Raw genomic sequence first — 63,819 nt, 5'->3', positions numbered from 1 at the left:
GCGTCTTTATTTTTATTTTTAGTTTTCTATTGTTTTGTTTGTTGTAGCATATGGTTGGATCCCAGCATAGTTGTTTTGGAGAATGACACACTCTATTTTCATTGCATAGAACACTCTAGTTTTCACTCTTATTGTTCTGCGAGTGTTCTCTTTTTGCTACAATCTTGTGTTTAACTCTTGTTTTCCACTCGTATTTTGTTCAAAACATTGTTAGTTTTCTTTAGTAAGGTATGATTGGCTCTCCGGTCATTATTGATTATTATCTATGAGAGTTGTTTCAAATAAATTGATTGGTGTTGGAGACGAGTAAAATGTTTCATGCTCATAGTGATGCAAAAGGAAGCTTCTTTAGATCGTGGCTTAGACTTTAGCATGTCATGTTAGATGTTATTTTAATCATATGCTTACTAGTTATTGTTGTAGCATGACTTGTATCAAACATATTGAGAGTGCTTAATGTGCCATTGAAAGAATCATGTGTTGTTTCCATCATACAAAAGCATAATATTGTGGTATTCTCCTTTGATGCTTTAATTGGGTTGAATTGGCACATGCTTACACCATGTTATGACTACAAACCCGAGTCAACTCAGACCTCTATGATCATTTTTTTTGACTTGTAATATCACTTTATGCTTTGATTAATAATATTTTTGTCGCTATGCATGATTATGGCCATTATTGATCTCTTAGTTGGTCGCCTCCCAGTCTTTTGCTAGCCTTCGACGTCTACTAAGTATGAGATCTACTCATGCATCCAACTCCCAAAACCAAAGTTTGCCAATTAGTCCACCATACCATACCTATATGTGGTATTTTACCGCCACTCCAAAGTGAATTGCTTGTGTTGCTACCTTTAAATCTTCAAAATTTATTACCTGTTTTGTTTTCTGTTTTAGCTCATGAGGACAGTGTTGAATTCTTCATTATCCCTTTCATATTTATTTTGGCTTCACACCTTGACTAGCATGAATTATTTTCTAGTCCTTAATATTCACAAAAAGAAGCGAGGCAAGCGGGTGCCCAGCCCCACTAAAATATAAATTGAACGCATAATCAAAATCTCCTAACATTATGTACTTAAGAAATCATGAACTTAGCATGTTCAAACAAAGGAGAAGAGGAACTTTATTGTTCTCACTATGGGAGCCGCTCTTGAAGCCATTAAACATGAAAGGATGATAGATCATTTGATGCCATTTGTTGACATAGACATACATACCTCTAAAATATTTTTTCAAGGTTGCTTTATTCAAAATAAAAAGCTCTAGCACATGAGTAATCTTGCTTCCCTCTCGTGTAGGGACTTTCTTTTACTTTTATGTTGAGTCTTCATCTTCTAAGTTTATGCACCAATTAAGAGAGCATAGTTGTCATTATGAGTATAATGTGCATAGTCCCAAAATTTATTATTGATTGATTCATAATTATGTTATTGCTTGTTCTCAAATTATTTGTATCTAGTCACCCTTTGAACTTTAAAGGTGTCTGGCATTTATGTCTTGCTATTCCATAAAGGACAAGCTGAATACCACTTTGCTATGTTTTCTCTATGCTCAAAAGCAACCTGTTGCTTTATGTGCATCATGATCTTTTTTTGAGTTACTTCTCATGTTGTAACATAGTTGCTAAGTTCTATTGTTATAATTATGTCTATCATGCCCTATGTTTTAGAGTAATTTGATCTCAGGTTACAATGCTTTTACAATAACTTGATCAAGATTGTGTTAGCTGCATAGTCGCCTCAAAATTTAGTTTTGTTATCACTTACCTACTCGAGGGCGAGCGAGGAATTAAGCTTGTGGATGCGATACGTTGCCAAACGTATCTATAATTGTTGATGCTCCATGCTTGTTTTACACCAATTTCTATATGTTTTGTTTACACTTCGTGGCATATTCTTTGTCTCCCCTTGTGTCGAATCAATAAATTGGGTTTTACTTCCCTCGAAGACTGTTGCGATCCCCTATACTTGTGGGTCATCACCCGGGAGGAGGGATCCTCACGAAGGGGGGAAGAAGTAGGGGTCATAGGGCGGAGAGCCATTGGGACGGTGTGATACGTTGCAAACATATCTATAATTTTTGAAGCTCCATGCTTGTTTTATACCAATTTATATATGTGTTGTTTACACTTCGTGGCATTTTTATGCATTTTCTGGAACAAATCTATTAACAAGATGCCACAGTGTCAGTTCTTGTTTCCTGCTATTTTTTTATTTCGGAAAAGTTGTACATGAAATATTCTCGAAATTGGACGAAACAAACGCCAAACTCCTATTTTTCCTGATGCGAAAACGGAGTTCAAAGCAGAGACAGAGGAGGGCACCAGGGAGGACACACCTGCCTAGGTGTGGTGTGGTGCCCCCTGGCGCCCACCGACCTCGCTCTTCCGCCTATAAGTTGCCTCCCGACGCGAAAACTCTAAATCAATCAGCCTCCATCCACGAAAAGTTTGTAGCTCCACCTCCATCATAGACAAGTTTCGGGGCACAGAAGTCTCTGTTTCGGCACCCTGCCGGAACGGGGAATTGCCCCTGGAGCCATCTCCATCGACTACACCGCCATCTTCATCGTTGTTGCTGACTCCCATGATGAGGAGGGATTAGTTCTCCCCTGAGGCTGAGGGTTTTACTGGTAGCTATGTGGTTTATCTCTCTCTCTCCCATGGTATGATATTTATGTGATCATGAGCTTTGTAATATAGTTGAATAAGTAGATGTTATTCTTCATCTATTATGCAACTCAAGTGGTTTTATTATGTGATCTCCGGAGACACCTTGTCCCACGGTATGAAGGTGATAGTGTGCACACCGTGTGTGTCTCTTAGGCTAAATTTTATAGAAATACTTATAAATTGCGCTGTTTGTTAGTACTATCTTTGGATGCTCAAAGTGATACCGTGGGGCCTCCCTAGATTTGGAACACGAACTTTAAGGAGTGCTTTTGCATCCCTACGTGGTGAATTGGTGTTCGTTATCCAACCAGAGAGTGGTTCAGAGTAGCATAGTGAAGAGATGATATTTATGTATTCAATTATGATATCATTGTTGAGAGTGTCCACTAGTGAAAGTAAGATCCCTAGGACTTATTTCTAAGCATTGAAACACTGACATAGGCATCCCCAATGGGCCTGCTGAAGATGGTACCCGGGGTTTACTGAAGGCCCATGACTCGAAGGGTAAGAAGATTCGGAAGCCCAAGTTATTATTAAGGAAAGCTAGAGTCGTATTAGGAAGTACTACTTGTAATCTTGCGGGACGGGTTGGAAACCCTCCCGGACTCTGTAACCTGTGTATTACGAATCCCTCGGCTCCGCCTCCTATATAAGGGGGGTCGAGGGACAAAGAGAGGATCGATTCATTGTTCTACGCAATCCTAGTTTTTACATCGTCGAGTACTTTTCGGCTGAAACCTTCGACATCTACTTGCCCTCTACTTCCGACTAAAACCCTAGTCTATAATCTGTAGGCATTGATAAGTTAATTCCTTGTCAAACACCATTTACAACCAGTTCTGCTACATGTTTACTTGCTGCCATTTTTATTTCAGATTGCAATTACCACTCATAATCATCCATATTACTTGTATTTCACTATCTCTTCGCCGAACTAGTGCACCTATACACCTGACAAGTGTATTGGGTGTGTTGGGGACACAAGAGACTTCTTGTATCGTAATTGCAGGGTTTCTTGAGAGGGATATCTTTGACCTCTACATCCCTGAGTTCGATAAACCTTGGGTGATTTATTTAAGGGAAACTTGTTGCTGTTCTACAAACATCTGCCCTTGGAGGACCAACACTGTCTACAAGAATAGAAGCGTGCGTAGACATCACGGTGGTACGCGGTTTACCCAGGAGGCAGGGCCTACTGCTGCTTGTCTGGAATTATCTGGGCGCTTTCACGTTGTTACAATGAGTTGTGGTTGTGGCTCTAGAGCTCCCGGGATCCGGCTTATAAAGGCGCCATGATCTAGGGTTTACACAGAGTCCTAGCCGCAATACAAATTTTCCTAACTACGGAATATTACATTGTCGTGCACGTCAAGGATCCGCCTATACCTAAAACGTCGTACTGGATCCGGCTATCTTAACGGGCATTGCCGTATCCAACTCCTGGCGCAGGTCGGGCTAGATCCGGCTCCTTGTTCCTGGGCTGGACTTCTTCCATCTTGATCAACAGCAACTAGGCTGCCCGGTGGACCGTATGCCACCATCATCATCTGTGGGCCACAAGAGCTTGCCGGATATAGGCACTATCGATGGTACACTCATGAAGTATACTCACAACAGTGCCCTTCCAAACCGTTTCTTATCAAATTCAGCACTCCCCAATCCCCACCCACTCACTGAAGACCATGATCAGCTAACATCATAACGGGGAATACTAGCTAGCTCTTGCCAGAGAGACAACTAAACTTGATGTGTATGCGAGAGTGGCAACAAATAGAAACATTTTTAATTGTCTAGTTTATACTTAGTATGCAAACTAACATAGCCGAGATAGACACATGTGAAGCGATACTGATGACTGATGGGAATATAAAATGAAGTAGGCAAATAAGATACTAGGAAAACATATGACGCAGAACGAAATCAACATTACCATATAAGCAAGCTTCAAGACACCGACCCTTGCACTACATCTAGCTAGCTACCTCCAACTACAAAATCAACATCACCATCTGAGCAAACTTGAAGACACCAACCAGACGCAGAACGAAACCACACACCTAGAACCGAGCGGCCAAAATACAAATTAACATCATCCATGAGAGCAAGCTTCAAGATACCGCTCAGATAGTGGCGGAGCGTGAGACTAAACAAAGCATGGGCCAAATCTTCCTATAAGACAGCGTTACTTTGTAGCCTGGGTCAGATGAAGCAAACTAGGCTAATAAGTGTCAAATATTTGGGCTATTTAAGCTAGAATTAGTATTTTGCATTGAGAAAAGACTGGGCCAGGGTCCTGTATGGTCTCCAAGACGCGCCGCCCCTGCGCTCAGACGCAGTCATGCAGAACGTAAACTACATAGCTAAAATCAAGCAGCCAAACTACAAAACAACCACTATCTGAGCAAACTTTACGACAACAAACAGATGCAGAGCGAAACTACAAAAATAATGCTAGAAAAATAACGACTCATCAAATAATCTCTGATGCAGCTCCTAAACAACATACAAACTACCGCACCGTACTTGTTCAATCAGATGATAAGAACGTACATGAACAAATTAGCAAAAAAAAAAACACAAAAACGTGTTGCCGTGTTTAACTACAGGGTGCTTGAGATGTAGATCGAGCCATGATTCCATGAATCCACTATATTCCAAGTGAAATCCCGCCACCAACATCAAACAATAGACGCATGAAAAAAAGGGTAGCACAGAGAAAGGGAAAAGGGACAGAAATTACCCATCTCGCATCCCGCGAGCTTGCCTTGCGCGCTCGAGATCCCCTGGCCTCTTCCCAGATGCACGACGAAGAGGACGGCCATCACCCTTCCGAATCTCCACTAGTAGTGACCGCGGCGTCAACCCACCACCAGACGACGGCAGAGCCTGTCGACGCTTCCCGACATGACGTGCCCCAACCTCCGCCGGGCGAAGAGGATTGCCTGATATCAGCCGGCGGAGCAGAAGGATGCAGGGCAGCACCACCGCTCCGCTCCATTGATGCAGCGCAACACCGCATCAGCGATGCAAGCGAGGGCAGAGAGGAAGCAAGGTGCGGGGGAGAATCTAGAGACTAACGGCAACAACCGCGCGGACAAGACAAAACTCAATAGTGTTGCGTCAAGATTTGTATAAACAATCGGATGATCCAAAAAGTAGTTGTTTGCCAATTGAAAAATAGCTAACTATTTGTTAGGAAAAGTGTATTTCTTTCGAAGGTTGAGCTGAGCACGAAGCATCATCCCGTAAGTTTGTTATATCTCTCCATTTCCCACTTTTTCTGTTTTCCAAGTACACCTTTTTTTATTTTCATAATGTCAGCCCAACAGGTTGAATCTCCCAGCTTGGATTCCAGCAAAGCAATAGGCATGTTCTACCACACACTGCGTCGTCTTCTTCAGTTCAGCAAACTTAATTGTTTTCTCGGATCTGAATCACACCCATCTCTGCTCGGCTGTCAAAGAGACAATAGGTTCATTAGTTTAAGACGAGTAGACAAAATTGCCTTCCTAATCACGAGCAATTCCGCAAACCACACTCACTCAGCTCAGCACAGCACAACACAGCACAGCGCGGCCACGCCCATGGAGTTCCCCGCAGTCGCCGACGAAGTAGCGGTGGACTGCGACGCCTTCCGCATATACCGGAGCGGCAAGGTGGACCGCCTCTGCCGCCCGGCGCGCGCGCCCGCGGGGCTCGACCCGGCCACCGGCGTCACCACCAAAGACGTGGTCATCGACGCCGGCACGGGCCTGTCCGCGCGGCTCTTCCTCCCCGCCCGCCCAGCAGATCCCTCCAAGAACAAGAAGCTCCCCGTCCTCGTCTTCTTCCACGGCGGCGCCTTCCTCATCGAGTCCGCCGTCTCCCCTCAGTACCACGGCTACGTCGCGTCCCTCGCCGCCGCGGCCGGCGTCCTCGCCGTCTCGGTGGAGTACCGCCTCGCGCCCGAGCACCCGGTGCCCGCCGCCTACGACGACGCATGGGCAGCGCTGCGGTGGGCGGCCGAGGCGCAGGACGAGTGGGTCGCGGAGCACGGCGACGGCGCGCGCCTCTTCCTCGCGGGCGACAGTGCCGGCGGCAACATCGTGCACAACGTCCTGATAAGGGCGTCGTTCGAGCCGGCGCCGAGGGTGGAGGGCGCCATCCTGCTGCATCCCTGGTTCGGCGGGAACACGGTGGTCGTAGGCGAGGACGAGGCGATGGCCAGGGACATGGCCGCGGTCTGGGAGTGCGCGTGCCCGGGGGCGGTGGGCGGCGCGGACGACCCGAGGATGAACCCGATGGCGCCTGGCGCGCCGGGGCTGGAGAACCTCCGCTGCGAACGGATGCTGGTGTGCGCCGGCCAGAAGGACTGGGCGGCTGCCAGGGACAGAGCGTACTACGCGGCGGTGACCACGAGCGCGTGGCCCGGCGGCGCGTCGTGGGTCGAGTCCGAAGGAGAAGGGCACGTCTTCTTCCTGGAGAAGCCGGACTGCGCCAACGCCAAGGAGCTCATGGACCGTGTCGTCGCCTTCATCGCCGGCAACTGAGCAATAAACGGCCGGCAGACCCGGCAACCATAGCCAGCCGTGGCACAGTCAAACTGAATCCGATGCACATGTGCCCAATTTCATTTACAGAGCAGACCTAATGTTACAATCCGACGCACATTTACCCCGGTTGATGAACGACGCAACAGCCGCCATTTCCTTCGCCGCTTTCTCCGCCGCGACGGAGCTGGTTCTCGCTCCGCGTTTCAGGAGGTAGTACAGGTGCTCCTCGCCGTCGGTCTCGTACAGCGCAGCCTCCTCCCCGCCCCACGCGCTGGCTCCCCTGAGCGCCTCCACGTACGTCCGTCCCCTGTCCCTGGCGCGGTCCAGCTCCGCCGTCGTCACCAGCACCCGGCGGCACCCGAGCGCCGCCCACGCCTCCGGCGGCATCGCCAGCGGGTTCGAGAACGGGTGGTCGATCCCGTACTTGCCCGCGCAGAGGAACCGCCAGATGCTCTCCGATCTCGCCGGGATCGTGGCGTCCGCGCCTTCTGACGGCAGCGGGGCCGTGCCCATGAACAGCGGGTGGAGCAGCACCATCCCTTCGACTTCGATCCCTCCCGTTCCGGCCCTCATCACCACGTTATGCGCCACGTTGCCGCCGCTGCTGCTGCCGGCGACGAACAGCCTGCTGGAGTCGCCGTGCTCGGCCAGCCACGGCTCCACTCCCCCGGGAACGCAGCTCGCCGCTGCCCAGCGGAGCGCGGCCAACACATCCTCGTAGGCGGCAGGGATCGGGTGCTCCGGGGCGAGCCGGTACTCCACCGACACGGCCACGACTCCGGCCGCGGCGACGAGGGCGTTGACGTAGCCGGTGTACCTCGCGGAGAAGGCCGACTCGGTGACGAACCCGCCGCCGTGGGCGTAGACGAGGACCGGGAGCTTCTGGGACCCCGAGACGCCCTTGGGGAGGAAGAGCCGCGCGGCCAGGCCTGTGGCCGCGTCGATGAGCACGTCCTTGGAGGTGACGCCGGTGGCGGCGTCGGTGCCGGCGCTCTTCCGCGACGTGCTGCCGAATCGCTGGACGCGCCCGCTCTTGTACACGACAAGAAATGGGCGGAAATCGATTTCGATCTCCTCGTCGGGATCCATGGCGTACGGCCGGAAAGGGAAATGCGCCGGCCGGACAGCTAGCAGGTTTGCGGCGGAGTGCTCCAGTGATCGAGTTGCTGTCTCACCCAGGTGTTTATCAACCGATGTTAAACTATTTTCAACTCCACTCCGTCCACATATTTTTGTTTCCAAAATGGCGTTATATATAGAAGGAGAGAAATAGTTTTACAAGAAACCCAGACGGCTGCGAACAGCTACCACGGCAAAAAATGTACTACGGCTGGTGCCAACGCAGGCTATAGCGCGGGCGGTACCGGCCGCAGCAAGGCGGTAGCGGGGCGGTAGGCGGGCGAGACGGTAGCAGCGGGCGGTGGTTCCACCGCCCGGCGATAGGGGCGGTACCGCCCGCCTATAGCCCGCGTTGGAGGCGAGAGCGGGGCGAGAGGGAGGCGATAGCGGTGCTAGTGGGGGCGGTAGAGAGGCGGTAGGAAGGAGAGAGAAGTGAGAGCTGACACTATAGCCGCGCGACTCGCGACCGTGGGGTGAGAGTGAGGTGAGAGTGGGGTGATAGTGAGGATAAAAGCTGACGTGGCGAGGCTATAACGGGTGATGCATTGGCACCAGCCTACGTAACACAAATTTGAGAAAGAGAACTACAAATTACGTGTTTGACCATCAAATATGCAAAGCTGGACAGCTTTGTTGAAAGTCAGAGATGTCTATTTTGCTGGTCTACAGGTTGAGTTGAAAGAGTCAACCTTGTGAGATCGTGTACATACAAGATTTTTTTTTTTTTTTTGATGGATGTGTACATACAAGATTGACAGTACCACTAGCAAATGATCGACCTTCATGAAAGCCCGTTCGTTTAGCGCGGAGCGCTCTCGTCGCACGCGGAGCCGTCTCAGTGAACATATTGTTACGCGTATCTAAAAGTACAACTATAGCAAAACAACAACAAGAAAAAAGAAGTACATCCAAATACACCCGTAGTGAAACCAAAAGTACACTAAAATGCAATCGTGTTGAAACAAAAGTACAACTGGCAGGACCGGAGTGAAATCTCTGCATTAGGCCGGTGCCAACGCGGGCTGGAGGCGAGGCGCTACCGCCCGCGGCGGGGCGGGAGGCGGGCGGGAGGCGGGCGGGAGGCGGGCGGGACGGGAGCGGCAGGCGGTGGCAGGCTCGCCCGGCGGTAGCGCCGGCTGCCGCCCAGCTACCGCCCGCGTTGGCGGCGGGAGTGAGGCGGGAGCGGGGCGGGAGGCGGGGCGGCGCGTTGGCGGGCACGGAGTGGGGCGGGAGTGGGGCGGGAGTGGGGCGGTAGCGGGCGGGAGTGGGGCGGGAGTGGGGCGGCAGTGGCTGAGGTGGCGCGATGTGATTCGTCCACCTCCCGCCCCGCCTAATGTTGAGGAGAGAGAAATGCTGATGTGGAGGAGAGAGAAGTGAGAGCTCTCACTATAGCCCATGCATTGGCAAGGTGGGGTAAGAGTGGGGTGAGAGTGGGGTGAGAGTGAGGAAAAAGCTGACGTGGCGAGGCTAGAGTGGGGCGGTGCATTGGCACCAGCCTTACACGGACAATGACGACACTTGTGGGCATTGCCACCTCCTTGGAGAGAAATAGTTTTACATGAGGGCATTTCCAGCGGCGCGACGCATTTCGGACGCCCAAAAGTGGTCGGCAGCGTCCGTTTGCGTCGCCCAGCGGACATATTTTGACCGCGCGTCCGTTTGCGTCTGGGTGTGCTCCCACCGGGGCGACCCATTTTTGAATTGCAACATAGTTTGATCTTCATACAATTCCTTTGGCTTTCTACCACGAGCGATTGATTACATATGAAAACCAAACATAGAAAGTACATAAAAACTATACAAGACCTAAACTACTTGGTTCCTGACGGGCCGGCACCGTCGTTGCGTCGCTCCGTGGCCTGCTTCTCCGCCGCCTCCCGCGCGGCCGCTATGGCTCGGTGCGCCGCCGCGTCCTCTTGCAGTGCGCTCGCTCCAGCCTCGCGTTGGCGGCCTCGTCCTTGAGCGTCTCGAAAGACTCGACGAGGGCCCGCCGCTCCGCCGCCTTCTCCTCCGGCGTCGGCGCATCGGGGTCATCGGATGACCATGAAACCTCCGAGTCGAGTCCTCGGCCGCAGCGGCGGCCGCCGCCCGCGCTGTTCCAGCTCGGCGTCGACAGCCGCATGGGCCACCCGCTCCTCCTCTCGCTTCCTTCTCCACTTCGGCCCAGGGCCGCGGCGTCCCTGACCGGGTGGAGGAGGTCGGTGCTGTCGTCGGAGTCGAACCCGTCGTCGGAGCTCGAGGCCGGGGGAGGTGGAGTGGGAGGTGAAGGTGGAGGTGGAGGCGCGGTAGCCTGGCCGCGCCCGGCGCTGCTCATGGTGGATCTACTGAGTGGCGCTACGGCAGCGGCGGCTAGGGTTTAGTGCGGAGGAGATGAGATGCTGGCGCCCCTGTTTATATAGGTCGGAGGCAGGGCGACGGCCGCGCCACGCGGGGCATCGCCATTACTACGCGCGGCACGCGAGGCAGCCGCAGACCGCCGAGCGACGCCTCGCCGCCGCATGCGGCGGAGAAGACGCATCGACGCTGCGTCTGCTAGCTGCGCACGCTCGCGGAAGCCGAGGCACGCCATTAACGCGGCCCTGCAAAGGCTGCGGCGCGCCGCCCGCAAGTAATGCCGCCGAAGACCTTGCGCGTCCGCGCAGCGTCCGCCGAGACGCAAACCTGGCGCATATTTGGCCAGGTTTGCGTCTCTGCGGACGGCCCGGTCACTTTGCGTCGCGCCGCTGAAGAGGGTGCACGACGCATTTTTGGTCATGGCGGACACAAACGGTCGCTCAGCGACCGTTTGCGTCGCGCCGCTGGAGATGCCCTGAAACCGAGTCGGCTGTCACCAGCTGCCATGGTGAACTCCACACTCTAAATGCATGTAAAAGCTTACTAAAGAAAATGTAACACCAGATTTGAGGAAGAGAACTATTCCACTGGTTTATAGGCCTAAGTGTATCCCTTGATAGCCATTTCGATCAACATAATATAAATTATAGTATACAACATAAAAATTATATCATTAGAATGTAAAAAATCTGAAGTTTCCAATGATGGCTATACATAAATCCTATAAATACAATCAATGCAAATATTACTTCCATAGGGATTGGTGTTAATTAGCAAAAACACATATGGGGGCTTCGAATTTCACCATGCGCCCCTGCCACGAGCGTCAGAGAAAACCTTAGATCTAGTCTTCGGATCATCCGGTGGCATGGCCATGCCGTTCCCTCCTTGGGGAGTTGCTTAGGTTGTTCATGGTATCCCCGGTGCGTTAGTTTGAGTCGGTGTTGGCCGCTGCTCAGACGTGGGCTTCGGGGCGCAGTGTACACCGTTGCAGGCACTTCTTGGTTGACGCCTCCTCTAGTTGTGGTCCGCTGCCACCATTCACTCGCCGACTCCTAGGCGCTAGAGGGTGGGCTCTGCATTGACTTGAGCCAACCTAGAGTTGGAATCGGTCTTCTAGAGCTTCCTTCTTTTGTTGTCACGTGGTTTAGGAGTTCATTGTATCGCCTCCTCGCCATTTGTGGCAAGAGAATGTAAAACAAGTCCTCGCCGTTTGGTGGCTATGGTTTGCTTTGTAAGATGTGTGGTGTTGTGCTTGTATCATGTGGTACGGGTTGTCTTGGTCTTCTTCTATCAAATTGATATGCCTCGCACTGTGTATCCTAGAAAAAATGACATGTTATAAAGGACGCCACTCATAATTTCATAGTGACAATCTGAGAGCCACTGATGGAGGGGCAAGGACGACGGGCGCTCTTTCAGCTCACACTATGTAGTCGTCGCTAAGTGGTTTAAATACCAATTTATATTGTTATTACCTTTTCAGAGTTTTTAACTACTACGGATAATTATGAATAGATTAGTGGATATTTTATTGAGAGTGGTGGTTTGGCTCATGGGACCTTATGGTTCCCTTATTTTGAAACGCATCTTAGATATATTTTAAAATGTAAAAAAAAACTGAACTAAAAATGTGCACGTACATTTTCACGCGTTACACGCCAACAAAGTCATTTTATGAAAAATCGACTTATCGTGTGAGGTGTGTACAAAAATAAAATTCGATGCTAAAAATAAAGCTTTTCACAAGACAAATTTTCTCTTTTTTTAATTGGTAATAAAAAATATCGGTTTTTCGTGAAATTTGACGAACGCGCAGATATTATGGAGATGTACGTGTAAAAATTTTGTTAAATTTTTTCGATATTTCGAAAAATATTTTTGTGGTAGATGAAACATGTGCACCCGGGAGGCGAATTAAACTTCCAATATTTTATAATACTAGGATAAAGAAAGCTCAATTCATGGAATTACACCTCGTACCGCCCGCCATGGCTTATTTTATCTTTACTCACTACAGTAAAAGATCACTCGGTTTCGGAAATAAAATCAATCGGACATGCACAGATCAACTCCATCGATCAGGCACCGGCTATGAAGGCGACGATGCGGTCCATGAGCTGATTGGCGTTCCCGCACCCGGGCTTCTGGAGGAAGAAGACGTGACCCTCCCCGTCGGACCCGTGCCAAGCCGCGTTGCCGCTCCACGAGCTGCCGGCCACGGCGTCGTGGTACGCGCGGTTCCGCGCGGCGAGCCCGTCCTCCAGCCCCGCGGTCACGAGCATCCTCACGCACCCGAGCTTCTCCAGCGCCGGCGCTCCCGGCGCCAGCGGGTTCATCCTTGGGTCGTCGGCGCCGCCCGCCGCGCCCGGGCACGCGTAGGACCAGAGCATCCCCGTGACCATCGTCACCGCCGGAGGTTCCCGCTCGATCGGCGTGCTCCCGCAGAACCACGGGTGCAGCAGTATCGCGCCCTCCACTCTCGGGCCCTCGCAGTCCGCCGCCCTCATGAGCATGTCGTGCACGATGTTGGCGCCGGCGCTGTCGCCGGCGAGGAAGAGGCGGGACAGGTCCCCGTGCTCGGCGATCCAGCCGTCCTGCGCCGACGCCGCCCACCGGAGCGCCGCCCACGAGTCGTCGTACGCCGCGGGGAGCGGGTGCTCCGGGGCGAGGCGGTAGTCCACGGACACCGCGAGGACACCGGCCGCCGCGGCGAGGGCGTTCACGTAGGTGTGGTACGTGGTGTCCTTGGCCGAGCCGATGAGGAAGGAGCCGCCGTGGAAGTAGACGAGGACCGGGAGCTTTGCGGAGGGCTTTTCTTGGAGGTTGGGGAGGTAGAGTCGCACGGTGAGGCCGGTGTCGGCGTCGAGGATGACGTCCTTGGAGGTGACGCCGGTTGACTCGTCGACGCCGGCGGGCAGGATGGGTGACGGGTTGAGCCGCTCGATCTTGCCGCTCTTGTAGAAGCGGAAGTACCCTGGGGCATCGAACGCCACCGTGTCCGCGGCGTCGGCGTCCATGGCCGAGGAGAGTGAAGGAGGTCGAAGGTGTGGCCCTTGCTGTGCCTATCAGCTTGGCGAAGCCAGTCAGGTTTAAGTGGCGATAAGGTGCCAAGTCAGCAACAGACTGAGGAAGTGCGCACGACCACACTTCCTTTGAGAATGCCACGATCGGATAATGCCATTAGTGGACGCGCTTGATTTGCACGATCTGACGGCAGTGTATGGCGAGTTCTTTTGCTGGCAAAAAAAGAACATAAAGATCAGTGGCCAAGTACTGATGGTTGCGGGGAAACTACGATCTGCAACTAAATAGCTATTTACTCCCTTCGTTTAAAAAAAATAAGATGTTGAAGTATTTTCTTCACGAGTCTTACTTACAGAAAATAATCGTACAAGATAACGCGGGCCATACGGGCCTCTAGAGGGTCGTACGTACATATATCAGATTTTTAAATTTTACAATTATGACTCCGCTTACAAAGGGGTATTGGAAGATCTCAACCATTATTGTTTTTGACACACCCGACATTTCCCAAGGGGGGAGCACCGGAGTAGAAAAGTTCACTCACATATCTAGTCTATTTTTAATAATCCCTCCGTCCCACTAGAAGTATCTCAAAAGGGACACATGGAGTATGTAGATTCACTCACTTTAGGTTATATCTATTCTACTTTGTAATACCTAAAACATCTTACATTTTCAAACGGAGGGACTAGTAGTTTGTTGCCTATGACTCCATGGTTATATGCACGACATGGACGATCTGGAAGCAGAGGAACGCAAGGGCAACATGAGGGAGCAGAAATTAGTGCACCAAATGGTGGTTGAGATCATACAGGAGTTCCACCTATGGGAGAGGGCTAAGAGAGGAGGGAGGCTAGATATAGCGAGAGAGTAGGCCTAGACGGAGGGGGTGGCGTGTGTGTGTCTCAGCACTGTTGTGCTATCTTGTACATTGCTATGCTCTTTTTTCTATAAAGATAAGGCACGTTTTACGCGTGCTCTAGAGAAAAAAAAAGTAATTTGTTGCCTATATAAGCTACCACTATATCTTTTGACGGAATTAAAAAATATGAATCCTAATTTTATTTCACTTTTCTGCAATTCACTATTTATTTAGTTCTTGCAATTTACCTTTTTATCTACCGATTTATCTCAAATCTCTCTTCTTCTTGATCCCAGTTTCGTCACATCCATCGAAATCGACAAAGTAGTATCAGTGCGGTTCAATCACTTAAGAGAGAAAGCACGTCCATTCGTATGTGGAGAAATACTTTTCACGCGTCCCATCCACTGGTGTTGTTTAACTTTGTTTCATGTTTAAATAAACTTGATGATATACCCATGTACGGATCTCAAAACACCAGATCAAAGGATAACACATGCATGGAATGGAACCTCTCGTGCACCGGGGAGTTGTTGTGTTGTTCATACGTGAGAAACAAGCTGGATGCCGGCACAGGCACATCCAAGATAGCTCATCTGCTCCCTCATCATCTTCTCCGTCCTCAATCGGCAAATCGATGGGTCCTTGCCTCCTTTGCTTGCCGCTCCAAAGGTGGGAGGGGGTGGAGACCCATATCTGTGCTCGGTGTAGATCCTTAAAGTTAGGGCATTATCAATTGGTAGCGGTACAATGTTGTTGATAATAACTTTGTGCAGAACAAGAGTAAGTTGTCCCCTACTCCTCGTCCATCTTATCGGCGACGGTCTTGTCGGTGACATTGAGGAGGGCGGTGGATGCCATTTGGAGTGGTGGATCTAGCTATGTCTTCATGTTTTGCAGGTACTCGAGATGTTTCAGCTTGTTGGTTTCTTCTCCAACCGACGGGTTTCAGCTAACTTCGAATTCATTGCGATGTCATTGAAGTCAGATTTGTTTCTCAAACCATTTCGCCCTGACTCTGACCGGCTACTTCCAGCACGTTGTGTCAACAATGTTTTCCTATCTCTCTCGTGGTTTGTGGGTCTATAGGCAGCATCGAGCTTCACCCACGGCTCGCCCTAGAGATTTATGTGAAACTTTTTTTATTCAGGAATGGTTCTGTAAAGGTTGGTTGATCTTAATATGTGGTCGACTACTATGAGTTCTCCAAAATCTGTCCTGCGCCGTGGCAAGATTTGTGCGCCGGCTACAATGTGAGGCCCCTGGCCCTGGGTGTGTTTGGTTGCAACAATCCATCATGAAGTGTGCTCTAGTCAGTGGCGACCGCAGCCTGGTTTTGGTTGTGCTACTGCTTGTGGGAGAAGACGAGCTGGGACATTATCTGGAAGGACAATGCGTGAGCTCTAGAGACTTACAAGCACTAAGATTGCTTGCAACAGCAACGCAGCAGCAAGGTACTCTCCAGCTATCTGGCATTGCTCCGTCACGGATTCCATGATCATGTTCCTTACGATGCCAAGTGAAAGGCTCTCCTCTCTAGCACAAGTTCTTTTCCCCGATGAGGCAAGCCACCCATCTCCTCTACAAGGTCCTTACATGCCCAGGGACAGGCTCTCCAGCATGCACAAGGTTCATCCTCCGGTTCAGGCAAGACAGTCACCTACTCACCTGCAGCAAGTTGAACCCACCTGGGACTGCTGCCCAGGATGGTTCAGCACCAAACACTCCTGAAGAAGCTCAGTCAAACAGTTCGGCTGGACTCTGAGCGAGATGTTTAGTCTGTAAGTAGTCTCCAGCAAAATGACTCAACTGAGGATAAGCAAATTGCAGCGCCAGATACTACTCTCGCATTATCCCTTCACAGTTGGTAACTGTTGCTCCCAACAGTAGTTGGCTTTGCCTCGAGCTACCCAGAAGAAACTTCTTTGCAAACTGATGTTCCCTGGGGCTGGAAAAGCATGTTATGCAAAATTAGCCAAGGTTAACAATGGCAGTGGGAAATGACATGAAAAATACAATTTGCTACTGGATTAGATCAAACAAGCATTCACACACAGCATAGTCCAAGCACCAAAGGAGAATATAAATACATAAATAGTGCAGACAAGTTTACAATGCTACACTTTTCTAACAGCTAGGTACCATCTTGGTTAGGCTCTTAATTTAACAACCAGGCACCATCATCGAGATTGACAGTAGGCTCATTTTATAGTGAATGAAAAAAAAAATCAAGCAAATAAAGAAGAGCAGGGCCGAACTCTAGAAGTATTAAAACATGTGAGACCTGCTTTTACTTTTTCCTAAGGAAATCGGACCTTATATAAAATCATCATGCACATAATTTCTACTCTCGAAGTATCATATAAATGCTAGATATGGGGATTGACAGAGGCATCAGGCATCCCAGCCAACCTAGGGGTTCGGCATGCACTTTAGGCTAACGCCGGCTACAAGAGAGTGGATACCTTGATTGGACATTGTATACGCCGAAAAAAGGAGACACAATGAATGGAACCAAATAGGACCAACTGACTGATGATTAGATTGCAAAATTGTTATGTATTACAATCAGAGGAGTTCAAAAGCAAACATACAGGACCGAGTAATTCATGATTAGGATGATAAGGAAGATGATAGAAAATGCACTGTGATGCATGTGTTTCCATAAGACACTAAATAAGTAGTAGATGTCAATACTACTGACTATAAACCCAGAAACACCAATGCCCTGATGCTTATGTTTCTAGCATCTAGTTTAATGCTTCATTTGGTCAATGAAATCAGGAGTATCAGTAACTGAGAAGACATTATTTATCATACAGTGGAACCCATTTCCGTACAATGTTAATATGAAAAGGAACCTGGATCATTGTGAGGAATACTGCATACATTCATGTTGCATCACATTTGGATCTGAATCATTCAAACCTAGAAGTATCAACTCACATCCACTATCACTAGGATCAAAAGAAACCATAAACAGAGGGCAGAACACCTATCAAGTATCAGTCCACATCCAGTATCAATATTCACTATGATCAAAACAAACTATACACAGCCAGCAGAACAAACCTCAAATAATGGCGGCAACTGACCAGGGAACAGGCTCCTTTCGTTTGATCCCCTGAATAGCTTCCCAACCATGGTGCAGGTGGTCACCGAACACGGCAGCGACGACAAACTTCCTGTGCCACCCCTGAATCCCCCACTGCCCTTCCAACCCATTCATGAGTCCGCAGCAGCTCCGGTTCCAGACTGCCATGTCTTGTGGGAAAAGCTTCGACTTTTGAACTAACTACTAGGTTCAACAATAACTTCCATATAGAACAAGGCATGCTTCTATGAAATATGAAGGGGGAAATAAGCAAAACTAAGCTTACTCTCTGCCTATAAAAAATTAGACTCCAAAACGAGTTGAAGAGAACAGCATTAAACTTTTTTTTTCAAATAAGGATACACAGGCTCTACCTTAGTTAGCAACAATAAATCATATGAACTACGGTGATCTTTCTCCCAAATACCATATCCTTCACGTCAACTTAGTGTTTAAACATATTGGAAATTGCAGTTCATAAAGATGAGCATTAAATGATAAAACATGTGCTAAATGATTAGGCTACATCCTCCTCATAGCAGACTTGACAGCACTCAAGATCCTGACGTAGTGAAAGAATAAGGCTGAGTGCTCGCCGTCCAAGCCATCACGGTGGTGCCGGTTGCTGCCAGCAAGATTATTACATGGGCTGCCCCCAATCACCAAGTCAAAGCCACCAAATCTCTCAACATATGAATCAACTCTCTCATTGGTGAGTGATTGCACGTCGGCAATCTCAATCAGCGTGCCAGTTTGTGTCTGATCCCACCAACCCCTTAAAACCCTCCTGTTAACTTCACCTATCTCAACAGAAATCACTGTACGCATGTGGATCCCAAGCCTGTGCAGAGCTACCTCCCCTCCTCCAATACCGGTGAATAAAGACAAAACATTAACACCATTGGGATACATGGCCTTAAGCACTGACAAGTGCCAAGCGACGGAATCCACTTGGAATGAATTGCCGAGAGATTTGTACCTCTCAGTCTTGCCAATTCCCCTAGTATGGTCTCTTGGGAAACCGAGTAGATACTCAAACTCATCTGGATCCAGAGCAGCAACCTTGTTCTTTCCTACCCAAACAAGATTCCATTTTCTGCACTCCTTCATGACATACTTCTGAACACTTGGAGGTGGTGGATTACTTGCGCTTGCAAGAGCACGTTGGATGCGTTCGGTCAGCTTTGAACTCGCAATACATGTCTGCAAGCAGTTGAGGTGCTTTCTATTGTCCCAGGAAGGCCACCACTTCTTATAATGAGGGAAGGCCTCAAATATGGTCTTCGGAGCAGGAGGGAGGAGATTTACCCTTGTCTCAATGGGCAAATTATGAATGTAGCCTCTTTTCCTAGCCGCTGCACACATGTACTTAGAATCTAGAAACTCAGGCACTATGTCATACAGGTGTCTTGAAAATGCGTCCCATGAACCTCTTGGAGCTAGGGCCACGTTTTCAAAATAGAAGTATGGTGGCCCAATAGCTTGTCTAGGAAGTTTCCTGCTTACTGTCCGTAGCATGTCACCAGGTAGGTTGAATCCAACCATTGGGTTTGGGAGAGGCATTGATTCCTCATCCAATGGGGGTCGACTTCTTTGTGATCCACCTCCATAACGCTTTCTCTTTTTCTTGCTGTCTTCCATCAATCTTGCTTTCTTTCTCCCTCCAAAGGAATCAAAGCATCTACCAGTAACCTGGCAAATAACACACAAATTCCAATGTCCTTATATTAAAGTAAAAGAGAAAATAATTTTGTTATTTAATTACTGTCAAACCCAAAGATACCTCATATTCTCCTGCAGCTTGTGATGCACAGACCGAATCAACTAATACATAGAGAGGGGCATCCACACCTAGAAAATTTTAAGCAAAAATATACAGCATAAAGTTTCTAGGAAAGCATGATCATCAGTTAACGATTCGAAAAGAGGCATACCACATCTTGTAATAGCCAAATTTGCTTCATCTTCAGGATAGCCCATGTCTACTAAGGAGTTGATCTTCTTGTCCATCTCTGACAATTCACGTAGAAAACCCTACACAAAAGCAAAAGAAAGACAGAGATTAGAAGGCACCTGGTGTATCTTACTTCCTTTTGAATGCCAACTATGTGACTACTAGTAAGGGAAAGAGGCAGAGGGATCAAGAAGTATATAACAGGCACGCTAAAAATATCTCACGAAAAAGCAAAACATCTGATCTTTACCAGGTGGCCATTAACGAACAAACCGTAACCAATGGTCATGGTTCAGTCTAATCTATCATGATGAAAACCCTTCTAAGTCGCAAAAATTCCGGTCTGTCTGATTTAGATTTGTGTGGTCCTGAAGGTTTTGGAGAGCTCCCTGTCTCTCCCTCTCTGTTCACAGATTGCAGATACTGCCAGTTCGCTCTCCTTTCACCTACCGTTCTCCTCCACTCACGCTTCCTCGCACCACGCCTACTCCTGCTTCCTTCGATCCTAGCCACATGGACAGGCTGTGACCATCTGACCACGTCGTTAAGGTTCACCGCGCAGGTTGAGGATCCTATAGACATGGATGTTATGGATGTAGCAGCACATGTATTATGGAGGCGGTGTTGCCATCGCATTCGGGGCATGAGTCGGTGTCCCTCCTCAAGCTCCAGCATGCCCGCTCGCAATTTCTCTTCACATTGGACATAGATATACAAGGAAAGAATCCCTAATAATCCTAGCCATAATGGCCTAATTACATCCTATACAACAGGCACTAATTATGGGAGAGATTAAGATATGTGCAAACAGAATATGCTGATATTTTGTTGCCTGACAAGAACGACTTACATTGCCAGGTCTCTGCTACTAATTCGGCCATTTGATCATCTGTGCATGCCTGAGATGTAAATCCAAGTCTAATCTTAGTTTGGTCAAAACAATTGACCTGGCCACCACGTACGTTGCAGTACTACCTGATATGCCTACTAGTTGTTTGACATTTTTCCTAAGATCGGACATCTGATCGTAGTCTTATGTGTGTTGGCAATGTTTTACTTAGTAGCACATCTCCATGAAGCTATATTTGTTGAAGGTGCATTTTCTTGTACAATTGAATCGGGCATGAGTAATGCTGAGCATTTCTAACAATTGTTATTGCTTCAATAGGATAACGGCATTGCTGTTTTACTAGTGCAAGTAAATAGGTGATGTTTTGTAACAGTTATTCCATGCCTCAATGGTATGTTCCATTTTGTAACTGTTACTCCATATCTGCACTGCCCTTTTAATTTGTATCACTAGCTTCCATGAAGATATTTACTATTACCTCCATTCCAAAATATAAGCCAAATTGGATTTTACTTTTGGGGGAGTTTCGGCTCATAGGTGCATATGAACCTATTATTAAAAAACGCATAAAAATTGAAATTTAAAATTTCAAAAAAATCTGAAATAAAATTTCACATATACATACAGACATTTGATGCTCGCACACAAGTTTTGAAGGGAAAAGAAAAAAAAGTACCGTGAATAGTCATGTTGAGCATCAAAATTTGTCTTTTTACATGGGACACAAAAGATGCTCCTTTTTCCTGAAAACTTGTGTACGAACATAGAATATCTAGATGCACATGCGGAATTCTATTTAAGATTTTTTTGATATTCTGAAATGTGTTCACACAATGGGTTTATATGAACCCGTGAGCCGAATTGGATTTTCCTTTTTAGAAAAAAGGATAATATTTTGGAATGGATGGTAGTACTGAAAAGGGATAACATGATGCAAAATCAAACATATCCTCCAGGACAACGATAAAAGGCCATGAACTAGAGTGCAATGCATTAGACATACATGTATATGACTGACAAAGTGACAGTATATCATATGCAGATTCTTATTGTCACAAATGACTTTTAACTGTATTATATGCTTAGAATATTCATTGATTCACTTGCAACTAAAAAAGATTCCACAGAACGATTTTCTCCAATCACTGCGCTTTACCTCTGCTACATATTTGGTTTGATTCTTATACAACAATGTATTGTGCTGGAGCAGTGACCCTACCAATCAAAAATCACTGGTGTCTCAGATATATTTTTTATTGACATTTGTTTCAGCATAAACGCTAACTATCTATAAATGGTCTCTGAGAATACTTTCTACAAGATGATGCTGTGAAGATGTTGCACAGGCATGTGGGTGAACCACTGTTTTAGTTTTATGTAAGAAACATCAAGTGCTCAAACTTCACAATGCAATTCTAAACTGAAGAAAAGCTAGGAGCTAAATAAACAAACAAGATCAAAAAGTACGTAAGCGGGTGTTCAAGGTATGCATGTCAAAGATTTCGCACACATCAGCATACATATGATCAGAGGTTTCTCAGTTACTGAAATAATGACAAGGAATCATCTACCTCATCACTAGACCCATCAGAGCCAGCTTCTCTACCATCAGCATCATCGTCTCCTTCCCAGTATTCAGAATCAAGATCATCATCATCATCATCTTCAGTACTCTGGGGGATGAAGCCAGAAGTGGAGCAATTACCCACTGCAGCGTCATCGCCTAGCGTCTGCATTTTGACATAACCAATTGTAACATGCAATCCTTGCCACCATGTAGCATAAGCATCATAGGATGAATTAAGTAACAGAAACACATAAACAAGTACCTTATAAGTGAGAAGTAGCTCGAGCAATGCATTTGCATCACTGTGCCCTGAAAGTAAAATGCCCGATTGAAACAGAAGATGCAAACACACTATGACAAATGAAATTTAATTTGTTACATTCAGTATTACCTATATCTTTGATGCCCTTGACGACCATTTCCTTTGGGAAACCCATCCCCACATATCCCTCGATTAAAGAAGGAGGTGGTGCTTCCCCATTGCCCCACCCATTAGAATCCTTTGAACAGTTCATAAACAAATATCATATTAAGATCATTATAATAACAAGTCATGCCTAGCCTTGTGCTGAAAGACACAATTTTTTATCAGTTACTACCTGGCGTACTAGTGTTGACGGGCCAGCTGCATCCAAGTTCCTCAAGGCCGGAGTGGATGAGGGTTCACCATCACCATCACTTTCCCACTCAAATTTATCATCATCGTCGCTATCACTACGCCAGTCCTGTGACATGAGTTAAGCCCTGATCAACTTTAAAAGCAAACCACCAGCAATGGAAGAACTTTTTGCGTCATAAGCCCAAACCAACCACAAGATATCACAATTGAAATCTCTAGCACGAAATCAGCACAACCAGTCTAGAGCGTATGAAGAATAGAAAAGAAAGAAGAAAAATCCATTGTTTTTGTTGAACAAACACCCTCCACTGGTGTAACAAGGCATTAGGATAATCCCCGAAAAATGGAGTACATTAGTACAATTTGAACTAGCTTAAGGATTCGGTGGGGGTGCCTAACTATTTGAAGTGTGACCAGGTCTCTTGAATAGTAGAACACATTATGCATAACAGAGCTTTCATGGGAGGGAAGTGATCAGGTTGGTAAATCTAAGAAAGGTGATTCAGATTTGCCAGGTTTGCCAGATTGTGTCACCTGCAATAAGATAAACTAAAATGACACTACTGCAGAACGGCTTGATGATGCTTGTAATAAATGGATAAACAGCTGCATCTTTTGGTCCAAATTAACTACTCAAATGTATGAGCTGAACTGCGAGACAAGTGATAATTTTGGATCGTGTAAGTGGACCACCACCGCAACATAAACTAAAACCATTGAATTCCTTATTGAAGAGCCCTGACCTGTAACCTGCTTATGTCTGGTCAACAAGGTGTGAACGTGTCGCCGTCATGAACAACTTATGAAACAAAAGATATAATAGTCGATATGCCAAACGCAAAAGCAGCGCAGGTTCATTCAACCTTAGTGTCCAGAATGCATCAAATATGATTTTACAAACATATATTAGATTGAGATCACCATAAAATACACATGAGGGTGTTCTATGAGGTGTTTATCCGGTTCTGCGATTTCACCTATATAGGTCAATACTTTGACAAACCATTGAATCAACATCCTTGGGGTGATCTTGATAGGGAGCGATGTGCGAAAATGAAGACAAGGACCAGCAAACTGATCATGTAGCAGATGCAGGAGCTAACAATCCCAATGCAACATGAAGTCTGGTGACTGCTATACGGCGAAACCAGCATAGGACGATCCAATCTACGGTCCAGGGCACATCGAGGAAGGGGGAAGAAACACCTAATTTTCGATCAAACAAACCACCAAAACCACCCACACGCGAACCACATCGTGCACGGAGAGATACACCAACAGTGATGACAAACACGAACACAGAGGATCTATCTATCCTTGTGTTCCGATTCAGTGGAAATAGCAGAACGTACTGCAAGAAACCTCTTTTTTAGAAGAAATTTCTAGGAAATACAATCCTCGCACAGAAAATTACTGCTTCAGTATTACGATTATATCTATCCTAAGACCTTGTTTGGCGCTAGAGTATTAGTGGGGATAATCCGCAGCAAACTCCAAATCCCCACTTATTCTAAATACATGTTTGGTGCTAGAGTACTGAGCGAGTTTAATCCCCACTTTTCCCTAAATCTTAGTGTATTTTTTTCAATCCCTAATACTCGACCTCTACCTAGTGGATTGGGGATGAGGTTTTGCGGGGATTGGGTGACATAGGGGTTCACCCAATACTCTATAGTATTATCCCCACTAATCCCACTAACACTCTATTACCAAACAAAGCCTAAGAATATCTATTGAATCAAGGGGCCTAAAATAGCCAGAAGATAAAAAGGGGAGGAGAACCTACCACCATTGTTGATTCCCCTCTGGCCCTCTCTCTCTCGGTGAAGAGGATGAGTAGGAGCAGGAAGAGCGGTCGCAGAGGAAGGGCGGCGGCGGAGGGGGCGAGGACGAGGGAGGGTTGAGCCGGAGGAGGAGAGCGCGTCAGGGGCGGTGACGGCGCAGGCTCCTCCGCCCCCCTCTGCTTTTGACAAGGGAGCAGCCGATCGCGCTGCGCGGTATACACAAGTCTGCAGCTCTCGCTGCGGCGTGCTGCCTACACGAAACGTTTTCTCTGTTTATTTACTCGGTGATGAGAAGTACAGAACTGACACGCGGAAAATGGGTCCAAGACGGGATGCTCCCCTTCCATGTGCGGCTGCACACAGGGCTGGTTACACAGATCTGTGCGCAGCGCAGATCCACATAGGCAAGTGGGAGGAGAGAGAAATAGAGAAGCATGTACGTCCATGAGCGATGATAATAATGGAGGCAGGCTGGTCATAGCTGTCAACCACCAGCTTTTGACCAGTTTGTGATATTGACATAAATGACTAGTTAAAGTTGTGCTTTCCTATACCAGTTTATTAGAATGATACGTATTTCGAAAAAAATCTTTAACCATTAGTGTGGTGAACAAAATATGAGATACATGTCATGAAAAGTTATACAGATAAAAATATTTCAATGTGAATTTAATTGTATAATGTTTATGGCATAATATATCCATATTTTGTTGGAAAATTAGTGAATAAAGATTTTTCTCAAAATATGTATTACCATAATGAACTGGTATGAAGGGAGTGGTACTCCTACCTCTGTTTCACTGAGTAAGGCTTATCAATTTAGTGAAAATGATTTGGTATCATAAATATGAATATCTGCGATATTAAATAAATATATTATACAAATATATTTTATGACGAACCTAATGAAAGTGATTTGGTATCGTAAAAGCTTTTATGTTTAGCAATAACATTGGCCAAATTTAGATGTTGTAACTTTTGACTAAATTTATATGTCTTATTCTTTGAAACAAAGAAAGTATACACCTAAATAGAATGATTTTTTTATGTCAAAGTCGACATCAGGTGTAATCTCGATTTCACATGAGACCAAGTTTTCTTGAACGGGCCAAGACATCAACTTGGACATGAGAAAAATCACAGATAAATAATTTATCATAATATATTTAAATGACGGACATTGATATCTTGCAACGATTTCACATGCTCCAGAATAAAAGGGTGTAATAAAAGTAAGAAAACATCTAATTATATCATGGCATAGCTAATGCAATAGTTGTTGGTAATATTCCAAGTTAATACTTTCTCCATTTTAAAATATGTGACGTACAGTATAAATTTAGAAAATGTAACTTATATAAGCTTGACTATTATTTATGGGCAAAAATATGAGCATTTATAGCACTCAATCAATATCAATAGACCAACCATAATATATATCGTATTTATAGTGTGCGGTTTAATTTCTAGATGTTGATTTTTTTTCTTATAAACTTAATACACTTAATGGGATAGTTCTGAACTTTAGGTATCCTAATGTTTGGTTCGCATAATGCATAAAATTCTAGTTCACATAAGAGAATACTCGAACAATATGCATACCAAAGCATATCAAGATGGTTGGATGTCGTGAGAATATGAATTGCCTAGTGGTTGTGCCATAGTCTACTATTTGGCAACATATGTTGTGGGCTTTATTCAATTTTTGTGAAACAGATCTTAGTCGGTGGCTGCCTACGGTGAAATAAGATGATGATGATGATGATACCATCGAGATCTTTTACATGCATGTGTGTGTTTGTGTGGGCGCTTGATGCATGTGATGTCATGTTTCATGGAGTATGTCTTTGATCTTTGATACGTCTCCGACGTATCGATAATTTCTTATGTTCCATGCTACTTTATTGATGATATCTACATGTTTTATGCACACTTTATGTCATATTTGTGCGTTTTCTGGAACTAACCTATTAACAAGATGCCGAAGTGCCGGTTTCGTTTTCTGCTGTTTTTGTTTCAGAAATCCTAGTAACGAAATATTTTCGGAATTGGACGAAATCAACGCCTGTGTTCCTATTTTGCCGGAAGCATCCGGAACACCCGAGAGCCGCCGGAGGGGGGCCCCGGTGGGCCCGAGATGACATGGTGGCGCGGCCCAGGCCCCGGCCGCGCCACCCTATGGTGTCGTCGCCTCGTTGACCCTCCTGCGCCGCCTCTTCGCCTATATAAAGCCCCCTGCATCGAAAACCCTTACGGAGGAAGCCACGATACGAGAAAAGTTCCAGAGCCGCCACCATCGCGAAGCCAAGATCTGGGGGACAGGAGTCTCTGTTCCGGCACCCTGCCGGAGCGGGGAAGTGCCCCCGGAAGGCTTCTCCATCGACACCGCCGCCATCTCCACCGCCATCTTCATCACCGCTGCTGCTCCCATGAGGAGGGAGTAGTTCTCCATCGAGGCTCGGGGCTGTACCGGTAGCTATGTGGTTCATCTCTCTCCTATGTACTTCAATACAATAATCTCATGAGCTGCCTTACATGATTTAGATTCATATGATGATGCTTGTAATCTAGATGTCATTATGCTAGTCAAGTGGGTTTTACCTATGTGATCTCCGGAGACTCCTTGTCCCACGTGTGTAAAGGTGACAGTGTGTGCACCGTGTGGGTCTCTTAGGCTATATTTCACAGAATACTTATTCACTGTTGAATGGCATAGTGAGGTGCTTATTTATATCTCTTTATGATTGCAATGTGTTTGTATCACAATTTATCTATGTGCTACTCTAGCAAAGTTATTAAAGTAGTTCTATTCCTCCTGCACGTGTGTAAAGGTGACGAGTGTGTGCACCGTGTTAGTACTTGGTTTATGCTATGATCATGATCTCTTGTAGATTATGAAGTTAACTATTGCTATGATAATATTGATGTGATCTATTCCTCCTACATATGCATGAAGGTGACGAGTGTGCATGCTATGCTAGTACTTGGTTTAGTCTTTTGATCTATCTTACACTAAAGGTTACTAAAATATGAGCATTATTGTGGAGCTTGTTAACTCCGGCATTGAGGGTTCGTGTAATCCTACGCAATGTGTTCATCATCCAACAAAAGTGTAGAGTATGCATTTATCTATTCTGTTATGTGATCAATGTTGAGAGTGTCCACTAGTGAAAGTGTATTCCCTAGGCCTTGTTCCTAAATACTGCTACTACTGCTTGTTTACTGTTTTACTGTGTTACTACTGCTGCAATACTACCACCATCAACTACACGCCAGCAAGCTATTTTCTGGCACCGTTGCTACTGCTCATATATATTCATACCACATGTATTTCACTATCTCTTCGCCGAACTAGTGCACCTATTAGGTGTGTTGGGGACACAAGAGACTTCTTGCTTTGTGGTTGCAGGGGTTGCTTGAGAGGGATATCTTTGACCTCTTCCTCCCCGAGTTCGATAAACCTTGGGTGATCCACTTAAGGGAAACTTGCTCGCTGTTCTACAAACCTCCGCTCTTGGAGGCCCAACACTGTCTACAAGAATAGAAGCGTGAGTAGACATCAAGCTATTTTCTGGCGCCGTTGCCGGGGAGGAAAGGTAAAAGGTACTCACACTCCGGACCTCGGCTACTAAGCTATTTTCCGGCGCCGTTGTAAGTACTCGAAGCTATTTCCTTTAGACTCTGCAATTGCGACATTTGGTTTCTTGTTTACACTAGTTAGGCATAATGGAAAACAACAAAAATATGAGAGATCTTTATGAACTTTATCTTGAATTAGGACATGATGTGTTTGAAGAAAGAATTAAGAAACCCATGGAACTTTATATGCATGCTAATGGGAATGTTATTACTATGAATGCTTTGAACACCATTGTTGATAATGCTATGGAAAATTCTAAGCTTGGGGAAGCTGGCTTTGATGAGCATGATATTTTTAGTCCCCCAAGCATTGAGGAGAAAATTTACTTTGATGATACTTTGCCTCCCATTTATGATGATTATGATGATAGTAGTCTTTTGTTACCACCTGTTATGGAGGATAAATTTGATTATGATTACAATATACCTCCTATATTTGATAGCTACTTTGTTGAATTTGCTCCCACTACAATTAATAAGAATGACTATGCTTATGTTGGGAGTAGTAATTATTTTATGCATGAGACTCATGATAAGAATGCTTTATGTGATAGTTATATTGTTGAGTTTGCTCATGTTGCTACTGAAAGTTATTATGAGAGAGGAAAATATGGTTGTAAAAATTTTCATGTTACTAAAACACCTCTCTATGTGCTGAAATTTTTGAAGCTACACTTGTTTTATCTTCCTATGCTTGTTACTTTGCTCTTCATGAAATTGTTTATTTACAAGATTCCTATGCATAGGAAGCATGTTAGACTTAAATGTGTTTTGAATTTGCCTCTTGATGCTCTCTTTTGCTTCGAATTCTATTTCTTGCGAGTGCATCATTAAAACTGCTGAGCCCATCTTAATGGCTATAAAGAAAGAACTTCTTGGGAGATAACCCATGTGTTTTTTTTTACTACAGCAATTTTTGTTTTGTTGAGTCTTGGAAGTTGTTTACTACTGTAGCAACCTCTCCTTATCATGTTTTTGTGCCAAGTTGTTGGCACGAAAAATGGCAGCGCAACACCAGGATAGTTTGTCGTGCTTTCGTGACGACGAACGATTGCTTTTCGAGCAAAGCAACAAAGGTTCCCCGCTTTCGTGGAGGAGATCGACCGTTTTTCAGCGCAAAACGGCAAAGATGAACCAAACCTTAGGGCTGCTAAGGCATGGCAGAAAAACGATAAAGAAAACGATAAAGAGAAATAGTAGATTGTATTTTTGATAGATCGATTGGTTGGGGGTTTCTACAATCGGCCATGGCCTTTATATAGGCGCTGGACTTCGGCGTACTACATGCCACGGCTTAGCAGGACTTGGCGTACAAGATTGAAACACTCAACCTCAAACCGAACATGATATCTCCTATGATTCGGTTACCATGTATAACTTGTACTAACAGCTCCAGCATCTAAACCATATCACGTATAAATACTGTTTGGTCTAGTTCGGCTACTCACGCAAACGTGACTTCTCCTATTGCATTTTCCCCTTTCGTGACATGTACCTTTAGCTTGGCATCCGATATTTTGCTTGGACTTGTCGTTGTAGCTCGAAACACCGCTGATTCTCGTCTAGGACGTACACGTCCTATGTAGCTTCTAGTCCAGGCAAAATATCTGTTAACACTTGAGCAACATATTAGTTGATTATCCGGATCAACTATTATACTAATTTGGCCCATTATACAAATTAACTAGCCAAATTATATCTCCAGTTTGGCTATTTAACCATGCAAAGTTTTATATCCTTGCTCTGAATAAATAATTTGTCACACCCGCCCCGCTGCAGTATTTGTATTAAAATCTTATTGGAATCTCATTGTGCCTGCATTTTGAACTAAACATGAAGTCCAAGTATCTATGTCAGTGAATAATTTAACCACATGATCGTACAAACTAATTTGGTCCTTAAACACCTAGTAACCAAATTATGCATTCAACACATGCCCCCCTGTTTTTGGTACAATTGTATATTTATCAAAAACACTATTACAGTATGGTATCTTAGCGCGATGTAAATCACACATCGGCCACACATTTGCTCAGGGCGATGTCTGAAGAATACATCGGCCAAATTTTTCTTAGGACGATATTTCAAGTAGCATATCAGCCATAATATCATTTAACCTCCTGCTACATGCTAGGATAATACATGTCCAAGTATTTTTTTTCCAGCATATTATGTCTTGTAAAGATTACACTAGATATGAATTCTTAGGACCGACAACAATTTCAAAACAATGTCGGCCAATAAAACCTGCTATTTTTATTTACCATCGCATGTTATGAGCCTACTGATGTGCCCCTCGTATTGCTACATGCACTTCACCCATAGCTAATTTCTTTTGATCAGAAACCATGAAAATCAAAAGCAAACCATCTACAGTTCGGCGATGCAAAGTATATTTTAAAGCTTGTCACCGAATTTTCCGATCTTTAGTCTGTCTTAGATCCTTTAAATAACTAACTACTGGGACTCTACAATCTCCAATCATCAAGTTCTAAGTTTTTCTCTAATTCGGTCGTTTGTGACCCATCCACCGAATTTTCATTGCCACTATTTGCTGCTAGACCGAACCAAAAACTGCTGCACCGCGCATTGAATTGATCCTAATCAGATCGGTCTTACTTTCAAAAGTAGCTACCATCGGTTTCTCAAGTATGACAAATTTCCCTATGCTAATAAGATAACCGGATGTTTGCTGTGCTAAATAATTAGCTTTAGAATTCTCTTATCTAGGAATATGATTGATCGTAAAAGTATACTTAACAATATCTAAACATCGGTCCAAACAGCTATTTAGTAACTCATCAAAATATTGGAATTCGCTTTTATTTTGGTGCACTACCGAAGCGAATCCCCAAAAGCATATGTAACCTTAACAACCATGTCTACTAAACTTTCTAGAGCAAACCAAAACCTTATATTCAGTTTGGTTATTACTACAAGGACATTTCAAACAGACCGATGTTCTATAAGCTATATTATTAGGGGAAATTAAAACATTACCGATGCCATATATCCATCTCTACAAACCGATCCATTAAAATAATTTCTCATTGGGCAAACACCAACAAAAATAATATTTTCCTCATCCTTAATCATATGACCAAAAATAGAATCGGCGATATCTCCACCTTTCATAGCACGCAGCGATTCATATGCTAAATCATATTATATCAGTGCGAAGCCCACTTTCTAATCCTACTATTGAAAATCGGTCAATGTAACATAAATAGTTAAACACGTCGGCTAGCAAGTTTGCACACATATACTAGAAAGTAGATAATGCCGAAAATTGGTACATGTATAATATAAAGATGCATATAAATTTTTTAGTAAACACGTACCGATTCTCGGCGTCGAGTAAGCTGCAGCTTAGATATGCACTGATGTACTTTCTCTAGATATCCTCTTTGTAGACGCCATTGGTTTATCTTGATTAAACTAGTCTAGCAGTCGACGAGTTAAGCATGCCATAATGTACTCCTTCCTATCGTTCCCTTTCATGCATATCATTCTTTCCGGAACGATAATCCTCGACATGCCTTTACGGCCATTTAACATGAGCATCGGTCAAACATAGGATCAGACCGTGTTGCAAATCAACCGATGCCTCCGTCAATGCGATGCAGGCCGGATCATCCACCTTGATCAACAATATCGAAGGTGCATCATTAATATCTTCTGAAATTTGATCAACAACCTTGTCATCCGCATCAGTAGTATCATCACTATTACTTTCTGAATTTATATCATCAATAGTGTCATCCGCATTTCTATTTTTGTCCAGCGTGATGCATTTCTTCTTCCAAGTCATTTTCAAAGGCACCATTGGTTTATATCTATTGAATGACTCATCACACTTTTTCTCAGCGATCTCATCTCTTATCTCTGATGCTCGCAGTCGTTGTACTCGTCGTTTCTGGGTGTGTGTGAGTCCCGTCGGGCACCACCGAGGTCTCGGTTTAGTTCCCGGTGCGACAGACCTAATTCTGCTGCCCCCCGAGTCTTTCCTCCTGTAGACACGTACTGTTGTTCCTGTAACAAATATTCTGTCATTGGCCGAAATATTTCTCTGCCGATCAAATGTACTACCAGTTTCAGATATCCTGCTAGCTCTTGCATGTAGATCGGTAGATGCATCAGCTGACTCACTAGTATTCACAGGTACAACTGTCTTCTCTGAATGTACTTGTACGTTAGGCTCCAAGCTGAGATGTATGCTCGTGTCTTCTGCTGTATTATTCTTGGTGCCACCATGCTCAGGTCTATCACGTGTAATAACATCCTGTATATTGCTTTTCCGGGGTACCGGCACCCACACATACTTCCGACCACCTCTGTGAACTATGCCACTTGCATTGTGTCTCCCACGTGAATTTGAACTTCCCGGGACCGGCCTCTCACCATTACCATGAAATACAATGTCATCCCCGTGTCTAACTTGTTGATCAAACCGGTTCCTTTCTTCACGCCATGGTTTTCTGTATATAGATCCTGCAGGAACCCACTCTGGCTGAAAATAAGCTGTTGGACCTGAAGTATATAGTGCCCAAGGATTAAAACCCCATGGGGAAAATTGAGGACACATAGGAGGTTCACATCCCCAATAAGCCGGCTCCAATGGATTGCACGGCTGCTGATCATATGAAGTTTTCCTCCATCGCTCATGACCACCAGGTCCACAAGGAGACTTAGAACGCTTAACGCCTCCAAGCCGATTAGACACATTGTTGGCCTTGGGTGAAGTGTATTTTTCGAACAACATGCTAACTGTCGGCTTTATTTTTTGAGCCTGTTTTCTTTCTCCATTGGCTTTCCACATTCTCTCTTCTGGATTTTTTGGTTTGACCATCCTTGGTGCAGCACTATGATCAACAAAAACATTTTTACCTTGGGTAGATTCGGTCTGATCCGACCGAACAAGAACTTTCTTATTCTCAAAGTCAATCACATCAATAGGAAAATAATCACTATCGAGTTTCATTTTAATACTCTGTGTAAATGTCAATCGTCCATCATTAAGGGCCGATTGCACCTGTCGTTGAAACACATCACAATCATTAGTAGAGTGAGAAAATGAATTGTGCAACTTACAATAAGCTACTTTACCCAATTCTCCTGGAGGTAGAATAATATGACCCTCTCTCACTCTAATCAATTTTCTTTGCCGTAAAACATCAAAAATCTCATCACACTTGCTAACATCAAAAGTATATTTTATTTCCTCTCTTTTAGCAGGTGTGGGCTTCGGAGCAGAACATGCAATAGGATTAGACTTTGGCACTTGAACCCATTCTGCTACACATAGGTCAATGTCTTCTTCACTAGCCGAACCACTATCATTATCTAAAGAACTAACAATGTGATTCTCCTCTTTATTTTTGTTATCATTAAACCGGCTACATTGTTTAATTTCCTTATCCCGGTTTTCTTGCGCCAAAGCTTTTTGCAAAACTTGATTAACATCTAAAAATTCTTGCCCTTCTAATTTATCCTTAATATGAGTGAGCAGACCCGAAAAAGCAAGATCAGCTAAATCCTTTTCGGCTATGGTCAAGCTAAAACATCGGCTTTTGACATCTCTAAATCTCCTAATATAATCATCAACATGCTCATTGTATTTCTGCCTAACCATAGTCAAATCTGAAAGCCGAAGTTCAGTTTCACCTCGATAAAAATACTCATGAAATTTCTTCTCTAATTGTGCCCATGTTGAAATAGAATTAGAAGTTAGCGATGTAAACCAATTAAATGCAGTACCGGACAAAGACAACGGAAATAATTTAACTCTATAAACATCCGATGTCCCGGCTTCACTACATTGTGATAAAAATCGTCGTACGTGCTCAAAAGTTGATCTACCATCTTCCCCAGTGAACTTAACAAAATATGGAATTTTAAAACCAGGAGGATATGGCGTCGAATCAAAGTAATCAGGGTATGGTTTTTGATTTGCATGTGCTCTAGCCTTAGTATCTAAACCAAATTCTCTAAGTATACTATTAAGCTGATCCTTAAAACTAACATTGGGTTGTGGAGAACTGGTTTGTGGAGCAGTTGGTATGCTAGCACGCGGTGGAACTTCCGGCATAAAAATCTGAGCATGAGACGTTTGCAACGGAGATCCACTAAAATATGAATCGGGTACCGGCCCGTATGGAACCCTGGTACCGACAGGCAGCAGCGGTGTTGTGTTGTACGTTATTGTATGATAACTAGGTTGCTGCAAATTAGAATTAAGATCAACACTTCGGCTATTACTGCTGTAATTTTGTGGAACCGAAGTCGAAATAGTAGGAGAAGCGTCGTTAGAAATTAAATTGTTAGCCGAACTGACATAGTTTCGGCCACTTTGATCACTTTGATCATCATTACTTAAAGAAACGTGAGGCTGCTGTGCAACATTAGCCGACGCGCCGGAAGCATGGATATGATTAGGTAAATTAATTAACCTGCTGCTCTCGGCCGGAAGCATCGGCTTTCTACCAGAATTTTGATTGTTGCTCTCGAGCAATACGGAACGAACATGACCAGATATACTAGTTTCTAGCTGCTCCTTAAATTCATCAAATGTATTATCTAAATCTTTAATTATGCGTGTCATATTTGTCATATCAGAATCAAACTTTTTAGCTACCAACACATCAATTAAATGAGCAATATTTTCAGTTGCCTTTTTTACCTCAGCGCCGAGTGTATCGGAAGGACTCGGCGCAGATACCTTCTTGACGGCGCCGCTTCTTGTCTTTCGGTATCCGGCCAACATCAGTTTCTTCTGTTCAGCCATATATTCTTCAACCTCCCGTTCAAGCTCGCGCCGATCATCTTCCGACAGATCGTCAAGTGTGACGGCGATGGCGTTGTCCGGGTCGATGTCGCTCCCGTTGTTGAGGCCAGTGTTCATCGTGTATATGTTCTTGTTCTTCTTCCCCAGCGGAGTCGCCAATTGTGTTGGCACGAAAAATGGCAGCGCAACACCAGGATAGTTTGTCGTGCTTTCGTGACGACGAACGATTGCTTTTCGAGCAAAGCAACAAAGGTTCCCCGCTTTCGTGGAGGAGATCGACCGTTTTTCAGCGCAAAACGGCAAAGATGAACCAAACCTTAGGGCTGCTAAGGCATGGCAGAAAAACGATAAAGAAAACGATAAAGAGAAATAGTAGATTGTATTTTTGATAGATCGATTGGTTGGGGGTTTCTACAATCGGCCATGGCCTTTATATAGGCGCTGGACTTCGGCGTACTACATGCCACGGCTTAGCAGGACTTGGCGTACAAGATTGAAACACTCAACCTCAAACCGAACATGATATCTCCTATGATTCGGTTACCATGTATAACTTGTACTAACAGCTCCAGATCTAAACCATATCACGTATAAATACTGTTTGGTCTAGTTCGGCTACTCACGCAAACGTGACTTCTCCTATTGCATTTTCCCCTTTCGTGACATGTACCTTTAGCTTGGCATCTGATATTTTGCTTGGACTTGTCGTTGTAGCTCGAAACACCGCTGATTCTGTCTAGGACGTACACGTCCTATGTAGCTTCTAGTCCAGGCAAAATATCTGTTAACACTTGAGCAACATATTAGTTGATTATCTGGATCAACTATTATACTAATTTGGCCCATTATACAAATTAACTAGCCAAATTATATCTCCAGTTTGGCTATTTAACCATGCAAAGTTTTATATCCTTGCTCTGAATAAATAATTTGTCACACCCGCCCCGCTGCAGTATTTGTATTAAAATCTTATTGGAATCTCATTGTGCCTGCATTTTGAACTAAACATGAAGTCCAAGTATCTATGTCAGTGAATAATTTAACCACATGATCGTACAAACTAATTTGGTCCTTAAACACCTAGTAACCAAATTATGCATTCAACACAAGTAAAGTTTCTATGTCAAAGTTGATGTTATATTTGGGATCGCTGCGCAGAAACAGCATTGCTGTCTGTCACGAATCTGGGCACAGGCCTCTGTAGAAAATTCGAAAAAATCTGCCAATTTACGAGCGTGATCCTCAGATATGTACGCAACTTTCATTAGTTTTGAGTTTTTCCATTTGAGCAAGTCTGGTGCCATCTTAAAATTCGTCTTTACGGACTGTTCTGTTTTTGACAGATTCTGCCTTTTATTTCGCATTGCCGCTTTTGTTAAGTTGAATGAGTTTCTTTGTTCCATTAACTTTCAGAAGTTTTGTGCAATGTCCAGAAGTGTTAAGAATGATTGTGTCACCTCTGAACATGTGAATTTTTGATTATGCACTAACCCTCTAATGAGTTTGCTTGAAGTTTGGTGTGAAGGAAGTTTTCAAGGGTCAATAGAAGAGGGTGATATAATGTGATCGAGAAGAGCGAAAGGTCTAAGCTTGGGGATGCCCCGGTGGTTCATCCCTGCATATTTTAAGAAGACTCAAGCATCTAAGCTTGGGGATGCCCAAGGCATCCCCTTCTTCATCGACAAAGTATCAGGTTCCTTCTCTTGAAACTATATTTTTATTCGGTCACATCTTATGTACTTTACTTGGAGCGTCCGTGTGTGCTTTTATTTTTGTTTTGTTATTTTCATTCTCTGAATAAGTTCATCCTTGTGTGGGAGAGAGACACGCTCCGCTGGTTCGTATGAACACATGTGTTCTTAGCTCATAATATTCATGGCGAAGTTTCCTCTTCGTTAAATTGTTATATGGTTGGAATTGGAAAATGCTACATGTAGTAATTGGTAAAATGTCTTGGATAGTGTGATACTTGGCAATTGTTGTGCTCATGTTTAAGCTCTTGCATCATATACTTTGCACCTATTAGTGAAGAAATACATAGAGCATGCTAAAATTTGGTTTGCATAATTGGTCTCTCTGAGGTCTAGATAATTTCTAGTATTGAGTTTGAACAACAAGGAAGACGGTGTAGAGTCTTATAATGTTTACAATATGTCTTTTATGTGAGTCTTGCTGTACCGTTTATACTTGTGTTTATTTCAAATAACCTTGCTAGCCTAAGCCTTGTATCGAGAGGAAATACTTCTCATGCATCCAAATCCTTGAGCCAACCACTATGCCATTTGTGTCCACCATACCTACCTACTACATGGTATTTTTCCGCCATTCCAAAGTATATTGCTTGAGTGCTACCTTTAAACAATTCAAAAGTTATTACCTCTTATTTGTGTCAATGTTTTATAGCTCATGAGGAAGTATGTGGTGTTTATTCTTTCAATCTTGTCATTTACTTCTGACAAACTTTCACCAATGGACTAGTGGCTTCATCCGCTTATCCAATAATTTTGCAAAAAGAGCTGGCAATGGGATTCCCAGTCCCAAATTAATTAACAAAAATAGACACTCCTCCATGGTATGTGATTGTTGGACGGCACCCGAAGGATTCGGTTAGCCATGGCTTGAGAAAGCAAAGGTGGGGAGGAGTGTCATCATAATAAAACTAAAATAAAAAGGCACTCCTTCATGGTATGAGATTGTTGGCAGGCACCCGAGGATTCGGTTAGCCATGGTTTGTGAAAGAAAGGTTGGAAGGAGTGCCACCCAAAAATAAAATAAAATGGGAGCCGCTCTTTGAAGGTTTGTCTGGCAAGGGGGTTAGAGTGCCCACTACCATTCGTTGACAACAACAAACACCTCTCAAAATTTTACTTTTATGCTCTCTTTATGTTTTCAAAACCAAAGCTCTAGCACAAATATAGCAATCTATGCTTTCCTCTTTGAAGGACCATTCTTTTACTTTTATTGTTGAGTCAGTTTACCTATCTCCTTCCACCTTAAGAAGCAAACACTTGTGAACTGTGCATTGATTCCTACATACTTGCTTATTGCATTTGTTATATTACTCTATGTTGACAATTATCCATGAGATATGCATGTTGAAAGTTGAAAGCAACCGCTGAAACTTAATCTTCCATTGTGTTGCTTCAATACCTCTACTTTGAATTATTGCTTTATGAGTTAACTTTTATGCAAGACTTATTGATGCTTGTCTTGAAGTACTATTCATGAAAAGTCTTTGCTTTATGATTCAGTTGTTTACTCATGTCATTACCATTGTTTTGATCGCTGCATTCATTACATATGTTTACAAATAGTATGATCAAGTTTATGATGGCATGTCACTTAAGAAATTATCTTTGTTATCGTTTTACCCGCTCGGGACGAGCGTAACTAAGCTTGGGGATGCTGATACGTCTCCGACGTATCGATAATTTCTTATGTTCCATGCTACTTTATTGATGATATCTACATATTTTATGCACACTTTATGTCATATTTGTGCGTTTTCTGGAACTAACCTATTAACAAGATGCCGAAGTGCCGGTTCTCGTTTTCTGCTGTTTTTGGTTTCGAAATCCTAGTAACGAAATATTCTCGGAATTGGACGAAATCAACGCCCGGGTTCCTATTTTGCCCGGAAGCATCCGAACACCCGAGAGCCGCCGAGAGGGGCCCCGGTGGGCCCAGATGACATGGTGGCGCGGCCCGGGCCCCGGCCGCGCCACCCTATGGTGTCGTCGCCTCGTTGACCCTCCCGCGCCGCCTCTTCGCCTATATAAAGCCCCCCGCATCGAAAACCCTTACGGAGGAAGCCACGATACGAGAAAAGTTCCGCAGCCGCCACCATCGCGAAGCCAAGATCCGGGGGACAGGAGTCTCTGTTCCGGCACCCTCGCCGGAGCGGGGAAGTGCCCCGGAAGGCTTCTCCATCGACACCGCCGCCATCTCCACCGCCATCTTCATCACCGCTGCTCGCTCCCATGAGGAGGGAGTAGTTCTCCATCGAGGCTCGGGGCTGTACCGGTAGCTATGTGGTTCATCTCTCTCCTATGTACTTCAATACAATAATCTCATGAGCTGCCTTACATGATTGAGATTCATATGATGATGCTTGTAATCTAGATGTCATTATGCTAGTCAAGTGGGTTTTACCTATGTGATCTCCGGAGACTCCTTGTCCCACGTGTGTAAAGGTGACAAGTGTGTGCACCGTGTGGGTCTCTTAGGCTATATTTCACAGAATACTTATTCACCGTTGAATGGCATAGTGAGGTGCTTATTTATATCTCTTTATGATTGCAATGTGTTTGTATCACAATTTATCTATGTGCTACTCTAGCAAAGTTATTAAAGTAGTTCTATTCCTCCCTGCACGTGTGTAAAGGTGACAGATGTGTGCACCGTGTTAGTACTTGGTTTATGCTATGATCATGATCTCTTGTAGATTATGAAGTTAACTATTGCTATGATAATATTGATGTGATCTATTCCTCCTACATATGCATGAAGGTGACAAAGTGTGCATGCTATGCTAGTACTTGGTTTAGTCTTTTGATCTATCTTACACTAAAGGTTACTAAAATATGAGCATTATTGTGGAGCTTGTTAACTCCGGCATTGAGGGTTCGTGTAATCCTACGCAATGTGTTCATCATCCAACAAAAGTGTAGAGTATGCATTTATCTATTCTCGTTATGTGATCAATGTTGAGAGTGTCCACTAGTGAAAGTGTATTCCCTAGGCCTTGTTCCTAAATACCGCTACTATCGCTTGTTTACTCGTTTTACCGTGTTACTACCGTCGCAATACTACCACCATCAACTACACGCCCAGCAAGCTATTTTCTGGCACCGTTGCTACTGCTCATATATATTCATACCACCTGTATTTCACTATCTCTTCGCCGAACTAGTGCACCTATTAGGTGTGTTGGGGACACAAGAGACTTCTTGCTTTGTGGTTGCAGGGTTGCTTGAGAGGGATATCTTTGACCTCTTCCTCCCTGAGTTCGATAAACCTTGGGTGATCCACTTAAGGGAAACTTGCTGCTGTTCTACAAACCTCTGCTCTTGGAGGCCCAACACTGTCTACAAGAATAGAAGCGTGAGTAGACATCAATCTTTGACCAACTCTTACTATTTAATTGTGCAATTGTAATGTACTTCTTATACTTAAGGGATTTGCTAGTTCTCAGCTAGCTCAGAACTAGCTTTGTGCTCAGTTAAATCTTACACCATTTGATTTGCATCGTGATTCGGGCTAGAAATGAGTTGCAACTCATGTTACAACTGAAATTCGATGATATCATCTGACCGAGAATAAAGTTAGTCCTCAGTCGACTGATAACTAGTCACACCCTATACTTAAAGAGTGGTTTTCACTTTTCATCCTCTAGTTCTATATGTGTGACACCAGTTACCCAATCAAGTGAAAATGTGTCTGGACTACCCCATATAAGAACTCAGCTTTCTCAAATGTGTGTCGTTACTCAAGGCGTGAGGTCATAATTTAGGTTCGAGTATACTGAGTGGATGTCAAGGAATGGAACGTTAGGAGAGAATATTAAACATAGCAGTTGATGCTACCCTCCAAGCTTTACGCATTACTATCACGCAACGATCGTTACTAAATGAGGTAGTATGTGTCAAAATGCATAATTAGAGAATAAAAAGTCAAATTAGTGAAAATGATAAGTGGTTACCTAATGACGTAGCTAAGAGCTTGGTCTTAGGGGCCAAACTGCAATTTCTATTAACGATGATGTGGGATACTACTGTAGGAAACTAGGGATGGAAGGGGGTGCGCTGCCTCTCTTTTCTGACTTAGCAATGGAGCCCCTCGATGTGATCTTGAAAAAAGCTAAAGCCGCGAGACACATTAGGAGTGTTATCCCGAACCTTATTCTAGGAGAGGTCACACAACTGCAGTTTGCTGACGACACGATCATTATGATCTAGTTGTATGTCTTGAAAATAGCTAATCTCATACTCCTGTTATTGTGTTTTGAAAGCATGCCTAAGCTTCTTATCAACTTCCATAAGAGTGAGTCATATTTTTGGAGACCACGGCGCAAGAAAAAAATCCATACTATGATCATTCCCATTTACATATCTGGGTCTTCCCTTCTCAGTTAGAGTCATCAGTGTAGTGGATTTCTGTCCTTTGACGGGAAAAGTGACAAAAGGGGCTCCCATGAGTGGGTAAGTTCATATCCTCTGCTGGAAGGCTTACGTTTATCAATGTGTGCCTCTCGATTTTACAGCTACATATCATAGGGGGTGTGCATGCTTAGTGATGGGGTTCACCAAACCATGAACAAACATCGCTCGAGGTTCTATTGGTAGGCAAATGAATCAAGACTGAGGGACGCCATGTGCATGCAAAATCCATGGGTGATACATCTCCAACGTATCTATAATTTTTGATGTTCCATGCTAGTTTTATGACAATACCTACATGTTTTGCTCACACTTTATAATGTTTTTATGCGTTTTCCGGAACTAACCTATTAACAAGATGCCACAGTGCCAGCTCTCTGTTTTCTCGTTGTTTTTGGTTCCGGAAAGGCTGTTCGGGCAATATTCTCGAATTCGACGAAACGAAGACCAAACATCATAATTCACCGAGACGGACCAGGACACCGAAGGAGAGTCGGGGGAGGCCCGGGGCCCCTGCACCATAGGCCGGCGCGGCCCGGAGGGGGCGCGCCGCCCTATGGGGTGGGCCCCCGTGCGCCTCCTTGCGCCGCCTCTTCGCCTATAAGACCCCTCGCGACCTAAAACCTCGATACCAATTGACGAAACTCCGAGAAAGACTCCGGGGGCGCCGCCGCCATCGTGAAACTCCGTTTCGGGGACGAGAATCTCCGTTCGGCACGCCGCCGGACGGGGAAGTGCCCCGGAAGCCATCTCCATCGACGCCACCGCCTTCATCATGCTCCGTGAGTAGTTCCCCTATGGACTACGGGTTCTAGCCGTAGCTAGTTGGTATTCTCTCCCCCATGTACTTCAATACAATGATCTCATGAGCTGCCTTACATGATTGAGATCCATCTCGATGTAATCGGTGTTGTGTTTGTTGGGATCCGATGAATTGTTACATTATGATCAGTCTATCTATAAAGTTTGTGAAGTTATTGTTGCTGCAATCTTATTGTGTTTAATGCTTGTCACTAGGGCCCGAGTGGCATGATCTTAGATTTAAGCTCTATAATTATTGCTTAGATTGTATCTATAAGTTGTTTGCACATGTCTATGTCCGAAACCCGAGGCCCCGGAGTGACAAGAATCGGGATAACCGGAGGGGAAGGCTTAGATATGAGGATCACATGTTTTCACCAAGTGTTAATGCTTTGCTCCGGTGCTCTATGAAAAGGAGTACCTTAATTACCAGTAGTTTCCCTTGAGGCCTGGCTGCCACCGGCTGGTAGGACAAAAGATGTTATGCAAGTTTCTCATTGCGAGCACGTATGACTATATATGGAAACATGCCTACATGATTAATAATCTTGATGTTCTGTCTTAATGCTATTTCAATCCTATCAATTACCCAACTGTAATTTATTCACCCAACACTTGTTATTGGAGAGTTACCACTAGTGTAGATAGCTGGGAAGCCCGGTCCATCTCGCATCATCATATACTCGTTCTTTATGTCATTGGAAGTAGTATTAACTATTTTCTGGTGCCATTGCCTCCGTATTATCATGCTATCGCTGCCGTGTTACTGTTACTATTGCTCTCATATTACCGCTGCTTTCACATCACCCATGTTACTAGTGCTTTTCCAGTGCAACCGAATTGACAACTCGGCTTTTAAGGCTTATAAGTATTCTTTACCTCCCCTTGTGTCGAATCAATAAATTTGGGTTTTACTTCCCTCGAAGATCGTTGCGATCCCCTATACTTGTGGGTCATCAAGACTATTTTTCCGGCGCCGTTGTCGGGAGGCATAGCTCTACTCATAAGTTCACCTGGGGAGTACACTCTACCTCTCTCTCTGCTTTTATTTTATTTTGTCTTGCTAGTTTATTTCTGTCTAGTTTATTTGTGCTTAGTTTATTTCTGTCTAGTATTATTTTGCCTAGTTTATTTTTGTTTAGTTTATTTTTGTCTTGTTTTATTTTTCTCATATACCCAAAAATCCATAAAAATTTGAAAACACTAAAAATTAAAAACTGTTGTTATGGGAGAACCCACAACCTATTTGGAGCTTATAGAATTATATAATAATTATAGAGAATCAAGAACGGGTAAAGTCATAAGTGCTTTGATAGAAAAATTGAATACAATTGCTAAAATCTTGCTTAAACGCCATGATATAAACTGTTGCTCTAAACAGAATACTAAACATCTTAAATTTCAATGTGGCTTTAGTGAGGAGAGTTTAATTATGAACTATAATTGGAATAACTATATTCATTTTGGGTTCGAAGAGGTAGAACAATTTGTCTTATTTATGGGAGCTTCTGAAATAGAATCCTTCATGTCTAAAAATTATGAAACTTGTGTTGCTTGTAAGAACCTTAAAGATTATGTCTCTTCCATCCTTAATTTTTGCATAGAAAGTTACAGCAATAATCCTTATATCATTGATTATAAAGAGAGACTCATTAATGCACAAGAATGCACTCACAATTTGCAGGAACCTGCGAAAGAAGAAATTGATGAACCTGAAAGCTCATTAGATGAAAAAGAGGAGGAAATTGATGAACCTGAAAGCTCATTGGATGAAAAAGAGGAGGAGAGTGATGAACAAAAGGAGGAAGAATGGATTAGCTACCCATGCCAACCTTCTAATGAGAGTAACTCTTTATCTCTTACACTATTTAATTGTCCTCCATGCTTACCAAAGGGGGATGAACGTTATATGCCTGTGGATTCTCTTGAAATATTCCCTATGAGTACAACTTGTAAGAATAATTATGCTATTGTTATCTATGATAATCCATGCTATTTCGAAAAATGTTATGATAATGCTTTGTTTGTGCCTGATACCGAAATGCATGGTACTAAAGAGTTTTGCTTAGCAAATGTTTATGATAAATCTCTAGATGATGGTCCTATGTTACTTGATAATATTAATTGTACTACTAATGAAAATGGGATTGGAGAGATCTAGACTTTATCTAGGAGTCCCATATCTTTTGAGATTGATCAATCATCTTGTTATATTATTGATAAAAGTGGGTTTGAAAGTTTTAAGCCCACTATTTTTGAGCTTGATAAAAATTATGTGTTTGTGAATCATGAAAAGCATGCTGTATGTGATAGTTATATTGTTGAGTTTGTTCAAGATGCTACTGAAAATTATTATGAGAGAGGAAAATATGGTTGTAGAAATTTGCATGGTACTAAAACACCTCTCTATATGCTGAAACTTTTGAAGTTGCTCGTGTTTTATCTTCTTATGCTTGTCACTTGGTTCTTCATGAATTTATTTGTGTACAAGATTCCTATGCATAGGAAGTGGTTTAGACTTAAATGTGTTTTGAACTTGCTTTTTGATGCTCTCTTTTGTTTCAACTCTCATCCTTATGTGAGCATCATTAAAATTGCTGAGCCCATCTTAATGGCTATAAAGAAAGCACTTCTTGGAAGATAACCCATGTCTTTATTTTGCTACTGTTTTGTTGTTTCTTGGAAGTTGTTACTACTGTACCAACCTCTCCTTATCATGTTTTTGTGCCAAGTAAAGTCTCTAATAAAAGGTTGATGCTAGATTTGCATTTCTGCGCAGAAACAGATTTCTATCTGTCACGAATTTGAGTAGGTATCTGTAGGAAACTCATAAAAATCTGCAAATTTTCATGCGTGTTCCTCAGATATGTACGCAACTGATTTGAGCAACGGAAGTACCTCTTAAAAATTCGTCTTTACTGACTGTTCTGTTTTGGCAGATTCTGTCTCTGTTTTTTGCATTGTCTCTTGTGGACTTTAAGTAAGGCTTTCTAGACGTGGAGAGCTGTAGCTAATGTTTTATTGAGTTCTTGCAATGTGTCACTACAGGACCAAAGTGGATTAAAGTTTTTTGAGTACTAACCCCTCTAATGAAGTTTATGAGAAGTTTGGTGTGGCGAAGTTTTCAAGGGTCAAGAGAGGAGGATGATATATGATCAAGAAGAGTGAAAAGTCTAAGCTTGGGGATGCCCCCGTGGTTCATCCCTGCATATTTCAAGAAGATTCAAGCGTCTAAGCTTGGGGATGCCCAAGGCATCCCCTTCTTCATCAACAACTTATCATGTCACTTCTAGTGAAACTATATTTTTATTCAGTCACATCATATGTGCTTTACTTGGAGCGTCTGTGTGCTTTTATTTTTGTTTGTGTTTGAATAAATTCGGATCGTAGCAATCCTTGTGTGGGTGAAAGTGCATGGAGCCCCCATGTGTGGTTTTGGTAATTAATGACAATCCCTATGGACTAATGTTTGCATTGAGTTATATTTGTAGGATTGTCCATAGGCAATGATTGAAACATATGTTGGCTTCAAGATTGCAATAAGGAGCAAATGAAGAAGATCAAGTGTCAAGTATGTCTTGAAGATGAAGATGAAGTGAGCTCTCAAAGTTAACTTCAAGACATCAACGAAATGAAGTGCAAGTTCAAGATGAGCCAACTCAAAGAGATCATATGCTTGAAGCTTGCCATGAAGAAATGAAGTGCAAGTTAAAGATGAGTCATCATTGAAGAGATCCTTTGCTAGACTCTTGCCATCCATATGGTGATCATGGATATGTGAAGATGCGCGGAACAAGAAGCTCTCCCATGGTGGATTATGGGGAGCAATCCACAAGACTTCGTCAAGCAAGCACAATCAAGAAAGGCGTTCCATCTTGTTGCGGTCAAGATCGTCATCATCGAGCTCAAGTGGAATGCGCAAGTTTAAGGTTTGCTCTTGATAGGGTTTCTTTCTTACCGGTCTCATGGTGTAGTTGGAGACCGGTTTATAGTTTAGTTGCCGTACTATCAAGAGGGCTCTCGAGTGAGTAACTCGATCGTATCGTTCGGAGAGAGCTCAAACCTTTGCATCCTTGCATCATTTCTTGGTTGTTATTTGGATCTTATCCATGTGGTGATTTAGAGCTTGTGCTTATTCTCATGACAAGCTCTAGTTCATCGAAAACGGATTCCGCATGAATCACTTGTTGCGTTTTCGATATTGGAGTTTTTCTCGGTTTCTCGTATTGAGAGGTTTCACTCTAAAATACATAGAAAAACCTACCCCACTTGTTCTTAAGATTTTCACTCTTTGTGTCGTAGCTCTTGTCATCCTCTTTACAACAAATTTGGTTTCACCTAAATCCAAGTCTCCTATCTCAAGTTGTTGCATTTTCCATATTGGAGGTTTTACCGGTTTGCCTTTTATAGATAGGTAAAACCTTTATTCATTTTATTCTATCCTCCTTTGATGGACTATTATGTTTCTATGCATATTGTTGTAGAGCTCGTTGTTGTGATTTCAACGAGCCCAAGATCATCGAAATCGGAGTCCGGATGCAAAAGTTATTGAAGTTTTCGTGAAGCAGTTTTTTTGGGCGGAAGTTGGCCGGAAGTTCCGGTGACCGGAACTTCCGCCCTACTTCCGTTGAACTTCGAGAAATGACGATTTTGCACGCAGAAAACATACCGGGAGCATTCCGGGGGCGCCCTACTTCACCCGGAAGTTGGCCGGAACTTCCGGGGGGCGGAAGTTCCGCCCCAAATGACCGGAAGTTCCGGTTTTGACGAGTTTTGTGCATAACGGGCAGATTTCTCTTGCCCTATTTAAGGGGGTCTTCTTCCCCAAAGTTTCCCATCCGTTAGAGCTCGTTTTTGCCTCCATTGTTGACCTTCTTTGAGCTTGCTATCTCCCTCTCCCTCCAATGAATCTTGCATCTATTTGAGAGAAAGATAGAGGAGATCTAGATCTACATCTTCACCAATCAAATCCCTCTCTTTGTGAGGGGAATCCACTAGATCTAGATCTTGGAGAAGTTTGGTGTTCCTCCTCCTATTTGTTCTTCCTCTCTTATTCCCCCAATAGCTTTTGTAGCTTTGTTGGAATTTGAGAGAGAAGGACTTGAGCATCTTTGTGGTGTTCTTGCCATTGCATTTGGTGCATCGGTTTGAGTTCTCCACGGTGATTCATGGAAGTGAAAGCAAGAAAGTTGTTACTCTTGGGTTCTTGGAACCCTAGACGGATTTGAGGCCTTTGTGGCGATTTCTTGGGAGCCTCCAATTAAGTTGTGGATGCGTGCCCCAAGCTTTGTGTAAGGCCTGGTTTCCGCCTCGAAGGAAATCCCTTAGTGGAACCGTGACCTAGGCCTTTGTGGCGAGGGTCACCGGAGATTTAGGTGAGGCGCCTTCGTGGCGCTCGGTGTGTGGTGTGAGTACCGCATCTTGGGGTAAGGCCTTTGTGGTGTTGGTGTGCATCGAGCAACCACACCTCAAGGTGAGCCTCTTGTGGCGTTCGGGAGCATTAAGCCACCGCACCTCTCCACCGGAGATTAGCACTCGCAAGAGTGTGAACTCCGGGATAAATCATCGTCTCCCGCGTGCCTCGGTTATCTCTATACCCGAGCTCTTTACTTATGCACTTTACCTTGTGATAGCCATCGTGCTTGAAGTTATATATATCTTGCTATCACATAAGTTGTTTGTCTTGCTTAGCATAAGTTGTTGGTGCACATAGGTGAACCTTTGCTTAGAATAAATTGTTGGTGCACATAGGTGAACCATAGTATATAGGCTTTGGGTTTGACAAAGTAAACGCTAGTTTTATTCCGCATTTGTTAAGCCCATCTCGTAAAACTTTTAAATCGCCTATTCACCCCCCTCTAGGCGACATCTATGTCCTTTTAATTGGTATCAGAGCAAGGTCTCTCATTCTTAGGCTTCACCGCCTTGAGAGTAAAGATGTCGGTTAGGGGATTAGATCACAATAACTTGTTTATATTTGATGGCACAAATTATGATCTATGGAAAATTTATGTGCTTAATATTTTGCGGGGTATTTCCCCGAACATGGAGCGATTTCTTGACGTGGGTTTTTCTTCTCCTAAGGATCCCCAAAATTTATCTTATGAGGAGAAGAAAAACTCTTGTCTCGATGCTCTTGCTTCTCATGTATTTTCCATTGTTGTGAGCAATGTAGTTACTTCTTCAATCATGCCTTTTGGGAGCGCTCATGAATTATGGACAAAGCTTCGAGATAAATATGATGTGTCCAATATCATTGAGGATGATTGTATTGCTTCCACTTCCGGCCGTGATGAGTTCTCATCTTCATCCACTTCACCAAAGTGTGGTAAGACACAAGGTAATGATATGGTGAGTGGTGATGAAAATTGCAATGTTGATATTGAGCTTACTATTGATGATTCTTCATCTCTATCTCATTGCAATGCTTCATCTTCGGACTTAAACATATCTAGCACTAGAAATGATTTACATACTTGTGTTGATAGTTCTTGCATATCATGTGTAAGTTGCTTGAATAAATCTCATGATGATATGCTTGAATTGTCTTGTGGCCGTGATAAAAATGCTTCTATTTCCTCTAGTTGTTGTGTAGCTAACAATGTAGAGGAAACCAAAGATTCTATTGGTCAAGACAAGATCTTGAAAGGAGCCTCAAGTAACTCCTCATCTTTATCTCACGGTCCTCATATATGCCTTATGGCCAAGGGTTCCACGGTACCTCCTACCATGGAACCTAATATTTCTCGTGGGGATAAGGATGAGGATGAATATGAAGAAGATGATTGGGTTGTCTCTCTACACGATAAGGGTATGAGTGTTTTCAAGGTTATTTGCAAAGATAAAATTGCTTGCTCTCACTTATTTGAAATCTTGACTACCGCTATTGAGAGCCAAAAACTTATTTGGATGCATGAGAACACCATTGATAAAAAGGGTGCTCTTGAACGAGAGTATGCCGATGATGTAGCATCTTTAAAGAATGAACTTGAAGAAGAACAAACCACCAAGGAAGCTCTTGAGGAGACCTTTGATCTAGAATTGTCTAGAGAAAAGGAAAACCATGATAGAGCTCTTGAGATGGCAAATGAATTAAAGCTAAAAAATGATAAGCTTGTGTTTGTTAATGCTAAACTCCTTGAGGATTTTGAGCAACTCAAAAAGGGCTCAAGGGTCATTGAGAGTGCGCTCGCCAAACTCACCGAGACGCATGAGCAACTTAAAGCTTCTTATCTAAAAAAGCATGCCAACTTGCCTTCTCCTAGTACTACTAATAATGATGCTTGTGCTACTAACTCTACTTCTTGTGAAGCATCTATCTTGAAGGAGAATGTTGAGCTAAGGGCTCAACTTGATTTGCTAACTTGCAATTATGGGAAATTGGAAGAAAATCATGGAAAGCTTTCTCGCTCCCATGAGGATCTTCTAGCCTCTCATGATAGGCTAAAGTTAGCTCATGAGGCTATCATATCTAAGGCAGCACCTTGTGAGCCTCATGTGGATACTAGCACTACTACTCAAAATGCTATATTGCCATGTGCTAGTCCTAGTAATTCATCCACTCATAATATTGCTAAATCTTGTGATGAATTATCTTCCTTGCCTTGTTGCTCTAACAATGAAGATTCTACTTCCTCTAGTACTTGTGTTGTTACTAACCATGTAGAGGAAATCAAAGAGCTCAAGGCCCAAGTCACTTCTTTGAAGAATGACTTGGTAAAGGGTCATGAAGGGAAATGCAAACTTGACACGATGTTGAGTATGCAACAATCCCCCAATGACAAGAGTGGACTTGGATTCAAATCCAACAACAAGAACAAGTTCAAGAACAACAACAAGAAGAAGGGCCAAGTACAAGTCAAAGACCCGACCAAGATTGTTTGCTTCAAGTGCAATATTGAAGGGCACCATGTTAGATCTTGCCCTTTGAAGAAGAAGCAAAAAGGGAAGCGGCCTCAAGCTCAAACTCATATTCAACCTCAAGTTGAAGAAATACCACTTCCCAAGAAGAAACAAGCCAATGCTCCCATTGTGGAGAAACCTAGTGAGAAGAAGGAGAAGAAAAGAACTTGCTACATATGCCGTGAGAAGGGACACATCTCCTCCTTGTGCACTATTGGTACCTCATCCAACTCTATCACCATTGATGATGTTTATTCTCTTCGTAAGGATGAGGGTGGAAATGTGTTTGCCAAATATGTTGGTGCTCAAAGTGGTGTCAAGAAAAGAACCATTTGGGTTGCCAAGCCTATTGTGACTAACCTCTTAGGACCCAACTTAGTTGGGGACCAACAATCCAAAATTTGATCAATAGGTGCTTGTTGGAGGGCATTGGAGACTTGGCTACATCATGCAGAATTAAGGGATCTTCATCATTTATATTATCTCAAGCCAATTCTTTTGGTTATCTTGCTTCTATCATGTATTGAATGTTCCTCCTTGCGGTAACATGTTCTCAACTCACTTATATTGCAGGTTACTCGCCCCTTTGCATGTGTTAGTTTTGTTCCTAGCATGTGTTTGTATATGTTGTGCTTCCTACTTGCTTTTCTTGAGAAATCAAGTCTATGTATGTTGGGTTGCACACCGTGTACTTGTGTTTGTGTTGGAGCCTCTTTGCATCTTGTTGTATCTTATATGGCTCTTATGAGAGATTAATGGACTATCCCGTTTTGGGGGAGTGATATTCCTTTGGGAATTTCATGATCCTAGCAATGTGTGTACATGAGGAATATCACTTAGAATTGATATTGCAAGATTATCTAGTCTCTATGTGGTATGTCATCTTCATGAGAAATTCAAATTCCAATGTCCATTAATATCTCTAGTTGGATCTTATTTGCCTCTTGTGAAAATATATTATTTATCACATTATGGGGGAGTAATAAGCTTTGTGCATATTACAAGCCTAGGAAATGTGAACATTTGAGGTTGTGTCACATAGAATTGATATTGTAAATTATCTCTCATATGTGACATGTTTTCTCAAACAAGTTCCAATTTGCTTAAATGGCTTCATTGCTAATATCTTTGTGGATCTTATTTGTGAAAGTTTTTCTTGGCATGGTTTTTCACAATGTATCCCTCAATACATTTTTGGAAAACCATATGCTTCAAGTCATACTATTAATTGCTTTGCATGTTGGTATGAATACTATTAATTTCTTTGCATGTTGGTATGAATACTAATAATTGCTTTGCATGTTGGTATGAATACTATTAATTGCTTTGCATGTTGGTATGAATACTATTAATTGCTTTGCATGTTGGTATGACTAATTGAAGCTATCAAGAAACTCCCTTTGCATGATGGTTAACTCTTATCTTTTACCATATGCTTTATTCGTTGTAAATATGATCTTATGTATACTTACAAACTACCACTGGGAAATATTTCCTAATACCTCTTGTCCTACGACAAGTGGTAATAAATTATGAGGTAGATATTTATTGATCATATATACATTGGCTCTTGTCTTCAAATTGCCTTATTTATTGCCATGAATTTGTTTTGCTTTGACTCCCATGTGTCGTCCTTGCATCTTATGGATCTAATTTGACTATTCAAACTTTCGTAGCATTTTAGTAGATATAGGTAGCGTGATGATCCTAGTTTTGTGCATTGTGTATTCATATGAAAAATCCTAGATAATGCACTAATCTTGGGGGAGATCTTATATATTTGTTAGAATGCTTAACATCTCTTGATCATTATCAAAAATTTGGTTTTGGGAGATATAAAATTTTCTTTTTTGGTACTTTGTGCCATCTTAAGAAGTGTCGAGGGTTTGGTTTATTTGTTGGAACCTTGCTCTCTTGGGAGTTGGTTATCTCATTCCTTTGTGTTTAGGCTTAATTAGCTTCTTATAATGAGATAAGTCTTTGGAGTCATCTTGTGTTGATTTGATTCTTTGATACAATTTGGGCAACCATTGGCTCTTGATTTATTTGGTGTTTTGTCCAAATTGTATCTCCATTTGGCTCTTGAAAGTATTGTGCATGCATATTTAATATATGTATATCTTATGACATGTGTCACTTTCTTTGATCCAATATATAGGGTAAACTCCATCAAATCCTAATTTGGCTAAGATGTGCATGAAATTCAATTTCATATCTATGTGCACATAGAATTGTGGAGTTTGTCCTATATGTTGTAGTGTGTCTAACTACTTTGGACCCAATTAGTTTGGGGACCTTTTTGTACTTACCTGTGTGTTAGGTACAATGGATATACATTGGATGCTTGTCTCACTCTTGGGAATAAGTGGTGACTCAATGGTAACTTGAGGCAAGCTAGGTTGGTCAACAAACACATATCTACTACATCCACACCAATGTTATCTCGGTAACAAGTATCTTCTCATGCATATTTTTCTAGCATCCAACCACGTGGTTGTATCTTGGCATGAATCTCTTGATTTGCAAATGTTGTGCTTCTTGCTAAAGTCTTAACGAAACCTCTTTATTGCGAATGTGAGTAATTTGAGATGAGTGCATATGTTGGGAAGTATATAAAATCATGCTCAGGATTCACCCATCCCATCTATGCCTATCTAGCAATTTTATTACATATCAATTCCTCAAGCCTCTCACATGTGCAATATCGATGAAAGTGCAAATTGAGTTATTTCTTTTAGTATCCTCGTTTGTGATACTTGTTGCCTTTCTCAATGCATCCCAACTATATTCTATCCCTTGTTTATATTTGTGATGTATTTTAGATGTTTGTGGTTGAAGTTCATGAATGTACAATTAGATAAAATTGAGCCTTTGGCCATGCTATTAAGCAAAAATTCTTATTGGTATATTGCATGACTTCCTCTTGGATATCATGCTTTATTTCTTATGTATATATTTTGTGTGTGCATGTTTCTTTGTGGATAAATATCTTTGTGATATTGCTCACTTAGAGAAACTTATACACATAAGAGATGATACATCTCCTTTTGATATCTTATTTATTTTTTGCGTGTTGATTGGTCATGCTAAGAAATATAATTCATTGAAGACTATGATGATGTTTTTTGCTCATCCTTGTAATAGTCTTATAATATGCTTTATCATGCCTTTCACATATCCTCTTGGTTGAGTCTTTTATTATGGTGCCTCTTACTTGTTGCTCAACCATTTATTTGTTGCAAGTGTTAGGCTTAATTTTCTATCTGTGATCTATTGCAAATGTTTGTGTTTTAAATGGTAATGAGGGAGTGAGGATTCCATGTTATGCATATTGTATTCAAATGCAACATTTTAATTTATGCATGTACCTTGGGGAGCTTCCTCATTTTATTGAAGACACTATTTTGTGGTGGTCATTAGAGTTTGATTCACTTGGTATCCTTTGTTTTCAATGATATTATGGGAGTGATGATTCCATGTTTGTGCACTTTATACTCCAATGCAAATTGTCTAGTTTTGTGCACAAACCTTGGGGAGATTCCTCATATTATATAGAACAATCTTCTTGATCTTATCATAATATCTTTCTTTCTTTTGGTATATTCTTTGTGGTTCATTTGGTTGCTTGCTTCATTTGTTGAAGCTTCTTGACTTTGTTATCTTTTTGCAATCTTTGATCCCATCTATAGTGTGATTCCTTCCGAATATTCATCATTGGATACGTGCATTTGATTTCACTCAAATTATGAGAAATGCACATGATATGGAGGAACTCTCACTATATTGGCCTTCTAAATTTTTCACCCATTTCGGCAATTGGTGCCAATGGGGGAGAAGTTTGGAGGGTTTAAGGGAATTTGGTTATGTCTTTGCTTTGTGCTTAAGCATGTGCCTTTATTGCATTGCATCTTGTTGCTTTGCATAGTTGAATATTTAGAGGAAACTCCACTAGGCTTTGAATGCCAATATATGCAATGAAAGTCAAGATCATTCACACATGCATATATTATGGGGGAGTTTGCTCCATATATTCAACTTGTTTGTTACTTAAATTCCTTATATAAACCCTCTCAAAGAGATTGTCATCAATTACCAAAATGGGGGAGATTGAAAGTGCATGGAGCCCCCATGTGTGGTTTTGGTAATTAATGACAATCCCTATGGACTAATGTTTGCATTGAGTTATATTTGTAGGATTGTCCATAGGCAATGATTGAAACATATGTTGGCTTCAAGATTGCAATAAGGAGCAAATGAAGAAGATCAAGTGTCAAGTATGTCTTGAAGATGAAGATGAAGTGAGCTCTCAAAGTTAACTTCAAGACATCAACGAAATGAAGTGCAAGTTCAAGATGAGCCAACTCAAAGAGATCATATGCTTGAAGCTTGCCATGAAGAAATGAAGTGCAAGTTCAAGATGAGTCATCATTGAAGAGATCCTTTGCTAGACTCTTGCCATCCATATGGTGATCATGGATATGTGAAGATGCGCGGAACAAGAAGCTCTCCCATGGTGGATTATGGGGGAGCAATCCACAAGACTTCGTCAAGCAAGCACAATCAAGAAAGGCGTTCCATCTTGTTGCGGTCAAGATCGTCATCATCGAGCTCAAGTGGAATGCGCAAGTTTAAGGTTTGCTCTTGATAGGGTTTCTTTATTACCGGTCTCATGGTGTAGTTGGAGAGCGGTTTATAGTTTAGTTGCCGTACTATCAAGAGGGCTCTCGAGTGAGTAACTCGATCGTATCGTTCGGAGAGAGCTCAAACCTTTGCATCCTTGCATCATATTTCTTGGTTGTTATTTGGATCTTATCCATGTGGTGATTTAGAGCTTGTGCTTATTCTCATGACAAGCTCTAGTTCATCGAAACCGATTCCGCATGAATCACTTGTTGCGTTTTCGATATTGGAGTTTTTCTCGGTTTCTCGTATTGAGAGGTTTCACTCTAAAATACATAGAAAAACCTACCCCACTTGTTCTTAAGATTTTCACTCTTTGTGTCGTAGCTCTTGTCATCCTCTTTACAACAAATTTGGTTTCACCTAAATCCAAGTCTCCTATCTCAAGTTGTTGCATTTTCCATATTGGAGGTTTTACCGGTTTGCCTTTTATAGATAGGTAAAACCTTTATTCATTTGATTCTATCCTCCTTTGATGGACTATTATGTTTCTATGCATATTGTTGTAGAGCTCGTTGTTGTGATTTCAACGAGCCCAAGATCATCGAAATCGGAGTCCGGATGCAAAAGTTATTGAAGTTTTCGTGAAGCAGTTTTTTTGGGCGGAAGTTGGCCGGAAGTTCCGGAACTTCCGCCCTACTTCCGGTGAACTTCCGGAAATGACGATTTTGCACGCAGAAAACATACCGGGAGCATTCCGGGGGCGCCCTACTTCACCCGGAAGTTGGCCGGAACTTCCGGGGGGCGGAAGTTCCGCCCCAAATGACCGGAAGTTCCGGTTTTGACGAGTTTTGTGCATAACGGGCAGATTTCTCTTGCCCTATTTAAGGGGGTCTTCTTCCCCAAAGTTTCCCATCCGTTAGAGCTTGTTTTTGCCTCCATTGTTGACCTTCTTTGAGCTTACTATCTCCCTCTCCCTCCAATGAATCTTGTATCTATTTGAGAGAAAGATAGAGGAGATCTAGATCTACATCTTCACCAATCAAATCCCTCTCTTTGTGAGGGGAATCCCCTAGATCTAGATCTTGGAGAAGTTTGGTGTTCCTCCTCCTATTTGTTCTTCCTCTCTTATTCCCCCAATAGCTTTTGTAGCTTTGTTGGAATTTGAGAGAGAAGGACTTGAGCATCTTTGTGGTGTTCTTGCCATTGCATTTGGTGCATCGGTTTGAGTTCTCCACGGTGATTCGTGGAAGTGAAAGCAAGAAAGTTGTTACTCTTGGGTTCTTAGAACCCTAGACGGATTTGAGGCCTTTGTGGCGATTTCTTGGGAGCCTCCAATTAAGTTGTGGATGCGTGCCCCAAGCTTTGTGTAAGGCCCGGTTTCCGCCTCGAAGGAAATCCCTTAGTGGAACCGTGACCTAGGCCTTTGTGGCGAGGGTCACCGGAGATTTAGGTGAGGCGCCTTCGTGGCGCTCGGTGTGTGGTGTGAATACCGCATCTTGGGGTGAGGCCTTTGTGGCGTTGGTGTGCATCGAGCAACCACACCTCAAGGTGAGCCTCTTGTGGCGTTCGGGAGCACTAAGCCACCGCACCTCTCCACCGGAGATTAGCACTGGCAAGAGTGTGAACTCCGGGATAAATCATCGTCTCCCGCGTGCCTCGGTTATCTCTATACCCGAGCTCTTTACTTATGCACTTTACCTTGTGATAGCCATCGTGCTTGAAGTTATATATATCTTGCTATCACATAAGTTGCTTGTCTTTCTTAGCATAAGTTGTTGGTGCACATAGGTGAACATTTGCTTAGAATAAATTGTTGGTGCACATAGGTGAACCATAGTATATAGGCTTTGGGCTTGACAAAGTAAACGCTAGTTTTATTCCGCATTTGTTAAGCCCATCTCGTAAAAGTTTTAAATCGCCTATTCACCCTCCTCTAGGCGACATCTGTGTCCTTTCAGTGGGAGAGATACACGCTCCGCTTTTTCATATGAACACTGGTGTTCTTCGCTTTATTTTAATGTTCATGGCGGAGTTGAAAACTGTTGCACTTATTGATATTTGGCTGGAAACAGAAAATGCTTCATATTGTCTTGAATAATTTGATACTTGGCAATTCTTTTGAGCTCTCAAGTAGATCATGTTTAAGCTCATGCACCATGTAGTTTAAACCTAATAGTGGAGAACTACCGTAGAGCTTGTTGAAATTTGGTTTGCATAATTGGTCTCTCTAAGGTCTAGATATTTTCTGGTAAAAGTGTTTGAGCAACAAGGAAGACAGTGTAGAGTCTTATAATGCTTGCAATATGTTCTTATGTAAGTTTTGCTGTATCGGTTCATACTTGTGTTTGCTTCAAACAACCTTGCTAGCCAAAGCCTTGTACCGAGAGGGAATGCTTCTCGTGCATCCAAAACCTTGAGCCAAAACCTATGCCATTTGTGTCCACCATATCTACCTACTATGTGATATTTCCTGCCATTCCAAGTAAATACTTCATGTGCTACCTTTAAACAATTCAAAAGCTATTATCTCTTATTTGTGTCAATGTTTTATAGCTCATGAGGAAGTATGTGGTGTTTTATCTTTCGATCTTGTCATTTACTTCAGACAGACTCTCACCAATGGACTAGTGGATCATCCGCTTATCCAATAATTTTGCAAAAAGAGCCGGCAATGGGGTTCCCGACCCCAATTAATTAACTTGCATTAATAATTCTCTTCACATGTTTTGCCCCGATCTATCGATCGACAACTTAATTTTGCAAATAGACACTCCTTCATGGTATGAGAATGTTGGAAGGCACCCGAGGATTCAGTTAGCCATGGCTTGTGTAAGCAAAAGGTTGGGAGGAGTGTCATCTAATAAATAAAACTAAAATACATATGTAAACAAAAGAGAAGAGGGATGATCTACCTTGCTGGTAGAGATAACGTCCTTCATGGGAGCCGCTCTTGAAAGTCTGATTGATAAGGTAGTTAGAGTGCCCACTACCATTCGTTGACAACAACAAACACCTCACTAGTAGGAAAAGCCTCATCAGTGGCGCACCAAAAATTGATTCTGTGGCGCATGGTCGGTGCGCCACAAAATTCTCACCACAAAAATAAGGTTTCTGTGGCGCACCTGCCCATGCGCCACAGAAAGTCTTATTTATGTGGCGCACCAGGCGGCGGTGCGCCACAGAAACAGAAAGTCTTATTTCTGTGGCGCACCACCGCCGGTGCGCCACAGATTTTTTTTTAAAATTTCAGAAAAAGTGGCGGCCAGATCTGGGGCCGCCGATTTTTTTTTAATTTTTCTGGAAGGTCGCCGGAGGTGGGTGGTTGGTTGCGTGGGTGGTGTGGGTTTGTGGGTGGAGGATGAGGCCGACCGAAGGAGGTGGTGGTGGTGGTAGAGGAGGAGGAGGAGGAGGAGGTGGTGGTGGTAGAGGAGGAGGAGGTGGTGGTGGTGGTTATCGCCGCAGGAGGAGGAGAAGGTGGTTGTTGTGGAGGAGGTGGTCGCCGGAGGAGGTGTTGGTCGTGGTCGCCGGTGGAGGTCACCGGAGTTGGTCGCCGGTGGAGGAGAGGAGAGAGGAGAAGTGGAGAAGTGGAGGAGAGGAGAGAGGAGAGAGGAGGAGTGGAGAAGTGGAGGAAGAGAAGAGGAAGAGAGGAGGAGAAGAGGAGAAGTGGAGGAAGAGAAGAGGAAGAGAGGAGGAGAAGAGGAGAAGTGGAGAAGGGGAGAAATGGAGGAGAGAAGGAGAAGTGAGCGCCAGAAATTTCAAATTTCGGAGCTTAATTCTGTGGCGCATGGGCACTTGGTGCGCCACAGAATTTTTTTCCCTTTTTTGTATTTTGCAGCAAAAAATCTTTAACTGCCCGTAACTTTTTACTCTTTTCGAATTTGCCGATTCTAAAAATTGTCCAACCGGGCAAGCCCGAGTGAATTCGGATGTAGATTTTTCGTGGGAACATTTTGATATATTATGCGTCTTTTTTCGAGTTCGTATGCAACCAGAAAACCAGTTTGATGATTTTCCCACGCAATTTTGCAAAAAAAGTCGAAATCCATGTTTTTTAGTTCTCTGTGGTAAAAGATGACATAATACATGGGCATCTTGAAGGAATTTATTTTTTTGAATTTTTTTATCTATTTCTTTTGTTTTTTACAGAGGTAAAAAAGGCTATCCACTGGAGGGGGGGGGGTGGAGTTGCGTGGGGAGCAAAAAAAACTTCTGTGGCGCACCATCCCACGTGCGCCACAGAAAGTCTTAATTCAGTGGCGCACCATCCCACGTGCGCCACAGAAAGTCTTAATTCAGTTGCGCACCAGGACCAGTGCGCCACTGAATGTCTTATTTCTGTGGCGCACGCGGTCCTATGCGCCACAGAAATAGTGAAACCAATGATTGGGGCTGGCCCCACCAAGTTTCTGTGGCGCATGGATCCCTGGTGCGCCACAAAATTAAGCTATTTCTGTGGCGCACTGTGGTGCGCCACAAAACAACTTTCTGTGGCGCATTTTTGGTGGTGCGCCACAGAACTAAGCTCCACCTATAAGCGTTTTCCTACTAGTGCCTCTCAAAACTTTACTTTTATGCTCTCTATATGATTTCAAAACTTGAAAAGCTCTAGCACATGATTTAATCCCTGCTTCCCTCTGCGAAGGGCCTATCTTTTACTTTATGTTGAGTCAGTTTACCTACTTCTTTCTATCTTGGAAGCAAACACTTGTGTCAACTGTGCATTGATTCTTACATGCTTACTTATTGCACTTATTATACTACTTTGTGTTGACAATTATCCATGAGATATGCATGTTGAAAGTTGAAAGCAACTACTGAAACTTATATCTTCCTTTGTGTTGCTTCGATGCCTTTACTTTGAATCTATTGCTTTATGAGTTAACTCTTATGCAAGACTTATTGATGCTTGTCTTGAAAGTACTATTCATGAAAAGTTTTGCTATATGTTATCTATTTGTTAGCAAATATAGATCGTTTCCTTGGGTCACTTCATTCATCTCATGTGCTTTGCAATAGTATGATTAAGATTATGTTGGTAGCATGTCACTTAAGAAATTATTCTTTTTATCGTTTACCTACTCGAGGGCGAGTAGGAACTAAGCTTGGGGATGCTTGATACGTCTCCAACGTATCTATAATTTCTGATGTTCCATGCTAGTTTTATGACAATACCTACATGTTTTGCTCACACTTTATAATGTTTTTATGCGTTTTTCGGAACTAACCTATTAACAAGATGCCATAGTGCCAGTTCCTGTTTTCTGTTGTTTTTGGTTCCAGAAAGGCTGTTCGGGCAATATTCTCGGAATTCGATGAAACGAAGACCAAACATCATAATTCACCGAGACGGACCAGGACACCGAAGGAGACTCGGAGGGGAGGCCTGGGGCCCCCAGACCATAGGCCGGCGCGGCCTGGAGGGGGGGCGCGCCGCCCTATGGGGTGGGCCCCCCAGGCGCCTCCTTGCGCCGCCTCTTCGCCTATAAGACCCCTCGCGACCTAAAACCTCGATACCAATTAACGAAACTCCAGAAAGACTCCAGGGGTGCCGCCGCCATCGCGAAACTCCATTTCGGGGGACAGAATCTCTGTTCCGGCACGCCGCTGGGATGGGGAAGTGCCCCCGGAAGCCATCTCCATCGACGCCACCGCCTCCATCATGCTCCGTGAGTAGTTCCCCTATGGACTACGGGTTCTAGCTGTAGCTAGTTGGTATTCTCTCCCCATGTACTTCAATACAATGATCTCATGAGCTGCCTTACATGATTGAGATCCATCTGATGTAATCGGTGTTGTGTTTGTTGGGATCCGATGAATTGTTACATTATGATCAGTCTATCTATAAAGTTTGTGAAGTTATTGTTGCTGCAATCTTGTTGTGTTTAATGCTTGTCACTAGGGCCCGAGTGGCATGATCTTAGATTTAAGCTCTATAATTATTGCTTAGATCGTATCTATAAGTTGTTTGCACATGTCTATGTCCGGAACCCGAGGCCCCGAGTGACAAGAATCGGGATAAGCTGGAGGGGAAGGCTTAGATATGGGGATCACATGTTTTCACCAAGTGTTAATGCTTTGCTCCGGTGCTCTATTAAAAGGAGTACATTAATTACCAGTAGTTTCCCTTGAGGCCCGGCTGCCACCGGCTGGTAGGACAAAAGATGTTATGCAAGTTTCTCATTGCGAGCACGTATGACTATATATGGAAAACATGCTGATACGTCCATTTTGCATCACTATTTTATATCATAATTAGCTGTTATTCATTGATATATTTCATATTTAGAGATGATACTTATGTTATTTCATCTATTTTGCATGTTTCGTGATCATTGGAGAATTATTCACCGGAGTCAGGATTCTGCTAGAAAAAGCACCGCCAGGACACCATATTTCTGAAGATCAACAATTGACGGAAGTTATACGAAAAATCCTATTTTTCCAGGGGACGAAAGGAGCCAAAAGGAGGAGCCGAGAGGGGCCGCCATGGCCCCCCCATAGGCCGGCCCGGGCCTGGCCGCGCCACCTTGTGGGGAGGGGGCCCACAGCCCCCTCTGGCCGCCTCTCCTCCGCGTACTTCTTCGTCCCGAAAACCTAAGCCCCAGGGAGTTACGGAGAATTGACAGAGCCGCCTCTGCGGGGAGGAAAAACACCAGAGAGAAAAGAGCTCTCCGGCGGGCCGGAATCCGCCGGGGAATTCCCTCCCGGAGGGGAAATCGACGCCATCGCCATCGTCATCGAGCTGGACATCATCTCCATCATCATCACCATCATCTCCATCATCTACACCGCCATCTCCACCGCTGCATCTTGTCACCGCTGTAACGATTTGGGTTGGATCTTGATTGTTTGATAGGGGAAACTCTACCGGTGTTGATTACTACTTGTTATTGATGCTATTGAGTGAAACTATTGAACCAAGGTTTATGTTCAGATTGTTATTCATCATCATAATACCTCTGATCATGTTCCATATGATGTCTCGTGAGTAGTTCGTTTAGTTCTTGAGGACATGGGTGAAGTCTAAATGTTAGTAGTGAATTATTGTTGAGTAGTATTCAATGTTATGATATTTAAGTTGTGGTGTTACTCTTCTAGTGGTGTCATGTGAACGTCGACTACATGATACTTCACCTTTATGGGCCTAGGGGAGTGCATCTTGTATTCGTTTGCTAATTGTGGGGTTGCCGGAGTGACGAGCAACCTAAACCCCCGTTAGTATATCGGTGCGGGAGGGATAGCGGGATCTCGAGTTTAAGGTCGTGGTTAGATTTATCTTAATTACTTTCTTGTATTTGCGGATGCTTGCAAGGGGTATAATCACAAGTATGTATTAGTCCTAGGAAGGGCGGTGCATTAGCATAGGTTCACCCACACAACACTTATCAAAACAATGAAGATTAATCAGCCGTATGAAGCGAAAGCACTAGACTAAAATCCCCGTGTGTCCTCAAGAACGTTTGGTCATTATAAGTAAACAAACCGGCTTGTCCTTTGTGCTAAAAAGGATTGGGCTACTCGCTGCAATTATTTCTCTCGCATTTTATTTACTTGTACTTTATTTATCTGCAATATCAAAACCCCTCGAATACTTGTCCGTGAGCATTTACGAGTGAATCCTTCATCGAAACCGCTTGTCAACACCTTCTGCTCCTCGTTGGGTTCGACACTCTTATTTATCGAAAGTACTACGATACACCCCCTATACTTGTGGGTCATCAAGACTATTTTCACGGCGCCGTTGCCGGGGAGTGAAGCGCTATTGGTAAGTGGAATTGGTAAGGAAACTTTTACTCGTACGTGCTGATTTTGTTTACGCTTGCTACTATAAGTCAGTATGGAGAGATCCTCCCTTGAATTTCTATTTGGGAAATCTACTACTACTGCAACGGTAGTGGATGAGGTGCCAGGTGAGGAAGTAATACCATATAAAATACCTATGAAAATTATTGAACGTGTTGTGGATAACCGCTATGAAGGGGATGGAACTGTGCATCCTGGAGATCATTTACTGTTTTTACATGAATTATGCGGGTTATTCAAATGTGCAGGTATTTCAATGGATGAAGTTAGGAAGAAATTATTTGTTATGTCGCTATCTAGTAAAGCGGCGCATTGGTATAAGCCGTCGAAGGATGGGCGTTCTCTTGATTGGAAGGATATTGTGCACGTATTTTACTCTAAATTCTATCCTTCAAGTGAAATTCACAAAGACCGCAACCGTATATATAATTTTTGGCCTCATGATGGAGAGAGTATTGCCCAAGCGTGGGGGAGATTGAAGTCTTTAATGCTCAAATGCCCCATTCATGAGCTTCCGGTAATATTATTATTGATAATTTCTATGCAAGACCTGTCTTTTCAAGATAAAACCTTGCTGGATACTTCTTGTTCCGGATCATTCACGCGCAATAAAGAAGAGTTTAAATGGGACCTTCTTGATCGAATCCAAGAAAATACTCGAAGGATGGGAGAACGACAAAGGTAGAGTGTAGGTATAAATTATAATTATGAATGCATTGAAACTTTTATGGATACCGATGAATATCGTAATATGAGTGCTACATATGGTCTTGACTCTCAAGTTGTTGCAAATATTTATAAAGCCTTTGCCTCTCATTTTGAATTGCCTAGGAAGAATTTTGATAAGTATCATGAACCATATAAAGATAAAGTTGATTCGCCTAAAGGCAAATGTATTGAAATTAAAACTGTTGATCATGTTCTTCCTGAAGCTTATATTGAAAAACTCCTTTCCCTGCTAAAATGAAGGAGTATTCTATTATAACTAGTGTAGTTAATAAAAGTGCAAAGAAACCTATCACTACAAGAAAAGTTCTGATAGACAATGTCTCAAAATCGTCCGCTAAGGGGTATTTTTCGTCGCCTATGGGCCTAACCCGACGATATGGGTTCTGTTGTGGAAACTGCGTCAGGCAAAGTCCAACGACGTTTTTTCGGTCCGTCGCGCTTGGGCGCCCTTCCGCCACGGAAAATCGGACCGGTGCGCAAGTGTTTCCGGGAGCCCGTTGGCTGCTGACGTCATGCAAGCCGACACGTGGCGGACGCCGTTAACGCGGCCGAGCTGAAACCCCGTGGTAGATGGTAGGCCCACACGAGGCACTGCCACGTCTTAAGCGGTCGGGCCAGTGACATAGTTTGACCGATCAACTATATAGCTGGGCTGGTCCATTAGTTACGTGGGCCGGGCCTAACCTCTAAGGTTTACTGGTCAAAACTTAAATGGCCCGGCCCATTTAACATGTGGGGTCCACCTTACATCAACTGGGCCGGTCCAATAAGCAAGTGGGCCGGGCCAAAACACAGGTGGGTCCCACTTTCCTGTTAAAGGGCCGGCCCATTTAGTGTGTGGGTCCACCATATAGCAAGTGGGCCGGGCCAAAAACACAGGTGGGTCCCACTTTCCAGTTAAAGGGCCGGCCCATTTTTATGTGGGGTCCACCATATAGCAAGTGGGCCGGCCCAACAAGATA

The 63,819-nt window shown here is 43.5% G+C and overlaps 4 protein-coding genes across 4 annotated transcripts; 1 reads left to right on the top strand and 3 right to left on the bottom strand.

The window, feature by feature from the left end:
• The first annotated feature begins 6,260 nt into the window (after window positions 1-6,260).
• LOC124656980 (probable carboxylesterase 12) lies at window positions 6,261-7,374 on the top strand. Its single transcript, XM_047195625.1, has one exon. The coding sequence runs from the start codon at window positions 6,261-6,263 to the stop codon at window positions 7,203-7,205; it is 945 nt and encodes a 314-aa protein (XP_047051581.1). The 3' UTR covers window positions 7,206-7,374.
• On the bottom strand, window positions 7,148-8,370 carry LOC124658115 (tuliposide A-converting enzyme 2, chloroplastic-like). Its single transcript, XM_047196547.1, has one exon. The coding sequence runs from the start codon at window positions 8,295-8,297 to the stop codon at window positions 7,290-7,292; it is 1,008 nt and encodes a 335-aa protein (XP_047052503.1). The 5' UTR covers window positions 8,298-8,370; the 3' UTR covers window positions 7,148-7,289.
• Window positions 8,371-12,606: 4,236 nt separating this feature from the next.
• LOC124654036 (tuliposide A-converting enzyme 1, chloroplastic-like) lies at window positions 12,607-13,723 on the bottom strand. Its single transcript, XM_047193069.1, has one exon. It carries the CDS (start codon window positions 13,679-13,681, stop codon window positions 12,743-12,745), a length of 939 nt encoding a protein of 312 aa, XP_047049025.1. The 5' UTR covers window positions 13,682-13,723; the 3' UTR covers window positions 12,607-12,742.
• Window positions 13,724-17,962: 4,239 nt separating this feature from the next.
• LOC124653938 (DNA (cytosine-5)-methyltransferase DRM2-like) lies at window positions 17,963-24,526 on the bottom strand. The gene is made up of 8 exons (XM_047192993.1): window positions 24,421-24,526; window positions 22,615-22,740; window positions 22,407-22,515; window positions 22,278-22,324; window positions 22,020-22,178; window positions 19,579-19,678; window positions 19,428-19,495; window positions 17,963-19,336 (listed from the first exon to the last, which is right to left on the bottom strand). The coding sequence occupies exons 1-8, from the start codon at window positions 24,424-24,426 to the stop codon at window positions 18,167-18,169; spliced, it is 1,785 nt and encodes a 594-aa protein (XP_047048949.1). The 5' UTR covers window positions 24,427-24,526; the 3' UTR covers window positions 17,963-18,166.
• Window positions 24,527-63,819: the final 39,293 nt, after the last annotated feature.

The sequence above is a fragment of the Lolium rigidum genome, chromosome 5 (genome assembly GCF_022539505.1).
Source record: "Lolium rigidum isolate FL_2022 chromosome 5, APGP_CSIRO_Lrig_0.1, whole genome shotgun sequence".
NCBI lineage: Eukaryota > Viridiplantae > Streptophyta > Magnoliopsida > Poales > Poaceae > Lolium > Lolium rigidum.
Note: the sequence above shows the minus strand (reverse complement) of the source record. Positions and strands in the feature narration are given on the sequence as shown.

Bases quoted from the DNA above. Each gene is read 5' to 3' on its own strand.
- LOC124654036 (XM_047193069.1), bottom strand. From the start codon at position 13,681: ATGGACGCCGACGCCGCGGACACGGTGGCGTTCGATGCCCCAGGGTAC.
- LOC124658115 (XM_047196547.1), bottom strand. From the start codon at position 8,297: ATGGATCCCGACGAGGAGATCGAAATCGATTTCCGCCCATTTCTTGTC.
- LOC124653938 (XM_047192993.1), bottom strand. The intron at 22,516-22,614 runs GTAGTAACTGAT...AACTGTTCAAAG, and splicing joins CGTCAACACTAGTACGCCAG to GATTCTAATGGGTGGGGCAA. The intron at 22,325-22,406 runs GTAATACTGAAT...TTTTACTTTCAG, and splicing joins CAAGGGCATCAAAGATATAG to GGCACAGTGATGCAAATGCA.
- LOC124656980 (XM_047195625.1), top strand. From the start codon at position 6,261: ATGGAGTTCCCCGCAGTCGCCGACGAAGTAGCGGTGGACTGCGACGCC.